The following is a 67,929-nucleotide window of genomic DNA, read 5'->3' on the forward strand; positions in this document are numbered from 1 at the left end:
TACAAGAGTATAAACTGTTCCTCAATACTCCAAAGAGTACAAGAGTATAAACTGTTCCTCAATACTCCAAAGAGTACAAGAGTATAAACTGTTCCTCAATACTCCAAAGAGTACAAGAGTATAAACTGTTCCTCAATACTCCAAAGAGTACAAGAGTATAAACTGTTCCTCAATACTCCAAAGAGTACAAGAGTATAAACTGTTCCTCAATACTCCAAAGAGTACAAGAGTATAAACTGTTCCTCAATACTCCAAAGAGTACAAGAGTATAAACTGTTCCTCAATACTCCAAAGAGTACAAGAGTATAAACTGTTCCTCAATACTCCAAAGAGTACAAGAGTATAAACTGTTCCTCAATACTCCAAAGAGTACAAGAGTATAAACTGTTCCTCAATACTCCAAAGAGTACAAGAGTATAAACTGTTCCTCAATACTCCAAAGAGTACAAGAGTATAAACTGTTCCTCAATACTCCAAAGAGTACAAGAGTATAAACTGTTCCTCAATACTCCAAAGAGTACAAGAGTATAAACTGTTCCTCAATACTCCAAAGAGTACAAGAGTATAAACTGTTCCTCAATACTCCAAAGAGTACAAGAGTATAAACTGTTCCTCAATACTCCAAAGAGTACAAGAGTATAAACTGTTCCTCAATACTCCAAAGAGTACAAGAGTATAAACTGTTCCTCAATACTCCAAAGAGTACAAGAGTATAAACTGTTCCTCAATACTCCAAAGAGTACAAGAGTATAAACTGTTCCTCAATACTCCAAAGAGTACAAGAGTATAAACTGTTCCTCAATACTCCAAAGAGTACAAGAGTATAAACTGTTCCTCAATACTCCAAAGAGTACAAGAGTATAAACTGTTCCTCAATACTCCAAAGAGTACAAGAGTATAAACTGTTCCTCAATACTCCAAAGAGTACAAGAGTATAAACTGTTCCTCAATACTCCAAAGAGTACAAGAGTATAAACTGTTCCTCAATACTCCAAAGAGTACAAGAGTATAAACTGTTCCTCAATACTCCAAAGAGTACAAGAGTATAAACTGTTCCTCAATACTCCAAAGAGTACAAGAGTATAAACTGTTCCTCAATACTCCAAAGAGTACAAGAGTATAAACTGTTCCTCAATACTCCAAAGAGTACAAGAGTATAAACTGTTCCTCAATACTCCAAAGAGTACAAGAGTATAAACTGTTCCTCAATACTCCAAAGAGTACAAGAGTATAAACTGTTCCTCAATACTCCAAAGAGTACAAGAGTATAAACTGTTCCTCAATACTCCAAAGAGTACAAGAGTATAAACTGTTCCTCAATACTCCAAAGAGTACAAGAGTATAAACTGTTCCTCAATACTCCAAAGAGTACAAGAGTATAAACTGTTCCTCAATACTCCAAAGAGTACAAGAGTATAAACTGTTCCTCAATACTCCAAAGAGTACAAGAGTATAAACTGTTCCTCAATACTCCAAAGAGTACAAGAGTATAAACTGTTCCTCAATACTCCAAAGAGTACAAGAGTATAAACTGTTCCTCAATACTCCAAAGAGTACAAGAGTATAAACTGTTCCTCAATACTCCAAAGAGTACAAGAGTATAAACTGTTCCTCAATACTCCAAAGAGTACAAGAGTATAAACTGTTCCTCAATACTCCAAAGAGTACAAGAGTATAAACTGTTCCTCAATACTCCAAAGAGTACAAGAGTATAAACTGTTCCTCAATACTCCAAAGAGTACAAGAGTATAAACTGTTCCTCAATACTCCAAAGAGTACAAGAGTATAAACTGTTCCTCAATACTCCAAAGAGTACAAGAGTATAAACTGTTCCTCAATACTCCAAAGAGTACAAGAGTATAAACTGTTCCTCAATACTCCAAAGAGTACAAGAGTATAAACTGTTCCTCAATACTCCAAAGAGTACAAGAGTATAAACTGTTCCTCAATACTCCAAAGAGTACAAGAGTATAAACTGTTCCTCAATACTCCAAAGAGTACAAGAGTATAAACTGTTCCTCAATACTCCAAAGAGTACAAGAGTATAAACTGTTCCTCAATACTCCAAAGAGTACAAGAGTATAAACTGTTCCTCAATACTCCAAAGAGTACAAGAGTATAAACTGTTCCTCAATACTCCAAAGAGTACAAGAGTATAAACTGTTCCTCAATACTCCAAAGAGTACAAGAGTATAAACTGTTCCTCAATACTCCAAAGAGTACAAGAGTATAAACTGTTCCTCAATACTCCAAAGAGTACAAGAGTATAAACTGTTCCTCAATACTCCAAAGAGTACAAGAGTATAAACTGTTCCTCAATACTCCAAAGAGTACAAGAGTATAAACTGTTCCTCAATACTCCAAAGAGTACAAGAGTATAAACTGTTCCTCAATACTCCAAAGAGTACAAGAGTATAAACTGTTCCTCAATACTCCAAAGAGTACAAGAGTATAAACTGTTCCTCAATACTCCAAAGAGTACAAGAGTATAAACTGTTCCTCAATACTCCAAAGAGTACAAGAGTATAAACTGTTCCTCAATACTCCAAAGAGTACAAGAGTATAAACTGTTCCTCAATACTCCAAAGAGTACAAGAGTATAAACTGTTCCTCAATACTCCAAAGAGTACAAGAGTATAAACTGTTCCTCAATACTCCAAAGAGTACAAGAGTATAAACTGTTCCTCAATACTCCAAAGAGTACAAGAGTATAAACTGTTCCTCAATACTCCAAAGAGTACAAGAGTATAAACTGTTCCTCAATACTCCAAAGAGTACAAGAGTATAAACTGTTCCTCAATACTCCAAAGAGTACAAGAGTATAAACTGTTCCTCAATACTCCAAAGAGTACAAGAGTATAAACTGTTCCTCAATACTCCAAAGAGTACAAGAGTATAAACTGTTCCTCAATACTCCAAAGAGTACAAGAGTATAAACTGTTCCTCAATACTCCAAAGAGTACAAGAGTATAAACTGTTCCTCAATACTCCAAAGAGTACAAGAGTATAAACTGTTCCTCAATACTCCAAAGAGTACAAGAGTATAAACTGTTCCTCAATACTCCAAAGAGTACAAGAGTATAAACTGTTCCTCAATACTCCAAAGAGTACAAGAGTATAAACTGTTCCTCAATACTCCAAAGAGTACAAGAGTATAAACTGTTCCTCAATACTCCAAAGAGTACAAGAGTATAAACTGTTCCTCAATACTCCAAAGAGTACAAGAGTATAAACTGTTCCTCAATACTCCAAAGAGTACAAGAGTATAAACTGTTCCTCAATACTCCAAAGAGTACAAGAGTATAAACTGTTCCTCAATACTCCAAAGAGTACAAGAGTATAAACTGTTCCTCAATACTCCAAAGAGTACAAGAGTATAAACTGTTCCTCAATACTCCAAAGAGTACAAGAGTATAAACTGTTCCTCAATACTCCAAAGAGTACAAGAGTATAAACTGTTCCTCAATACTCCAAAGAGTACAAGAGTATAAACTGTTCCTCAATACTCCAAAGAGTACAAGAGTATAAACTGTTCCTCAATACTCCAAAGAGTACAAGAGTATAAACTGTTCCTCAATACTCCAAAGAGTACAAGAGTATAAACTGTTCCTCAATACTCCAAAGAGTACAAGAGTATAAACTGTTCCTCAATACTCCAAAGAGTACAAGAGTATAAACTGTTCCTCAATACTCCAAAGAGTACAAGAGTATAAACTGTTCCTCAATACTCCAAAGAGTACAAGAGTATAAACTGTTCCTCAATACTCCAAAGAGTACAAGAGTATAAACTGTTCCTCAATACTCCAAAGAGTACAAGAGTATAAACTGTTCCTCAATACTCCAAAGAGTACAAGAGTATAAACTGTTCCTCAATACTCCAAAGAGTACAAGAGTATAAACTGTTCCTCAATACTCCAAAGAGTACAAGAGTATAAACTGTTCCTCAATACTCCAAAGAGTACAAGAGTATAAACTGTTCCTCAATACTCCAAAGAGTACAAGAGTATAAACTGTTCCTCAATACTCCAAAGAGTACAAGAGTATAAACTGTTCCTCAATACTCCAAAGAGTACAAGAGTATAAACTGTTCCTCAATACTCCAAAGAGTACAAGAGTATAAACTGTTCCTCAATACTCCAAAGAGTACAAGAGTATAAACTGTTCCTCAATACTCCAAAGAGTACAAGAGTATAAACTGTTCCTCAATACTCCAAAGAGTACAAGAGTATAAACTGTTCCTCAATACTCCAAAGAGTACAAGAGTATAAACTGTTCCTCAATACTCCAAAGAGTACAAGAGTATAAACTGTTCCTCAATACTCCAAAGAGTACAAGAGTATAAACTGTTCCTCAATACTCCAAAGAGTACAAGAGTATAAACTGTTCCTCAATACTCCAAAGAGTACAAGAGTATAAACTGTTCCTCAATACTCCAAAGAGTACAAGAGTATAAACTGTTCCTCAATACTCCAAAGAGTACAAGAGTATAAACTGTTCCTCAATACTCCAAAGAGTACAAGAGTATAAACTGTTCCTCAATACTCCAAAGAGTACAAGAGTATAAACTGTTCCTCAATACTCCAAAGAGTACAAGAGTATAAACTGTTCCTCAATACTCCAAAGAGTACAAGAGTATAAACTGTTCCTCAATACTCCAAAGAGTACAAGAGTATAAACTGTTCCTCAATACTCCAAAGAGTACAAGAGTATAAACTGTTCCTCAATACTCCAAAGAGTACAAGAGTATAAACTGTTCCTCAATACTCCAAAGAGTACAAGAGTATAAACTGTTCCTCAATACTCCAAAGAGTACAAGAGTATAAACTGTTCCTCAATACTCCAAAGAGTACAAGAGTATAAACTGTTCCTCAATACTCCAAAGAGTACAAGAGTATAAACTGTTCCTCAATACTCCAAAGAGTACAAGAGTATAAACTGTTCCTCAATACTCCAAAGAGTACAAGAGTATAAACTGTTCCTCAATACTCCAAAGAGTACAAGAGTATAAACTGTTCCTCAATACTCCAAAGAGTACAAGAGTATAAACTGTTCCTCAATACTCCAAAGAGTACAAGAGTATAAACTGTTCCTCAATACTCCAAAGAGTACAAGAGTATAAACTGTTCCTCAATACTCCAAAGAGTACAAGAGTATAAACTGTTCCTCAATACTCCAAAGAGTACAAGAGTATAAACTGTTCCTCAATACTCCAAAGAGTACAAGAGTATAAACTGTTCCTCAATACTCCAAAGAGTACAAGAGTATAAACTGTTCCTCAATACTCCAAAGAGTACAAGAGTATAAACTGTTCCTCAATACTCCAAAGAGTACAAGAGTATAAACTGTTCCTCAATACTCCAAAGAGTACAAGAGTATAAACTGTTCCTCAATACTCCAAAGAGTACAAGAGTATAAACTGTTCCTCAATACTCCAAAGAGTACAAGAGTATAAACTGTTCCTCAATACTCCAAAGAGTACAAGAGTATAAACTGTTCCTCAATACTCCAAAGAGTACAAGAGTATAAACTGTTCCTCAATACTCCAAAGAGTACAAGAGTATAAACTGTTCCTCAATACTCCAAAGAGTACAAGAGTATAAACTGTTCCTCAATACTCCAAAGAGTACAAGAGTATAAACTGTTCCTCAATACTCCAAAGAGTACAAGAGTATAAACTGTTCCTCAATACTCCAAAGAGTACAAGAGTATAAACTGTTCCTCAATACTCCAAAGAGTACAAGAGTATAAACTGTTCCTCAATACTCCAAAGAGTACAAGAGTATAAACTGTTCCTCAATACTCCAAAGAGTACAAGAGTATAAACTGTTCCTCAATACTCCAAAGAGTACAAGAGTATAAACTGTTCCTCAATACTCCAAAGAGTACAAGAGTATAAACTGTTCCTCAATACTCCAAAGAGTACAAGAGTATAAACTGTTCCTCAATACTCCAAAGAGTACAAGAGTATAAACTGTTCCTCAATACTCCAAAGAGTACAAGAGTATAAACTGTTCCTCAATACTCCAAAGAGTACAAGAGTATAAACTGTTCCTCAATACTCCAAAGAGTACAAGAGTATAAACTGTTCCTCAATACTCCAAAGAGTACAAGAGTATAAACTGTTCCTCAATACTCCAAAGAGTACAAGAGTATAAACTGTTCCTCAATACTCCAAAGAGTACAAGAGTATAAACTGTTCCTCAATACTCCAAAGAGTACAAGAGTATAAACTGTTCCTCAATACTCCAAAGAGTACAAGAGTATAAACTGTTCCTCAATACTCCAAAGAGTACAAGAGTATAAACTGTTCCTCAATACTCCAAAGAGTACAAGAGTATAAACTGTTCCTCAATACTCCAAAGAGTACAAGAGTATAAACTGTTCCTCAATACTCCAAAGAGTACAAGAGTATAAACTGTTCCTCAATACTCCAAAGAGTACAAGAGTATAAACTGTTCCTCAATACTCCAAAGAGTACAAGAGTATAAACTGTTCCTCAATACTCCAAAGAGTACAAGAGTATAAACTGTTCCTCAATACTCCAAAGAGTACAAGAGTATAAACTGTTCCTCAATACTCCAAAGAGTACAAGAGTATAAACTGTTCCTCAATACTCCAAAGAGTACAAGAGTATAAACTGTTCCTCAATACTCCAAAGAGTACAAGAGTATAAACTGTTCCTCAATACTCCAAAGAGTACAAGAGTATAAACTGTTCCTCAATACTCCAAAGAGTACAAGAGTATAAACTGTTCCTCAATACTCCAAAGAGTACAAGAGTATAAACTGTTCCTCAATACTCCAAAGAGTACAAGAGTATAAACTGTTCCTCAATACTCCAAAGAGTACAAGAGTATAAACTGTTCCTCAATACTCCAAAGAGTACAAGAGTATAAACTGTTCCTCAATACTCCAAAGAGTACAAGAGTATAAACTGTTCCTCAATACTCCAAAGAGTACAAGAGTATAAACTGTTCCTCAATACTCCAAAGAGTACAAGAGTATAAACTGTTCCTCAATACTCCAAAGAGTACAAGAGTATAAACTGTTCCTCAATACTCCAAAGAGTACAAGAGTATAAACTGTTCCTCAATACTCCAAAGAGTACAAGAGTATAAACTGTTCCTCAATACTCCAAAGAGTACAAGAGTATAAACTGTTCCTCAATACTCCAAAGAGTACAAGAGTATAAACTGTTCCTCAATACTCCAAAGAGTACAAGAGTATAAACTGTTCCTCAATACTCCAAAGAGTACAAGAGTATAAACTGTTCCTCAATACTCCAAAGAGTACAAGAGTATAAACTGTTCCTCAATACTCCAAAGAGTACAAGAGTATAAACTGTTCCTCAATACTCCAAAGAGTACAAGAGTATAAACTGTTCCTCAATACTCCAAAGAGTACAAGAGTATAAACTGTTCCTCAATACTCCAAAGAGTACAAGAGTATAAACTGTTCCTCAATACTCCAAAGAGTACAAGAGTATAAACTGTTCCTCAATACTCCAAAGAGTACAAGAGTATAAACTGTTCCTCAATACTCCAAAGAGTACAAGAGTATAAACTGTTCCTCAATACTCCAAAGAGTACAAGAGTATAAACTGTTCCTCAATACTCCAAAGAGTACAAGAGTATAAACTGTTCCTCAATACTCCAAAGAGTACAAGAGTATAAACTGTTCCTCAATACTCCAAAGAGTACAAGAGTATAAACTGTTCCTCAATACTCCAAAGAGTACAAGAGTATAAACTGTTCCTCAATACTCCAAAGAGTACAAGAGTATAAACTGTTCCTCAATACTCCAAAGAGTACAAGAGTATAAACTGTTCCTCAATACTCCAAAGAGTACAAGAGTATAAACTGTTCCTCAATACTCCAAAGAGTACAAGAGTATAAACTGTTCCTCAATACTCCAAAGAGTACAAGAGTATAAACTGTTCCTCAATACTCCAAAGAGTACAAGAGTATAAACTGTTCCTCAATACTCCAAAGAGTACAAGAGTATAAACTGTTCCTCAATACTCCAAAGAGTACAAGAGTATAAACTGTTCCTCAATACTCCAAAGAGTACAAGAGTATAAACTGTTCCTCAATACTCCAAAGAGTACAAGAGTATAAACTGTTCCTCAATACTCCAAAGAGTACAAGAGTATAAACTGTTCCTCAATACTCCAAAGAGTACAAGAGTATAAACTGTTCCTCAATACTCCAAAGAGTACAAGAGTATAAACTGTTCCTCAATACTCCAAAGAGTACAAGAGTATAAACTGTTCCTCAATACTCCAAAGAGTACAAGAGTATAAACTGTTCCTCAATACTCCAAAGAGTACAAGAGTATAAACTGTTCCTCAATACTCCAAAGAGTACAAGAGTATAAACTGTTCCTCAATACTCCAAAGAGTACAAGAGTATAAACTGTTCCTCAATACTCCAAAGAGTACAAGAGTATAAACTGTTCCTCAATACTCCAAAGAGTACAAGAGTATAAACTGTTCCTCAATACTCCAAAGAGTACAAGAGTATAAACTGTTCCTCAATACTCCAAAGAGTACAAGAGTATAAACTGTTCCTCAATACTCCAAAGAGTACAAGAGTATAAACTGTTCCTCAATACTCCAAAGAGTACAAGAGTATAAACTGTTCCTCAATACTCCAAAGAGTACAAGAGTATAAACTGTTCCTCAATACTCCAAAGAGTACAAGAGTATAAACTGTTCCTCAATACTCCAAAGAGTACAAGAGTATAAACTGTTCCTCAATACTCCAAAGAGTACAAGAGTATAAACTGTTCCTCAATACTCCAAAGAGTACAAGAGTATAAACTGTTCCTCAATACTCCAAAGAGTACAAGAGTATAAACTGTTCCTCAATACTCCAAAGAGTACAAGAGTATAAACTGTTCCTCAATACTCCAAAGAGTACAAGAGTATAAACTGTTCCTCAATACTCCAAAGAGTACAAGAGTATAAACTGTTCCTCAATACTCCAAAGAGTACAAGAGTATAAACTGTTCCTCAATACTCCAAAGAGTACAAGAGTATAAACTGTTCCTCAATACTCCAAAGAGTACAAGAGTATAAACTGTTCCTCAATACTCCAAAGAGTACAAGAGTATAAACTGTTCCTCAATACTCCAAAGAGTACAAGAGTATAAACTGTTCCTCAATACTCCAAAGAGTACAAGAGTATAAACTGTTCCTCAATACTCCAAAGAGTACAAGAGTATAAACTGTTCCTCAATACTCCAAAGAGTACAAGAGTATAAACTGTTCCTCAATACTCCAAAGAGTACAAGAGTATAAACTGTTCCTCAATACTCCAAAGAGTACAAGAGTATAAACTGTTCCTCAATACTCCAAAGAGTACAAGAGTATAAACTGTTCCTCAATACTCCAAAGAGTACAAGAGTATAAACTGTTCCTCAATACTCCAAAGAGTACAAGAGTATAAACTGTTCCTCAATACTCCAAAGAGTACAAGAGTATAAACTGTTCCTCAATACTCCAAAGAGTACAAGAGTATAAACTGTTCCTCAATACTCCAAAGAGTACAAGAGTATAAACTGTTCCTCAATACTCCAAAGAGTACAAGAGTATAAACTGTTCCTCAATACTCCAAAGAGTACAAGAGTATAAACTGTTCCTCAATACTCCAAAGAGTACAAGAGTATAAACTGTTCCTCAATACTCCAAAGAGTACAAGAGTATAAACTGTTCCTCAATACTCCAAAGAGTACAAGAGTATAAACTGTTCCTCAATACTCCAAAGAGTACAAGAGTATAAACTGTTCCTCAATACTCCAAAGAGTACAAGAGTATAAACTGTTCCTCAATACTCCAAAGAGTACAAGAGTATAAACTGTTCCTCAATACTCCAAAGAGTACAAGAGTATAAACTGTTCCTCAATACTCCAAAGAGTACAAGAGTATAAACTGTTCCTCAATACTCCAAAGAGTACAAGAGTATAAACTGTTCCTCAATACTCCAAAGAGTACAAGAGTATAAACTGTTCCTCAATACTCCAAAGAGTACAAGAGTATAAACTGTTCCTCAATACTCCAAAGAGTACAAGAGTATAAACTGTTCCTCAATACTCCAAAGAGTACAAGAGTATAAACTGTTCCTCAATACTCCAAAGAGTACAAGAGTATAAACTGTTCCTCAATACTCCAAAGAGTACAAGAGTATAAACTGTTCCTCAATACTCCAAAAACCTCATTTACTGTGTCAATTAAGCTCTCCTCTTGATATTATAAATATCGGGACAAGGACGTGGTTTTGTAACCTCATTTACTGTGTCAATTAAGCTCTCCTCTTGATATTATAAATATCGGGACAAGGACGTGGTTAAGATAAAACTCATACCCGGAGAGCTAGGCAAGCAGAGTCTGAGCCGCAATAGGCTACACAGTATCTAATCGATTTGGTAGCACTAATTGTAGAAGCAGAGACTAGCAACACTCGAGGAGCGAGTAACGAGCCATATTACATTTTCTGGAGTTCCACTACCAGTTGTATTAGTGGTACCTACTGAAGAGGCAATACCAATGATTTTACCATCACCATAACCAGCTATTGATAGAGCCGCAGAGCAGGAGGCTTGGCTCTGTAAGAATAAGAAAGACATAAAACATTGAGAGAACTATAGTTTCAGGGCACACCGGATTCATGTGCAGCCTATAAATGGAAGAAATATGTAAATATTTTTTAACATCGACTCAGTACTAAAGCAGATTAGATGTATTCAGTATAGAGGATATCACCAGAGGATAGCACCGGAGGATAGCATCGGAGGATGGCACCGACTTTAGATTTTCACCGGAGCAGCGAATACCGCTTATTTGGAAGAATTTTGTTTGCTTCTTTGATAAGCAGTAGAACTAGTCCGATTAAAACAAGGAGATATGTATGTAGTTAATTATGGAATCATGACCAGCATGACAATAACAAGGGCAAGAGACCTATTTTGGAATCTAGAGAGCCCTAACAGCGGGTTAAGGATTTTTATCACCAGCAACAAGGACAACATCAGAAGAGAGCACAACATGATTCGAGAATGTCGTAGCATTGCAGAATTCAGGGTACATGTTACAATTGTAACAAGATCGAACATAGAGCGAAGGATTATCACAATACATCAGTAAGAGGCCAGCATGACAAAGGTCAGAGTCAACAGTCTCAAGGCCGCGGTTACGGCCAGCAGCAGAGGATTTGAGGCACCTCTAGCCATCTCGAGGTTTGAGGGGCCAGTAGGCAAGATTCATGCCATCCAGGAGAATCCTGAGGGACACACAGTCCCATATGTTCTACCATCATCAGCGTAGCAATCGCCAGCTACCGGCAGGGTTTATGCAGTCGTACCGCGTGATCATGGTGAGAGCAGAGCTTTCTTAGTGATTTCCTTTCCAGCTCGGATCTTGTTGATTCAGAAGCTTCACATTCTTTTATCTATCATGATGTCATGATTAGACTTTAGTTTGTAGCGCAACCTTTAGGCATTCCATTATCAATTTCTACTCCTTTGGGAGAGGTGTCTCTTTTAGAGAGTATCTGCAGGAGATGTGTCGTCAGTTTAGACGAGTCTGAGTCCGTGGTCGATTTGATCATCCTGCGAATGTCTGAGTTTGATGTTGTTCTTGGTATGGATTGGTTATCATCCTACCACGTTAGTATAGATTGTTTTGCAAAGACAGTTAGCTTGTGAACATTCGATGAGTTTGAATAGATAGTAGCAACCTCATAGGGTAACCAGAAAGCGGAGTCATTTTTGGCACACGTCGAGGAGGTGATGATACAGGATCGGGGTACAGATTTGAGCGAGATCGGAGTCGTCTTAGAGTATCAGGATATCTTTCAGGACATACCTAGATTACCTCTAGTGAGAGAGGTTAAGACCTGCATCGAGTTGCAGCCGGGCATAGTACCGATATCCCGAGCACCCTATCATATGGTATCTACTGAAATGAGGGAGCTACAGACTTAGCTAGATGAGTTGTGAACTCAGGATTTTATTTGCCGGAGTCATTTTTATGGGAGCACTAGTCCTCTTCATGGAGAAGAAGGACGGTAGCATGTAATTATGTATAGATTATCGTGAGTTGAACAAGGTTACTTCCCGGATTAGGTATCCACTATCGAGGATTTATGAATTAATCGACCAGCTGCGGGGAGCATAATATTTCTCAAAGATTGATCTTTGTTCTGGTTATTTTGAGTTTGTGAGTGCGGAAAATGGATATTCCTAAGACCATCTTTCTGACTCGATATGGGTCTTTCGAGTTTCTTGTCATGCCATTTGGACTGATCAATGCATTCGCGATATTCATGGATTTGATGAACTTAGTTTTTCTATCCATACTTGGACCGGTTCGTGATCATGTTTATCGACGACATCCTCATCTACTGGTGATTAGAGGCCGAGCATGAGCAGCATCTACGATTGGCGTTGCAAACTTTACAGGAGCACCAGCTATATGCTAAGTTCAGCAAGTGCAAGTTTTGGTTATCTGAGGTTAGATTTTTACGACATGTTATCAGCCAGGAGGGCATTGTTGTAGATCCAGCTAAGGTAGAAGTGGTACTTGATTGGGAGACGTCGAAGACTGTTACAGAGATTCGTAGTTTTTAGGACTGACCGACTATTACAGGAAGTTCATTCAGGACTTCTCGAAGATTGCTACCCCGCTGACACGCCTTACGAAGAAGAGTGTATAGTTTGTTTGGGGACCAGAGTACCAGAAGTCATTTGAGACTTTAAAGACTAAATTAACTACGGCACCGTTGTTGATCATCCCTAGCAGTGATAAGACTTTTGTTGTTTACAAGGACACATTGTTATCGGGTCTAGGAGGTGTTTTGATGCAGACCCAGAGAGTAGTAGCCTACATTTCGAGGCAGTTGAGGACTCATGAGCAGAACTACCCCACACATGACTTGGAGCTAGCAACAGTGGTCTTCGCACTGAAGACGTGGAGACATTACCTCTATGGAGTATGGTTTGAGCTATTTACGGACCACCAGGGTCTGAAGTATCTCTTCTCCCAGAAGGAACTCAACTAGAGGCAACGGCCATCGGTCGAGTTCATTAGGGATTATGAGTTTGCACTACAGTATCATCCGGGGAAGGCGAACATGGCAGCAGACGCGTTGAGCAGGAAGCGACGTTGCGGGCTTATAGCTTTGAGGTATTCATTACATCAAGATCTTTATACCCTCAGCCACTATGATTTTAAGCCAGAGATTGGGGGGAGCAGTGCTTTCTTAGGAGCTTTATCAGTACAGTCATCTTGGACCGATAGAGTGGTCGGAGCTCAGCTAGAGGACTCTTAGATTCAAACCCGTAAGGAGGAGATTTCCAAGGAACCCAAGGCTGATTGGACTATTGGAGCAGATGGAGGCCTTCGGATGAAGGGTCGATTAGTTATACCGAATAATCCACAGCTGAAGAGAGATCTATTTGATGAGGTACATCGTAGCAGGTATACAGTGCATCCAGACACAACGAAAATATATAAAGACCTGAAGAGGCATTTCTAGTGGAGTGGCATGCGTAGAGAGATTGCAGAGTATGTGACTAAATGTTTTACCTACCAACAAGTTAAGGAAGAACATCAGAGACCTACAGTGACCCTACAACCTTTACCCATTCCCGAGTGGAAGTGGGCAGATATTTCCATGGATTTTATTGTAGGGTTGCCTAAAACAAAGAAAGGAAATGATTCTATTTGGGTGATAGTAGATCGGTTAACGAAGTTGACACATTTCTTACTTGTGAGGACGACTTATATGACGGATACATATGCGAGGATTTTCATCCGAGAGATCGTTCGATTGCATGGAGTCCCGGAGACGATCGTATCAGATCGAGGCTCAGTCTTCGCATCCCATTTCTGGAGGAGTTTTTAGGATGGTTTTGGTAGCCAGTTGTCATTTAGTAGTATTTTTCACCCCCAGACCGATGGTCAGATAGAGAGGGTGAATCAGGTGTTAGAGGATATGCTGCGAGCATGTGTGATAGATTTTCAGGGTAGGTGGGAGGATCATATTCTATTGATTAAATTTGTATATAATAATAGTTATCAAGCTACTATCGGAATGGCACCGTATGAAGCATTATACGGGAGGCCTTACAGATCGCCTATATGTTGGGCATAGTCAGAGGATAGCCTATTGCTTGGGCCGGAGCTAATTAGGCAGACCACAAAGAAGGTGGCATTAATTAGAGAGCACATTCTTGTCACGCAGAGTCGGCAAAAGAGTTATGCAGATCAACGAAGACGACCACTAGAGTTCCAAGTCGGAGACTTAATTATGTTGAAAGTATCACCAATGAAGGGCGTTCAGCGATTTGGTAGACGAGGAAAGCTTGTCCTGAGATATGTTGGTCCCTTCAGGATTATTGAGCATATTGGAGCTGTTTCTTAGAGCATCTCCAACAGCTTTCCTATCTTCTTGGTATTCTAAAATTTGGAGAATTTTGAGCTTTTTTTTTGTCCAACAGATTCCCCATCTCATTCCCCAAAATGGGGATAGGAGAGAAAAAATAGAGAGCCTTCCCCAAATCTGCAGCATTCTGCAAATATTTGGGGAATCACTTTTTCACGTTCTTCTAGACTCAACCCACAAAAAACAACTCCATCTCCTCATTATAATAATAAATAATTTGGTCAAAATGGGGATTCTTCAAAATAATAAATAATTTATTATTTATTAGTCAAAGATGTAGAATATTTTTATTATTGTAATAAATGCATGATTCTTCAAAATGGGGAAGCTGTTGGAGTTGGAACAAAAATAATTTGGAGAATATGACATTTGATTCCCCATTTTGGAGAAATTTTTGGGGAAGCTGTTGGAGATGCTCTTATAGATTAGAGCTTCCGGCATCGATGTCGAGTGTACACGATGTCTTTCATATTTTGATGCTCAAGAAGTATTTACGCGATGAGGAGCAGCATATGGTGATTGATGCACCAGAGATTGAGATCCCGGATGATTTGGCTACCGTAGAGACTCTGGTATGCATTCTTACTAGAGAAAATAAAAAGCTTAGAAATACAGTCATTCCATGGAGCTGAAAAGATTTCTTAGGAGCGCGAGGAAGATGTACGTCGCGACTACCCACACCTGTTTGAGCAGGTAAGATGTTGATATTTATATGTGCTTATATGCATTGGTAGTTATGATTATATATGATGTTTAGTCATGTTTATACTTAATGCTAGAATGATGGTATTAACACTTGACTCCTAATCATTCGGAACACATGGTATATATATGGGGGGTTCATTGTATTAACACTTGACTCCTAATCACTCTTAACTGGTAATTTTTCGCCCGACGTACTAGTTCCCTTTAATTAGGGGTTAAGTGGGAGTATTCACATTCTAGATTGTTAAGTGTAGATATCGCTATGTTTCATATCCGAAGATCAATGGTGCGAGATGTGTATGCGAGGATTTCCTTGTCTGGATTATCCCCTCAACGTGTTTTTTTTGTATTATTAATCTCTAGGATACGATTGTGGAATTTTGGGGATGAAATTCTTTTTAAGGGGGAAGAAAATATAAAACCTCGAAAATTTGAATATTATGTGAAAAATAAAAATAAATATGTTATATGGTTAAAATTAACATATTTTGATGTTTGAGTATGATAGAAATTGATTTGAGATCAATCTAGTGTATAATTGTGAATATATGAGTGCAAATGCACAAAACATGCACGAAGAAAAATCTAGAAAAATTACCAGTTAAGAGTTTATATATTTTACATACCGATACAATTTTAATCTGGAATAACTCAAAAGATCAAAGTTGTAGATCTCTTCAACAAATTTCCAACAAATCCTATATCACCTCATTCCGAGGTCGGATGAGAAAGTTACAGCCAAAATACCGAAGGTTAACTTATTAGTGAGACTAGGTTTCCTGTTCAGGTCAAACAGATTTATTTCGGGTTTGTATATATATATATATATAGTTTTCACGAAAATTATCATCTTTACATCAGAGTTTCAAACCATAGCAACCCTCTTCCTCTCTCTCAAACCCTAGCCCTAAAGTTGAGTTTTTGGGAGAGTTTGTGAGGAGAACGTTGAGGCTTGTACACGTGCAAAGGCAAGATCACCTCTGTCTAAACCTTACCATAGTTTAAAAATAAAGTTTTAAAGTGATATTTGCAATTAATCTTGTGTTTAGGGTTAATCTAACGTGTTAGAATCAAGTTTATGATGTTTAAACCTTAATTAACTTTTGTCATAACAAAGTGTAGAAAGAAATTTAAGATACCAATGATACAAAATGTGTAAACTTAAGGGTATCAAAGTACCCGAAAAGAAAACTCTGAGGTATTAAAGTTGAAAAGGACGTAAAGTATCAAAGTGCAAATAACCCTTTTCTAAACAAGATGATGTTTTAGGCAATGAGGATCCAATCAGAACCATCTCAATAGGAGTAGAGTGTTTTATACATTTGATGGAATAGTTTCAATTCCCAATTTAACTCTCTAGCTACCCATGTGCGGCATAGATCACACTATTCCATGCGGTGTTCTAATAAAATCCTTACTTGTTTTTGGGAGGTAAAACATAACTGAGGAGTATTTTGGTCATTAAGGGACCAAGTTGCTAGACCCCTTGGGACTTAAGGGATCAATGATCAATTTCATAGATTTAAGGGACCAATATGTAATCATTGACGATATTACGGACTATATCTGAATAACCCTATAAATTAATAAGGGAGTAATACAATAATTAATGAAAACTAGCTGGGGCTAATACGGAAAAGAAAAAAACATCCGTCACAGAACCATATGCTATGAGCAGCTCTTCTATTCCTTTATACAAATAGGAGGATCAGAGATTCACTGTTATGCTACAGTAAATACTACAGTAGCATTATTACTGTATCTAATAATTAATTTAAAATATTACTATACACACGGGTATACTGTAACATTTAAAAGGTAATGTAGCAGAGCGGGGTACTGTAGCACTGACAAAAATTCAAATCATGCTATATTAAAAAAAAACGAGATTACTGTAGGGGGAAAAAAACGGTGCTTTGCACGGACCGCAAACTAGTTTCGTTTCAAAGCGCAAGGTAGGTGCCACTAAGTTCTAAACCACGGCATTAATGCTCATCATTAACAGCAATAGTGCAGCTGCTAAGTTCCTCATCCGCCTATAATAACACCCCCACCCCCCGCAACCTCACACTAAAAAAAGGGGAAAAAAAGGAAAAGGCTTTGAAAAAGCATATCCCTGATCGTGCGTATGTGAACCGCCTCTGAGCAGTTGAGCGAGAATCTGCAGAGAGAGGGGGAGAGAGAGAGAGAGAGAGGGATTGCAGTCGATGGTGCGCGCCGTTGCTTCTCCTGCTCAAAACCCACAGCAGAGATTGTCTGTCGTCGAGATCAACGCTCTGAAATTCCGCATGGTTGCTGATCGCTTAAATATCTTGCTGAGTTCTGGAGTTTCATCGGCGGAGCTCTTCAAGCTCTGCCTCTCTCTCGCCAGGTTCAAATGGGTTCTTTCCTCTCATTGTTTTCTTTACTCTTGTTCTAAATTTTCTAGCTTTTTGATATTATTTTGGTTGGGTTTTTTTGTTGGTTTGATTTTTGATGCAAAACCGTTAATGGGTCAAACTTTCAGGCTTTGCCCTGTAGAACGAAACATTCTTCCACTGATTACCAACACAACCAGGTTCTTCATGAAGTGGATGGTTGTTTGTGTTGGAATCATATTCCTCTCGATTAAGTTTCGCAATTTGTGTGTAAATTTAGAATGTTGTGAATGCAGGTTTTTAATTTTGTTTGATTTGCTATCTGCTACCATTTTTTATTAATTGTAATTACCGATGGAGTTTTAGCATGTTTCCTTAAAACCGGTTAAACGGTCTGGTCTATCGGGCGAGTCTGATTGAATGTACCATCAGTTAGAAGACGAGATTGATGTTTTGTTCGAAAAAGCCTCAAATCCAGAGGTTGAAAGTATAGGAGAAAACCTTTGGGCACTTTGGATTTGCCTTCTTTGTGTAGATATGAGCCTAAAACTCATCTCTGTATATCTTATGAAGCAGGAGTTGCGGAGAAGAGAAAGGTAAGTGGTAGTTCCAATTTGCTTCTTTCATCTTTTCTTTGTTATTTCTGAAATTTTGTTACACTTTTCAGTGTTGGTCTTTGTCTAGGTTTACAAACACACAGCTTACATTGTGCTAAATTCAAATCAGTTATAATCGGGGTAAATCTGAAATTAGCGACCAGTGTCATTGCAATTTCATTTCTTCTTCATCTTTCCTCCTTCCCCCTTCTCTCTCGCACTCCTCTTCAGCTTTGACTGTGACAAAGCTGTGGCTGTTGCCTGTGGCTAAAGCAGCCGAGTTTTCGTGTCAAAAATGGGAGGCTAATGAGTAAATAACAACTTGGAAGATGAAGAAAAGCTAAAATATTAAATAGACGTCATGTGTTTTGGAAGTGTTGAAGGTCATTGTTGCACTGGAGGAAGCGGTGACGTCTACAATTGACATAGAAGGGACAAGCAGTGGAAAGAGAGGAGGTTGGTCATCGACGAAGAGAGGAAATTGGGGTCAGCACATTTGACTTGAATCCGAAACCCAAATCTAATTGTGCTCCATACATGTAATATGCACACACTAATCCCATATCCTCTTTCTGAAGTGGGCCTTGTTTTAATACGCCTGCACCCACTTAAGTAGCCAAAATCTGAAAGTGAATCCTGATGCCATTTTCTAGTTGAGAAATGTAGATGGAATTGTACTTTCCAATATTTTTTCTGAAATTTAACTATAAAGAGGCACTAATTAGGTGTTTGCTAGCATCAAATTGTTATGGAAAAACATAGAATTGTTATAAATCACAGTACAATGATAACCACAAACACAAAATTAATGATTTGTCCTCTAGTTTGTGTCACTCACGTACACACATACAAGGAGCTAAAACCCAAATCAACAACATCCTAATCATAAGTGATTGCTTGGATGTGTGCCATATAGTTGTCCAAACGGACCAAGTATGGTGTTACTATATCTGTATCCGCGTATTAATTATGTGTATGGATGCAAATATGGATGTATCGGTAAGGAAAACTTATATATGTATCTCCAAAAGGTAAAAATATGGATTAGATAAGAAAATACAAGGTTAAAGAAAGCGCAAGTGGTCTAGGCGTTGGACCTGACGCTTAGAGCTTGGGCGCATAGGCAGGTGCCTAGGCGATTTTTTATTTTTTATTTTTTAATTAATAATTAATTACAATAATTGATAGTAAATGTTAATGTTATGAAAAGCTTAGGCGCCAGATTGGTGCCTAGGCAGATTTCTTTCTTCGTTTAAGTGATGGTTGAGGAGGTTTTGCTGAAGGTCGGAGGAGATAAAGGAGGTGTTCAAAGTTGGAGATTGGAGGAGTTTGGAAGAGGATGAGGGGCGTGGATGTTGCAACGAAGAAAATCATAATCAATGCCTATAGAGTGCAATCCATGTAAGCGGCCATGCTCCCCTAGATGCTCCCAAAACGTAGATGTGCAGTTTAGGTACCCCTATGAGCTAGGCACTAAGCGGGCGGCCTAGGTGCCGCCTAGCTCTGGGCGTATGCATAAGCGGGCTAGGTGGAGGCTTTTTAGAACAGTAATAAAATGTATGAGATGCAAAAAAGGGAAAAACGTATGAGATGCAAAAAAAAGGAAAAACGTAAGGGAAAACTAATGGACTGGAAAATTTATGAGATGCAAAAAAAGGGAAAAATGTAAGGGAAAACAAATGGGCTGGAAAAATATATGGTCATGTGATGCAAAAGATGTTTAAATAAAATAAAGTTATCAAATAAGATTCAATTATATGTTCGACATATCTGAATTTTAAAATAGATCTCTATATCATTAAAATTTACCTCAAATCTATTACTATAATGACCAAAACAATTTCTATTACATAATCAATACAATTATTCACATATTCAAATACGGATCAGGATATTTCACTTACATATCCATATCCATATCTTGGCAGATACAGGTACTTAGTATGTGAGTTGTGTCCTACCGGTCGACATCCAAATCCTTTTGGTTCCCTAGCGACACGTTATCAGAACACTGTCCCGCTATGTGGAGGGACATAACAGATATCTGCGTTTATGTGTGCATTAACATATACGCACAAATACTGCACATTTCTTTTTATCTTCTATGCACACAACACAAGCCATTGTTAAGAGATGCTATGTGTAATAGTAAGTCTATTTAGTGCCTTCGCGGAATCATGTTTGTGCCTCAAGACATATAAAGATTCACAACGTCCATTTATAATTGTGACTGCCACCTCATCATAACCTACTCTTCTTTTTCTCCTCAGCACTACATCATCTATGACCTCCCTCTCTACTCTGTAAACTCGAAGCACCTCCTCAACTCCACCTACACATGCTTCCTTAGGCATCCACCTCTACCACCACTATGGACTCCCTTTAATTATTCTCCTTGTCCTTCACCTTGCTATTACTCTTCTTTCTAATTCAAGAGAAAAGGAGAATTTTTTGGGTGTTTCTGCTATATTCTTGATTTTTAGAAAGGATGTAAAAAGATGAACGCTAAAAAGATGCATTTGTAAGAATCTAAGATGCCCTATCTCATGGACAGCGTGTTTGAGTTGAATGTTTTATGTTGAAAATTTCAAATTTGTTCTAAAATAGATAATATATGTATGTATATGTATGTATGCATGCATGTATCTATTTTATATACATATGTTTGTACTTATGTACATACATATGCATGCATAATATATGCTTGCTTACTAGATTAGGAGGAAGAGAACATGGTGGTGGCTTCTCCACTGCAACTGTAGAATCTCCCATAGAAGCGCGAATGGGAGGAGGTAGAAGAGGGAATGGGAGGAGATAGAAGAGTAAGATGGGAGAAAATGGGGAAATTGTTCTATGATGAGGTAGTACTTGCAATTGTAAATGAGGCCTCGAAAATTGAGTGGGTTTGAGGCAAAGAACATGTGATTCTTTAAAGGTATTGCGTAGTTCTCCTATGTCATGTTGATCTAATGTAACTCTATTTTGAATAAAGAAGATATCAAACTTCTATCTCATTATCAATGATCACCATCAAGGAATTGGGTTGTCTTGAAATATGTATGTTATGCTATAACTTGGAGATTTGTGTATGATTTACATATATTATCTTAAAAAAAAAGAATCATGTGATATGACCCTCCAACTGCACCAAAACTTCAAAGTTGTGGTAAGTGTTGAGGGCTATAAATTTATATTCTATCATGCCCTCAACAGTTACTCACACAGCGATATCTTTTGTAAAATCCACTTTAAATTCCTGGATGATGGGAAATGAACCTGAGTTTCGTTGATACCATGTAATAGGACCCTTCCGCTACACCAAAATTGGTCTTTTCTTGTGCTTCCTATTAATCTTCTTTCCTTCACATTAAGGACCAATGTTTAGAATTTTTTGAATGGCATGATTTATGTTCTTGGACTGAGTTATTGAAATTCTAATATTCAAGATTCCTAGCTCTAATTTGATGGTAGTAAAAGATGTTCTTTCATGAGCGATAGTGTCATACTTGGTTGCTACGTACCAGAATTTGGTCAGTTATCGTAATATTCACATTAAATGCTTAGTATGGTTTTCTTTTACAATTGCAGAGGTATTGATTATGCACTTTCAAAGAATGATACTCCACAGACAGCTTTTCAATTACCACCACTTGTTAAACGGGTATGTTTTTTTTGTCCTTCAAAAATATCAACTTTATCTTAAAGTTAATGAGGCACTTGTTAGTATTTCTGAGCTATGTACACTGTCTTTAGTTTGTTTGCTTGGAAGTTCAGAGAACAAGGCAAGAGTCTGTTAAAAGTGACACATAAAACCTCAGAAGTCAATTCAAAGAATTATAAATTGTGCGCGATTTAAAGAACAGTAAAGCATAATTTTTCTTTCTTTCTCCTCTTCCTCCTTAGGAAAGTTCATTGTGGCCTGGAATTGTTCGTTATATAGAAATATTTCTGATGATTTGCATCTCTTGATCACTAGTACTCCCGACATCTCAAAAGATAATATGTAAATGGTGTTTTTTTCCAGTTAGGTTCCTATTGGGAACTAAAATTGACCTATCAGAACAGTCTCTTATTAGAAGTTAATATCAATACCAGAGATGCAGTCTTGAGACATGCATATTTGTTATGTGTAATGTTGGATCTTTTAACTTATTCTGGTTACCCTTTCATTGACGAGAAATGTGGCAAATGGACGGAGTCTGAAAGTGTATTAGACTCTATCTGATTTTCATGCCACAATCTTTTTGCTTTATTCAGATGTTTGCTTCATACAAAGAGTGAAATAGTACGTAGTAACAGCCAGAACTAAAAGATAATTACCTATATGGAGAGTCGACATAGATAGAGGAATGAAACATGGAAAATTGGATGTATGTAGTGATTATATGCACTCTTTTTTTCCTAAAAAATTTTATTGACTCTTTATGTCACTGTATAAAAAACATCTGTATTTGTTCTTTGACTTCTTACATCTAGTAACAACTGGATTTAATTACTTTATGCAGTCATTCTTGATGCCTTGCTCAAATTTCAACCACCTTTGCAATTGAAGATATGGATGCTCCTATAATTTTATATCCATAAACTAGGTCTAATTATTATAGATATCGTAATGTGTAATTGTGATTAAACCTTGACTTTTCTGATGAAAGGTGACATATAATTCTCAAAAGTGTTGGAAACTTGGAATAGTTAGTTAAGTTCATGATTTTAGTAGCTCTATTACTTAATCTCAGTTCTTCTGTTTTCTTTGATAGAGAATCTATTCTTCTTCTAGTATTATAAGTTTACTGGGTCAATTAGTTTCGACCAATATAGACTGTAATGCTCTCAATTTTAAAGGCTTAAAGGACACATATTGTTTCATAAACATTTTCAAAAAAAGAGACTTGACAAAAATCAATGCACGGTAAGTAGAAGATACCATGTCTGATGATAATCTATAATAATAAATTATCTACCATGTCCACTACTTATAAAAGTAAATGAACATGGCAAGGAGTCGTGTACTATTCTCCTGAGAAACCATGATATGTATGATAATTCTATAGTAAATTTTGATTTTTCCGTCTTTCAAAGAACACATGTTCTTTTATGTGTTCATGCATGTCTATTTCCATGCAGAAATTACCAACTAACTTCACTTTGCATAAATAATGTGTGTGACATAGAAGTCTGCAATGCATTATTTGCAAAACTTATTTCCAGTTCTCTCCATTATTATGTGCACAAAGGTTCAACATGAGTAGTATAAATAAGTATGTGCGCCTGCAGACTTGGAAAAGAGACAGCAATGTCCTCTTTAGGATTTGGAGAAAGACCATATTCAACACATAAAGTTCTCGTTGGGATAACTGATAACACGTTCATGTTTATTTCAATAAACCACACAGTGTAAAGTAAGAAATAAAAAAGAAACGGTAATAGAGTAGTGTTGAAAAAGAGAAGGCACCAATACCTAAACTGTGGGGTGTCACCTGCAGCCAAATGTTTGAGGATTATGTCTTTAGTAGCTTATGAATAACCATCATTTTTCTTTATTATATTAGTTTAGCTCTCCTTTTTTCCTTGCATATTCTCATGATTTCTTTATGTGTTATTTTCCTTTGCCTATAACAATTATGTTATTATCTTAAGGTGTACCAGCATAGAAATGATGCTACCCTTCAATCAGCTATTGCATTGCTCATGATTGCTGTCAAAGTAAGTATTCTCAGCTTTTTCTATTTTGTTATCTTCTTCGTCTCAATGGAGGCATAGGAAAATGTGTTGTAGGTCAAATTCATATCCAAGTGACTGTTGTTCTGGAAAATCCTCATTAGAAATTAATCAATTATGAAAATTAGCAGAATAAAATTATCTATCCCTAATTCTCACTTTAATTTCAGGTAGAGTGTACAGTGACCAAAATTGATTGGTGCATATAACACTGCATGATCTCAAAGGTTGATGAAGTTAGAGATTAAGATTTCTGTCTTAATGGGAAAAAATGCGGAATTTCTTTTAAAACAGAAAGATAAACTTGATATTTTACTGTTATTATTCTATACGAACTAAGTTGCGCGAAAACGTGTACGGGTTCCAGTGGGGGGTGTGGGTGTGGGTACGGGTATGGGACACGACAAATTTGTGAAATATAGGATACGGGGACATGGCTACATTTATATGTCAAGATTAATAATTTACATGAGATCATTATTATTTTTTGAATTATGTGCTTTTAATGTTATAAATTTAGAAAGCTCATTTTTTTAACTAGACACTCAAACCACTCTTTTAAATCATAGTTTTTAACTTGGATAGGATCTTAAACAACCGGACCCATGTCCAACGAGTTCCAAGAATTGGACATGAAATGTAGGATATATGTCCAAGAAGTGTACAAGAAGTATTTTAAATCAGAACATATATCATATAATTGAGTAAATGTCTGGGTAAATGTTTGCATATATCCAAGGAGTGTCCATGAAATTTGGGTACAGGTAAGTATCGGGTACGTGCCGGGTACGGGTACGGCTTCATGATGGAAGTACCCAGATAACATAGTATATGAAGAAGATACTGGGCTTAGGTATAAGTAGGCAGGATACTAGTAATAAGAACTCTAGAAAATAACCTAGTTACGAGTTTTCAACTTTTTGAACCTTTATTGGGAAGAGTTTCATACATATAAGCTTACCAATCTTTGTTCCTCAATTTCTAAAGTTATTGAATCCTAAAGGATAAACTGATAGATCTGATAGTGTAGAGTATTTTTGTTTTCTGGTGGGGGTCCTAGGGGACTTAAACTTTTGATAGGTTAACAAATCCTAATAGAAGCAGAAGCTCTTGCTCCAGTCGTTTGTTGGAAGATGTATGGAATTCACATTTCCATTCAAGGCTTTCTTCTTGTTACTCGAGGTTTGAAGGCTTCCTCTCAATTTTATTTTCTATACTAGCAAAAATGCCCAGAAAACCCCTAGTAAGTAAGTGCAATTGTGTTATTTGAAGTAGCAAATAAGGGAATCATAAGAAATCAGTCTGTTGATGCTTTTGCATCATGAAAGGTGACCCTTATCATAGCATTTAAAATTTTAGAGAAGTTTCGGTATCCATGGTGGAGCCTAGGGCCTAGCTTGTCAGGATCCCTAAACACCCTCCCAGTGAACTCCTTAAAAAACTGTTCTTATTGGGCTCTTGAATAGAAGATGGATTTCTAGATTTTTGAGTATTTATGAAAAAGTATTTTTACTATTAAATGTAAACACAATCATTTTTATCGTCATTACCATGTAAGTATTTCTATCAAAACGGCGTTGGCTATCAAGCATGAACCAAAATTGAAATGTTTCAGATAGGAAGTTTGCTATTGTTTGTAACCAACTGTGGAACTGTTGTCAACTGGTGATATATCCAAATTCATGAATATAGGCATGGAGGAGCTTGCCACAAAGACTAAAAGACCGCTAGTGAATGTGTACACCTGCCGTCTAAACATGCAATTTAAACTAATGCAACCAACGAGCAGTCCTCCATCTTTTTTAGTGAACCGAGTTTACCTATAGCAGAATCTAAGTCATAGTGTCTAACAGCACCATATTCCCTTACTTTGATTAATAATCTAAAATATTGAAGTGATGAAGAGTAAAAGCTACTTATATTAAACCTTTATGAACCTAATCATGTCACTGGAGCATCCACTTGTTTAGGTTGTATAGATTTGGTCGAACTGGGTTGACATGTTGCATGGGACTGACTGAAGAACGAGGCTCTTCTTTTCACCTTGTCTTGTTATTCTTTTTTGAATTATTCTATTAATATTTTTTCAAATGTATACATGGATAGCAAAGGCAATTAAAAATACTTAATCCATAAAGAAATACAAGTATCATATGTGCTATTGTTTTATATGGATTTATTCTCCATCATTTTGACAAATCCATATCTACTTCTTTAGTAAAATTTAATTGTGTCTTGAGTATCACTTGTAGGTGAGAAGATGAGTCAAACTCAAAGCATAGGCTCTAAGTTGCTGCATACACTAAAATGTGCACCAGGTTATAGCATAGAATGCTAGCCTGGATCACGGGTAAAGCTGTAGGTTGAGTAACTGAAGGTCCTCTATTTAAGACCTGGCCATGGCCTTTATTCGAAACAGGAATTTTTTAGAAGCAAGGAAATTTGAAGGGAAATGAATCTTAACGTAGAATGAGCATAAGTATGGTAGTGCTGAGGCCGAAATGGCTTTTAATATCTTCCAACTGGTTTTTATTGAAACTATGCCATTCATTGGCGGATTTACAATGGGGGCAGTGGAATGAATCGCCCCCATTGACCCCCGAGAATTTATAGAGTATGTAGGGAACATTTTACAATTTGGTCCATAACATTAGATTTCTTCATAAAGCCAATGTTTTAAATGTCGGATATCGGATTCATGTCGGACAGCCAAAATTCATGTCGGATAGAGAAAATTGGGGATATGTCGGGGGACATATACTAAATATCGGATTGCCATATCCGATAGATTTCAACTCAATTTTGGTCACCAAGATGGAATGCACTTGTCTTGTTATAACTTATCCTACTTGAGTTGAGTATTCATCATCAAGACACGAGTCGTTTTCCATTTCTTGAAGGGAAACATTTGAATATTATGGCAATAAATAAATAAAATACACATTGTCAAACTAGAACTTTCGAGGTGCCTTGCATAAAATTAACATAAAGTAAGTGTCTTGCATAAAATTGATATAAAGTGTTAGACTTCGAATTGATTTCAAGTTACGGTTCAAACTTATTGTTTACATCATACTTTTTATGTATTCTCAATTTTAATTTGTAGACACAAAGACGAACGAGAGGAGATCGCGACGGAAAAGAGAGCAATATCTTTTTCTTTACCCAAATCGGTATTATATGCTATCAGGTTACTATAGGAACAAAATGCTAAAAAAAGAATTAATCACATTACTTATGAGTACTAAACGCAAATCCCAATACTTATCAGCTCAAAAAAATAAAAAATAAAAAAATCGCTCGATTTTCGATTTTTCAAGTCTGAAAATCAGCCGATATGTTCTCAATATTCCCCGACATGTCCAACATGGATCTCAAAAACGACATCCGACTTGAAATGGCCATATTCGTGTTACTCTAGCCTCTGATCCGACATGTCGGCATGTCGGCCAACATTTAAAACCATGCGTAAAGCCTCTCAAAATTTTTAATATAAAGGCTAAATATAAGAAAACCCCTCTTAACTTTGGACGATTATCAGATAACACCCAAAACTTTGAAAATATCAGAAAACCCAGTTTTAGTTAGGGATTATCCTAAAACTCCCTTTAACTTTCAGCTTTTATAAAAAATAACCTTTAACAACATTAATGCTAATTTCACATTAGTGGATACATTTATAATAGATGGATTTTTTTCTGGTGAAAACTGTGGTTGACACTTTAGAGGGTTTTATGATAAAAATATTGTAGTTAAAGGGGTTTTTGATAACATCTAAACTTAAAGAGGGTTTCTGAATACTTTGAAAGTTATGAGAAGTTATTTAATAATTGTAAAAAGTTATTAGCCCAATGTAGACATTGAAAAAGTCGAAACTTATCTGTATATCCGAAAGCATCACCCAAATTCTAAAAAACCTATCCATTTACTAATATTTATTTGCAAATTTGAAACTTTTTGCCACTCACTAAATTGCGAAGGACCAGCCCCAATATTGCGATCCCTTCTGATTGCCTCTTGTGAGAACGCTTTACTTGCAGTTCGACACGTCTCCTATTGAACTGCTACCTCCTGCAAGCCCCCTACATGTCCAACTTCTACAAACTCGTCTCTTGCCAGACAACCGCTTGAATTGACTGTATTTGTCTATACAAAAATATTTATTTGGATTTGATGTTACTAATATTTGGATAAAAATATTATGTAATAGTTGTAGCTTGCAATCTTGCTCCCAGTGCCCAAAGTTTCTGGATCCGCCCTTAATGCCATTCATAATCATCTTTCGGTGTTTTTTATTTTCCTCTACAATTTTGTCTTATATTGTGTGCATACCTTCTCTTGCTTTTTGATTCTCTTCTGTTGTCAAAAGAGCTCAGGAAGGTCTAAGCAATTCAAATATCACCAAAATGTATGTGAGCTAGGTAGGCATCAATTTGTCTTCCTATTATGCAGGGATTGAAACTGTTATTGTGGGAAAAGTGACTTGATCCCATTGTGGACCAGTCCTTTCTATTATATAGATAGATAAATAGTTCAAGGTTACAAGTGTACCTGATGCGGGACTAAAAAGAATTTAATAAAGAAAATAGACAGTAAAAGTACTCTCCACTCTAATAGTCCCCCTCAAGTCGGTGCAAGGATATTAATCATGCCCAACTTGTTACAAAATGCATCAAACAATGACCGTGACAAAGCTTTTGTAAGTATGTCCTCATTTTGATTAGTCAATTGAACATGTAGAGTAACAATCTTCTCAGGTAACGCCATATCACGGATAAAATGACAGTGCATTTCAATATGCTTTCTCCGCTCATGAAATATATGATTGCTTGCAATGTAGATAGCTGCTTGATTGTTACAGTAGAGTGTCATGGGCTTCGAGAAAACAATGCCCATCTACTATGAGTGAACCCAAGTCATCTCGCAAGTAGCATGAGCCATAGCTCTGTACTCAGTTTCGGCACTGGAAAGGGCAACAACTGTTTGTTTCTTACTACGCCAAGTGACCAATTTACCTTCATTAAAAGTGCAATAACCACTAATTGAATGTGGATCAAGAGGACATTTGCCATGTCAGTATCAGAGTAGCCTATAATATCTAAATTGTTGGAAGTACGATAAAAGAGTCATTTCCCTGATGCTCTTTTTAGGTGTCGTAGTACCCGCCAAGCTGAGACCAATGTAACTGATGTGGATTATGCATATATCAACTGAGAACTCCTGCAGCATAAGTGGTATCGGGACGTGTACCCGTCAAATAGATAAACTTGCTAATTAATTTTTGGCAACTAGTAGGATTAGAGAGAGCTTCCCCCAAATTTTGATCAAATCTAATTTGAGAGTCCATAGGTGTACGAATTAGCTTGGAAAGAGCATGTCAGTATCCTCAAGAAGATCGAGAAGATACTTCCTTTGAGATAGAGCTAGCCCCTTAGAGGAACGAGCAACCTCTATTCCAAGAAAGTATCAGAGAACTCCCAGGTCTTTCATATGAAAGTGACAACTAAGATATAACTTTAAATTTCGAATGCCTTGATGATCATCTCCTGATATAATGATATTATCCACATATACAACAAGGACAATAATACCTGTGCTAGATTGCCGCACAAAAATAGAATGATCCGATGCAGTACGTTTCAAGCCATAGCTGCTAACCACCATACTAATTTATCAAACCATGCACGAGGAGATTGCTTCAAACCATAGATGGCTTTTTTAGGTGACAAACCTTATTAGGCTTCCTCTAAACCATATACACCTCTTCTTGCAAATCACTGCACAAGAAGGCATTCTTGATATCTAGCTGAAAAAGTGGCCAGTTTTTCACAACTGCAATGGATAATAAAATCCGCACAGAATGCAACCGAGCAACCGGAGAAAATGTCTCAAAGTAATCCACGCCAAAGGTTTGAGTATACGCTTTAGCAACTAGACGAGCCTTTAATCGCTTGACCTATCCGAAGAAATTTCGCTGCATACACCCATCGACAAACAACCACAACTTTTCTTAGTGGTTGAGTAGTAAGTTCCCACATTACATTAGAATGCAAGACAACAATTTCTTCATCCATTGCATTTTTCTACCCTGTATCTAAAAGACCTTCACGAAAGGATTTAGGAATATACACAGGATAATGATAAGGCAAAGACATCATAATGTCGTGATAAATGACATAGGGAAACAAAGTTTTCAATGGAATTTTTCTTTGTACAAGATCGTTTACCTTTTCGAAGGGCAATAGGAAGATCAAAGTCATCAGATTCTTCAGGAACAGGAGCAAGATCTTCAGGCAAAGTAGATTGGATAGTAAGTATAGTTGCAGGTTATAAACTTTTCTTTTTGCATCGTTGATAAACTTATAGCGGTTTCATTGCCTGCGGCGGTGATGTCGCTGATTCCTCAAAAATAACATGTATAGGTAAGGTGCATCTACAGGAGGAGACTCAGATGTGGAGGATGTAAAATAAGGAGTATCTTCAAAAAATATAACATCAGCACAAACTAAGTATTTCCTAGTTTCAAGATTTCAACATCGATAGCCTTTATGAGTTCTTGAGTATTCTAAGAAAACACATTTTGCAGCATGAGGATCTAATTTATCACGTCCTTTATCAAGAATTTGAACAAAGCGAAGACATAAAAACTTTTAAGATTTTATTCTTGTTATTATATAGCATAGATATAGGTGTTTGACCATTTAAAACAGTTGAAGGCACACGGTTAATCAGATAGCAAGCAGTTAACACGACATCACTCTAGAAATGCTTTGCTACATGCATATGAAGTAACAATATTCGTGCAATATCAAGAAGATGACGATTCTTACGCTCAGCAGCACCATTTTGCTATGGTGTGTGAGCACAAGATGTCTGATGAATAATACTGTGTAAAAAACAATAATCTTGAAAAGCTTTTTGCATAAATTCAGCGGCATTATCAAAGCGAATTTTTTTTAAAGAATAACCAAATTATGTCTTAATCTTTTGATGAAAAACTTTAAAAACTGATAGAATCTCAAAATGATCTCTAATAAAAAATAACCATTCACGAGAATAGTCATCAATAAATGTTACAAAATAAGAAAAACTTGAAAAAGATTTTAACACGAGTAGGACCCTAAATATTCGTATGAATAATATCAAAGATTGAAGTACATCTGTTATTTTCCCTATAAACAGTAGTCTTATGATGCTTTCCTAGTAGGTATGAAATGCATTCTAATTTAGAGACAGAATTAGTAGAAGGAATGATAGAATACAATTACCTACTAGATTCATGACCTAAACGATTATGCCACCGAAGAGCAGAAATATATGAAGCAGTAGCTGTAATGTTATCAAATTGTCCATCAGTACCTTGAAGATAGTACATACCCCCACCAATCATGTTCGTGTGAAGATCCTAAAACACATATAATGAAGGAGAAAATGTTATGGAGCAATTTAAAGATTTTGTCAAACAGCTAATAGATATAAGATTAAAATGAACATTTAGAATATAATTAACATTTGACAAAGTAAGTGAAGGAGTAGGTGTAACTATGCCGCTGCCAAAGACAATGCATGAGCGCCCATCAGCAAATGAAATAGAAGGTGAAGAATGAGTCTGTGAAAACTGTGAAAATTTTATGGATTTATCGTAAGATGTGAAGATGCGTCATAATCAAGACAAGTAATACCTGGGTGGGCTAAAGTAGCAACTTCTGAAGTAGATGTCGCCTGCACCTTCTACAGTAGAGAATTATATTCTGACCAACTCATGTAAACATGCTCATTAGCTGAAGATGGATGGATATCAGAAGATTCCTTCATAACTGAGGTAGATAAGCCGCCCTTATCACAAATATATGCCTTATGTGGAGATTGTGACCACCTTGGTTTGTCGTGAAGCTCCTAACATGTTTCAACATAGTGATTTGTCTGTCTACAGTGAGTACAAAAGCGTGAATCATTTTCTCAGTCACGACTACGCCCATCACGACCACCACGATCAATGTGCCCACCACATCCTTGGGGAATAAATCCATCATGACCACGAGAAGACTGTAGAGATCTTGTAGACGAGAAAAGTGCAGAAGTCTCAGCAATTGAGGGCTGTAGTGGGGTCTCCACAGCCTAAGAGAGACGAGAGAATGTTCCATGAAGAGAGGGTAATCCGTCTTCTAATGAGAAGTGTCTTCGTAGTGGTTTCAAAGTTGAATTCAAGCCAGATAGTAACTTGTAGACAAAGAGATCCTCTCGTTGTTTCTTCAAAGTCTGAATATATGTAGTCAGGGGATGATACTTGTTAAGGAGATTGTGCATCCCCTTTAGCTGACTATAATACTCATCTAAATTCTTATTTCCCTACTGAATACTGAAGAGCTCTTCATATGCATCAAATACTCGTGAAGCATTCTGCTTCATAGAATAAGTGTCTCAGACAGCTTCCTAGATCTCCTTAGCAATATCCAGAAAAATAAAGTGAGTGGATATGTGTGGCTCCATACTCCCCCATACCAAGTCATAATAGTCGAGTTTTGGCGTTCTTAGTCTTCCTTAATCTTCTCAATAGAGATTCTCTCGACATCCTTGTCAATAGCAGTAGTAGAGGTAGCAACAGAAAGATCAGATTTAGAGAACATGATCGACTTCAACTTTCCCTTAGAAATCAGATAAACACAAACTGATTTCTCCCACATCAAATAGTTCTTTCCATTGAGTTTAGTTGTGGTGATATGCAAGTGACCATTGTCCTCTTTGGCAGTAGCCATAAGTAGTAGTTTTTGGTTTAGAAAGAAAATGACAGATTATAATAGTAGAGTGTCAACAGAAGCTTTGTTATATGAAAGAAATTATTTTAACTCACGACAATCATGATGATTGTTGAAGGGGATGAAGAGCAAAGGGTTTGGAAGGGCTCAAGCATCAACATAGCAGCGAGGGTCTAGGAGTACGTCGTTGATGGGGACAGCGATGATTAGATTTGAACTATCATCGTGATCTGTGCGATGTCGTCAAGATTCTGTGATGTTGAAAGTGGTTAACTGTAGAGGAGATCAAGACGTGGATGCAGACCAAGCTGATTTCGTTGAAGTTCCAGATCAGGTCAACGCTTGAATCAAGGTCGTATATAATGTTGAGGTCGAGACGAGTCCTGGGCAGTGATTTCAGGGAACATGGATTAGGTCAGGGGTTAGGGTTTTGGTTTTGGGAGAGGGGATTGATTAGTTTAGGGTTAGGGTTTCTGTTTTAGGAGAGGAGATGGATTAGGTCAGATTAGGGTTTTGGTTTTAGAAGAGGAGATGACTGTGATTTTTTTAAAAGGGTGAGATAAGGTTGGGTTGTTTGAGGCTGATGAAGAAGATGAAGATGAGTTAGGAAAAAGACGAAAGTGTAGGTAGATGATGGGTTGGGAACAGGGCAAAAGAATAAGTGGATTAAGGCTATGAAGATGAGATAGTTGGCGGTGGAAATAGATGGAATTGGGGTTTAGAAAGAGGAATTTTAATAACATGCTCCGATACCATGTTATTGTGGGAAAAGTGACTTGATCCCATTGTGGATCAGTCCTCCTTATTATATAGATAAATAAATAGTTCAAGATTACAAGTGTACCTGATGTGGGACTAAAAAACGCTTAATAAAGAAAATAGATAGCAAAAGTACTCTCTACTTTAATAGAAACATAGCTAACCTTGTGCAATAGTGAATATTCTGAATGATATTAATCCATTATGGAGAAATTATTAGTTGAACTTGTTTCGTTTAACTGTATTCACACCGTCTGCGATGATAATATTGTTTGTTTCCCTTAATGTGACAAAACGTAGCATCACTTAGGAAGATTTTAAAGCAAATTGGAACCTTTGGAAAGTCAGGCATTAGACTAGCTCATGCCTAAGTTAATGATTTGAGAAATCAGGCAAGAAAACTAAGTAATGGTGGCCTTCTGAATGCTAATGAATTATTGAACTATTATTGTTAGCCTATTGGGTTAGTCTTTGCACCCATTTAATTAATACTTTGGGTGGTGGTCATATTAATTGTTTTTATTGAAAGCAGCTGCTTATGTTTAGAGCCATTTTCTATGCAATTGTGATGTCATATACATTTCGCTGCTGTGAATTCCATGACATCCTCATACCTATTTCTTAGCTCTTTCCTACATTTTGTTTGCTGATGTTCTTGCAGTACTTGTTCGTGCTGTGAGGGGTATTTATATTTGTTTTCTTCTGAATAGAAAATCATTTATTTTTTAGGTTTCCCTCTTTTCCGTAGGTGTTACCTTTGCTTTAAATAATTCTTTGTTGATCATATAAAACCTTTCCCTTATTTTTGTTTCTTCTGTTTTTTCTTGTGCATATACGTTTGTGTTAGATTCTAATGCCATTTCATTACCATTTCTTGTGTATTATTTTGTGTTAGATTCTGATACTATTTCATTACTCTTTCTATTGAAGAGTGCTTGTCAGAGTAGGTGGTTTCCTAATGCAGATAGCGATGAACTACTAAAAATGGCAAATGAGGTCTTCACTTTACTTCCGGTTAAAGTCACTAGTTCCATCCTTATTTTGCACTGTTCTATTTGAATGAACAACTTTGTAATTACAGTTTTTGGGAAATAGTTACTTGGCAGCTTCTGTAGCGGAATCAAAATCACCACTGAAGCGGACATTGCACGAAATACTATTTTGAAGATTATTCCTAGGTATAACTTGTATCTCATCTTAGTATTCTATTGTTTATTGTGTATTTTACACTTAGAACTTGTTGACTTCTGATTATCATATAGGAGTATGGATTATGAGCTGCCACCTCATTTAGCAAAATGACCTACAAAGAGATAGAAGAAGTGGTCAGTTCCACACTTTTGTGATGTGACTAGCCAGATGGGCCTCACCAATAGTCTTTTATCTCTTGATAGCTCATTTTGCTAACTGAGCTGCCACGATGTGCCCTTTTATTATTATTTTATTCATTAGAAGGTAATGATTATTTGTAATTTCGTCTTTGTGGGGCTATTATAGAATTATTTCGTTATTTTTTGTTAGTTAGAACTTCAGATATTTCCTAGTGAATCATCTACTTCTACCTGCTAGTTAGGTTATTTGGCCAGGTTGTGAATAATTCAAAATCAAAAACTTAAATCGAAAGCAAAATCAAAACCAAATCAAAAACGAAAACCAAAACCAAATCAAAACCAAAACCAAAACCAAAACCATTAGGTTTGTTTATATTCTAGAGAACAAGTGAATGCAGGCTGCTTGAACATGAATAATAGGGTCAGCAAAGTCTACCGGATGCAAACAAACAAGAAGACAGATGATGATGCAACTTCCTAAACTGGTTAGACAAACTCGTCAGATCCCTAAACTATATGCATGCCCTAGATAGTAAGTTATGCTCTAGGAATTAATCCGCAAATCTAAATCCTATGATTAAAAACATACAAGTTGCATACGGGAGTGCAACTAAATTAACAATTATGATTAAAACTACACATGGAGACAAAATTACTTCAAGATCCAACAACTAAATCAAGAGAGTAATGAGTGTTATACATGACGGAAAGAGTTATTGCTCTTTTTCAAACCTTACAAGCGTTAGATCGACGGTTTCCTTTAACGTACTGGCTGGAAATTCATATTGGCTCTCGAGAGATATCAACTTTCAATGTGAAAGGATGGTTTGGGGTAAATGGGTGTGATTTTTAACTGATTTTCTTGTTCCTGGTGTTTCAATGACTATCGGGCAGCTGTTTGGGACCATTTCAGGTTAAAAGATAGCTGTTGTGTGAAGGAATTTGGGCTGCTGTTTTCTTGAAGAGGAAGACTGTAAAATTAAATATGGGATCCTTGGGCACTTGCTTGTTAAGTGCCAGTGACAAACGAGAAGGATGCCTTTCTGTGGTTGATGGAAGCTAGAGGGTTGGCTCTTGGGATGGTGGTTGGATGAAGGTGAAGTGTGACTTGCTTGGGGTGTTGTGGGTTGTAGGAGAGGGGGTTTAGGTTTATTTGTATTGTTGTTTAGGGGAGTTTTGATTGGAGTTATGAAGATGGTTAAAGCTTTTATGATGGCGGTAGCAAACAAGGGAGATTGCCCAGGTGTGGAGGAGGGTTTTTGGCTTGATGTTTTGGGTGTGAACAGAAAGGAGAAGAAAAAGGATCGGCTAGGATCAGGATTAGGCTGGCCTTATACCTATATGTGAAGTTCATGCATTCAACCATTGATTTTGATCACGAAATAATCAATCTCTATTTCTACAAGAAGAATACAAAAGGGCGAAAACCACACGTGCAATGCAAATTATTGGTGACTTAGTGGACTCAGATCAAAACAAATAGATAGACTAATCAGTTACCGATATAACATCGCTCAACCAAAACTTAATGACTCAACTAAGATAATCTAATCTCTATTTCTATAAGAAGAATACAAAAGGGTGTAAAGTCAACCACACGTGATATGCAAATTATTGCTAACTTAGAGGACTCAGATCAAAGTAAATCGATAGACTCATCAATTACCGATATAACATGTCTCAATGAAAACTTAATGACTCAACTAAGATAATCTAATCCTCTGTATCCAAGAATCTCTTGAATAAGTCTTATAGGCATGATCCCTGTTAACAAACAAGAAATGGAAATGCTTTAGGTGATGTGGCGACATGCATATGCCATGCTGATGTAGAACCCTATTTGCATGTCACTAGGAACCGTTAGATGCTTCACCTTGATTTGTTTTATTCTTTTGGGGTGGGGAGTTGGCAGGGCGGTTGAGTCACTTGACATATCGAAGTTCTTTGTCTCAGTTAAAGTGAACTAATTTTCAGGTTTCTCCACTTTCATCCAAACTGTTGCGTTGGCGAACAGAAAGATTTGACATGGTTTAAGTATTAAACTTTCCTTTTAAAGTTTACATATATAATATGATCATTTTAAAAAAAATAAAATAAAAAGCGGACTTCAATCTCTTTACAGTGAGATCATAAAAGTTATAATGGAAGCTGTCTTCCATTTCACATGTTTGGCATTTCCCTTCTCATTATTTCTTCTCTCTACTTGGCTCCTGATGCTCTACAGAAATATTCATTGGTTGCATTTTTAGATTATGATTCTGATGTTTTTATCCTTAAGTTAAAAAAAAATCTTGGATAAATAAGATTGAAGCGGTGCCTATAATATAGATTTTTTGACATTACGCATCGTTTGTCATTACTATGAGCATCATCCTCTCATTGCACCCAGCACTACTGTTTTATAAGCTCGAAACTGGGTTGCTTATATCTAATTAGAAATTGAGCTTCAAGTAGTTTCCTTGTTCACATGTAGAGTTCCTTAGGTTACTGCTGTTAGATTTTCTAAAGAGGGTAAACCTTTGAGATCTTCAGTTTGTTGTTAGAATGGAAGGAGCATATTCTCTGATACTTTGCTATTTGATGGTAAATACTTGTTCTATTCTTCTCCATCTTGACGTTTGTTTGGTTGTTTAGTCATTCCATCTCCATAGAGGAACTTTGTTTTTCCTGATTGTCTTTAAGCATCAATATCGGTTAAATTGCTACTTCACATGGTTCTATAGTTTGAGGTGGTGTTGGGAGTTAAGATTTTCTGTTATATCTTTATTTCAGAGGATACTTGTTTTATTTCATTTTGCCTATAATTTCAATTGTTGGTGCAACTTAACTGATAATATAATATAATTATCAAGCACAATAATTGCCCTAGTTACTTTTCTTATTGCTACTAGAAGTTAATTTTTTGCTGCAAAATGTAAAAAAACCTAACTGGTCTAGTAGTGTTATGATAGATGTGCTCAAATGTTCTTTTTCATGCACCCAGTTATCTCTTCTGATGGCATTTACCCGGAACGTTTCTTCCTTGAGCTATGAACCCTTGTGCACACGGATTTTGTATTCTCTGCCTCATAATGTGAAGGATATTTGTAATAAATCTTGGAAAGGCCTCTCACTAAGCTGTTGCCAAGAGTTGCATTCTCAACTATTTATTCATGGTTTTTATTGAGTTAGATACTTTTCTCCACTTTTTTTTAAGGAAATTTCAGAAAATTTCCAGATTCTCAAGGTAAAAGTAAGAATTCAAAAATGTTTGATAGACAGTTTCATTTCCCTGATATGTTCCTTCTTATTAACCTCTGTTTTTTGCTTAGCAGAAGTACTGACTCTTGTATATATTTGATGCGTTATTGATCACTGGAGGCATGCATATTCTACTATTTTTAAATAGTTGAATGCATATTATACAATTTATTCAGTGCAAATCAATAAACAAAATACCTTACTATTTTATTTGTAGGTTTTGTCCGCAGTTAAGGCTAGGTCAGCTGCTTGTTTCTTTTGAAGTGAAGGTTGGTGATATTATTTTCTTCAATTGTTTCCAAGATGAGACCATAAGCCTCTGATGGTCATAAAATATCTTATTTGGATTTAATCCCTGACAAATTCATATTGATATATATATTCATATTCAAATATCCCTTACAATATATGATTCACTTTATACTAGTTTCTTTTGTGAAGCATCATTCTAAAAGGCAGTAACATTCTGTCAAGTCTAACAGGCATCTAATTTTTTTTGCAAAATACCCTTCCTCCTGTTCATTTCCCCTTCTTTATTAGAATGCTTCTTGGCAAGTTTTCTGGTTCCTTAGCAACTATTTTAGCTACATAAGTCATTACTATTTCTGCTACTCCTTACAGGAACAGAACAACATAAAACTCTTATGTAAACACAAAATAACACGGTAACTTCAGAATATCCGATATATTTTTAAGACCAATTCATATTTCATATTACCGCCCTATTATTTTTTTCTTCAATTACCTCTCTGCACACAATCCTTCCCATTACTGTTGGTCTTTAATGAAAACTCGTACATAATCTTAAATGAAAACTCCAACCTGAAAAAAATGCAACTAAAGTTAGCTCACATTGGAAAATAGAGAATTCCTGAAGCTGATTGGATATTTCTGATACGTACTTCCAATTGCAATTACAATAAAAACAGACACCAAATTAGGGATTTAACTAATACGGTCAGGCTTAGTACATGATTCATCTCCATTGAGAGCCGTTAAGGTTTACAATCACGAAATCAGTATTGAAGCCTCCATTCCAAACTTTGGAGGTTGATTACACGACTTATTTCCATTATGGGGCATCTGTTAAATTAACAGCTGTAGATCCTTTTCATCATCTCCATCCATGTTAATTTGGGCGTACATCTAGTTGACTTGGTTAACTAGTATCATCACTCCTACCAACCTTCTTTACATGTGGAAACAGAACAATATCCTCTCCCTTATTTTATCCTTCAATGAAGCAAGCTTAAACTCCTATCCTATCTACTCCATCAACTTATGATGGATGCTAATTCCTTATCATATGTTTCTTTGCTGGAGAACTTTCCAGGACCATAGCTGTCCCTTGTAATTTTGCGATATAAGAAAAAGGAATAATGAGGTATTCGTTCTCTCTCTCTTTTTTTTTTTTGGGGGGGGGAGGAGTAGCGGCATCGTCTTACCTCTCAGTGTACAGAATATAAAAGAAGTACTTCTTTTGTAAATAAGAATAAAAAAAGAGCAATATAGACCCACTGTCTTCTTATTCTTGGAAGAAAATAGAGTTCCTTTCCAGCTTATTTGGTATTGTAGATGATAACATATTGCAATTGTACTGAAGACACCTAAAGCCTGATATGAATTAATGGCGACACATTCTGGCCATGGTACTTTATATACTTTATGGTTGGGAACCAAAAGGTAATGCTTGAAAAATGTTGAAAGTTCTAATTCATGACTATGATCCTTTTTGTATTGAAGTTTTACAGTCAATTTCCACAGGTTTGGCTATTTTTAGGATTTATCGTCGGCTATTCACACCTCCTTCGCATAGTTGAATCTTGTATCTTCTTTTGTTACCACAGTATGATAGTCACGTTAGCCTTTAGTAACCTTTAATAAGTGTCCTGATCATTGTAAAAAAGAAATAAAGGCTTACAGAGATGACTATGTGCAGAATCATAATACACATGAGGTCTCATGTTGATACGTTTACTGAACACATCAATATTCTATTAAGCCTATGTAGGGAACTTATTTCAGACAGAATATTTTTTCCTTAAAGTTTCAGTTATTTTCTTACTTTTTTTCCTTGCAATGGCCGTAATGCGTTTTGTGCTTTAGCTGTTCTTTAAAATTTTCTGAAATTCAATGATTAATCCATATTTAATCCTGTTATGTAGCCTGGTTATGGAGTTTTGATGTCTGACTTTCATATTAAGCGGTCCACGGCTCAGGGAGAATCCATTGTAAGCATCTCTCATGCATTTTCCTTGTGGTAGTTTCTGAAATAGCAATTCAATTTTCTTCATGTTAACCAATCATATGCACATTTACAAATAAAATTAAAAAAGATAAATCCTTACAATTAGTAATTTAAGTTCTTTCTGTTTGAGGAAGTAGTCAGTCTTTAGTTAACACAAAGCAACTATGACAAGATGTAGAATCTTATGCCGCATGAACTTTGTACTTTTCCTACAGAGGTTGTTTGTAGCTCAAACAAATGATCAAGAGACATCATCATGTCTAGAAAACCCTCTGGAAGTGAGGTAAACTTTTATTTCTCAAATAATAGTAGAAGGCTTGGTCTAGTTTTGGAACTAAGGAAGTAATCCGATTCTCTTTTCTTTTAGCTTCTTGGTGAATGGAGTAGGCGTTGCAGGAAGGACTAACGTTTTCCTGGTTTGTACTTCTGTATCTTATTATTGCAGACTTTTCTTTTCTATGTGCTGATGCATCTGAAATTATACTGCATGCTCATTTGGAAATCAGGATAAAGGGCCTCAACTGCCAACTGATATCACTAAAATGCTCAAGCATGGAACAAATATTATCCAGGCATCTGGGTACTTTAAGGGTATGGAGTTTGCATATGTTATTCTTTAGATACGTTGTTCTGTAGTAGTTAATACTTGATGTCTGATTCCTGCAAATAATAACTCAAATAGCAGGTAGCTATATTATAGCAGTAGCCTTTATGAGCAAAGAAATTGATTTCCTTGGATCAGATCTGAAAGAATATGTCCAACCAGCTATAACTGCAACAGATACTGGAGGTAAGTGATCTTGTTGTGATGTGCCAACTTTTCAATTTTCACAATTAAGTTTCTGCACCTTTTGACTTCAGTGTGATATTCAATTGTTTGGTTGTCTTTTATTCTTTTAATGAGGCCAACTAAAAGTATGAGTTTGCGTTTTCATTTGATAAAATATTTCTATATTTCAGTTCTCTTTTTCTGTCAATACGTTTGTTTTTGACATAAGCTGTAGAATATCTAATCTTCTTGGATTAGAATTCTTTCTGGAATATATAAAGGGACTTGGAGCTGCTAAATTAGGTTGTTCTATTATGAGTTATAACCAGAAGAGGATATAGCCATGCCTAGAATCGACAGTTTGTTGGATAGGTTCTTTGTTTATTAATTGGGTGGAAGGTAGGCCTAATGTTCTCAAACGTTTACCAGAATTAAAATTGGATCACTGTTGGTTTTTGCTAGGCATGGTGAAGATAACGAAAATTAAACATTTATTACAGTTTTATGAAATAACTTTAGATTTCTTAACAAACGTTACCCAACATTAATAGGCTATAGATAATTTTTATTTATCCTTACATTGTTTATATTGTATTTTTATTAGGAGTACTATTATTACTTATTATGATTGGTTCACATATACTGCAAGCTGTGTGAAATTCCTCTCTGGTATCTATTTTATTTTTTGTCATTGTTTAGATTGTGGCCTAAATTATTCCAGTTAGCAAAAAAAGGTAAATGGAAAGCCAGTTTTTTTCTTCAATATGCATTGCACTTGTTTAGTATATACTATTGTTCTTAAAAGGTTTGCGGACGATATAATTAGATTGTTGTCCTGTACATTAGTAGTTTGTGCCCTTTTCTTAGTTTATCGGGTCTTTATAGTAGATTACATCATCGCTAAAGCTATGCTCTCCAATTTGATGCTAGATCCTGAAATAATTGAAGGGTCATCAAGAATATCGTTGAATTGCCCAATAAGGTATGGAGGCACAATTTTCACTAATATGTCATGTTTATTTTTCCTTTTCATGCATATATCATTTTTTTTATTTTTTAATAATGAATTTGTTTTATGTGAGACAGTAGTAAACAATGCAATTAATCCATAAACGTCAATGAAATTGCCTGTGTCTGTTCCACCCAGTCTATATGCAGGCTATATGCACCCTCACACTGTCCCTAATTCTTCTATAGTAACCCATTCAAGTTGACAAATGACCTTGCAATAATCAAATCTTGTTGATTAAATGAAATAGTTTGCGATTGTTGTATTTATATTGTTATCTTGTTGTATTTATATTGTTATCTTACATTATGTTGAATTTTGTCAATAATTGCGGAACTGAGTTCAGTCTTGAATGTTTGGGGCATGAGAATGTCAGGAATGTAGAATCCTATGCTCTACTAGGGGATTTAGTGATCAAATTTGATTTTCAAATGTTAGCCTTGTTATCCTTACTTTTTTAATTCCGTAATAAAATGTTTTATAAGTTTCAACTAGGGTAACTTCCATACTGACACTAGGGCTGAAAATGAATCAAATCGAATACTAAGATGTTCATATTTGTATTTGTTTTAAAATTAGAATTCAAATATGAATTTGAGTAACATTCTGAGTTTCTTTGGGATTGAATTTGAATACACATATTTTTCGAATATTCATTTATTGAATATCACGGTATATTTATTTCATTAATTGTTTGTAGTTTATCAAAATTAAACTATTAAATTAAGAAGATATTTTTATTTAGTTAAAGAAATCTGTTTAAAATTGATACGGAGCTCTTTACGTTTGTCAAAATTAGTAATACACTTAAATTACAAAATACAAATGGGTAAAAAACATAACAGCATTAGGATGATAAGACAAATGTTTAAATGAATATTTGATAATCAAACAAATCGATGCACATCTAATTAAGCTCTATTATAATTAGTTTATGAATTGAGTAATAAAAACTATTTGTTTACTATTAAATGAACTATCGAATCGAACATGACCGAATAGGCAAATAGTTAGACAAACAATTATGAACTAATTTGTTAATTATTTGGTTCATTTCCACCTCAAATTGAGATGACCCTCAAACTTTTGAAAATGTCGTAAAACACTAAATAGTCTATTCAGAGAGCCCACCAATCTAACAGCATTATGTTTCACAGCCCACGCACATAGCACACAAGGCAAAATGATTAAAAAAACCCTTTATTGAAAAAAAACCCTTTATTGAAAAAAAACCCTTTCTGTCCTATTTAATTAGGTGTTCTGCATATGCACCCACAAAACTTTATAGTAGGATTTTCTATAGGGGGAAAGAACAATGATGTAGAACATATACAGCCCAAAACAATTATCCTTGGTGTTCAAGTGCATTTCTTCATTTCTGCTGGCTGTTTATTGTTTAGGCTAAAGTGAGAAACATGGGAAACTTGAGTTCTTATGTAATCTTTTTAAAAGGTCCCTGACATGTTTTGAGCTTCAATATGAAGCTAAATATAGCTTTTCATCCTTTTACAGTTCATACCGGCCGCAATATGTCGTGTTTGATCCACCAGATTGCACTACATTTTGACTGAAAATATCCCAACGTGGTATTTTCTAATAATGCTATGATTTTTTATCTCTGTGTTTTTGTTTATTTGTTTTTAGTTGAGTCTTCTTCCAATTTTTAACAACAATCTTAAGAACAATCTCAAAACCATAGACCCCAATATTCTTGTCTCCCTATCCTGTTTTGATATTTATGGGACGGTGACACTGTTTTTTGAAGATTTGATAGGAGCTAGCAAATTCTTCATTAATAGTATTGAGATGATTGTGAAATAACTTAGTATTTAAATAACAATAGCATAATGCATGGGCTGGTGCAACAAAATTTCAAGCCTGTGCGTCAATTATCTGAAATATCTCCTTAGAGGCTTCTGCCATGGCCTGTTTAGAGTTATCCCTAGCTTCTTAAACATCTTTTGCTCTCTTGTGTACCTTATATCCTTTCATTTGCCATTTTATGAAATCGCCATTTCCTCAAATTAGACCTTTTCTTATTCATACATATCACTATAACAAAGATGGCAACAATGCCAGTCATGATTGGCCTAGAATTTTTTTTGTATGATTTCTTAAGTGTATCTAATACCAGTACGCGTGAATAGATGAAGTCACTCTAGAGAACGACATGTCTCCCAATTTTGATAATAACGATTATGTATAAACAAAATGTTCAACCTCTTGATAACTTAAAGCACAACTGGCATAACACATAATAGCTGTTACATGTTTTGCTATTCTTTTGACATAATAATAAATAGGAACATGATTTCAAAATATAGAATTTATTTTTAATAAAAATTCTAAAATTGAATATTATCTACACTGATATACTGAGAAGCACCACATAGATATTCAAATATATCACCATGAATTTACATTTCTCCTTTATAATTTCACATTCAGTTCATTCTTCACCAATCATAAGTTCACAATCGCAAGCATAATGATAGCACCAAATATAAATAACAATGATAAAAGAATCCATCGAGGTTAGAAAACAATCCAAAAATAGATACTTAACTACATCAAATCTTAAATAACGCGAATAAAGAAAATACTCGAAGTCTCTACTATAAGTTATATTGAAATGGCGTATAATATATTATAACTTACATTAGTGAAATAATGTATTTTATATCATAATAGCTTAGTGGCGATGTATTTGAGTTATATTTCAAAATCTTACACAACGTTTAAGGTTTACTAAGTACGTATGTAGCATAACATAAAATTACAGGTTATGTAACACGTTATTTAACATTGATCACCCTTACAGTTTGTAGTTTCTTACTAATGTTAACTATAAGGTTGATGCATTAATTGCAACTACACTCTACTTCCGGAAACACTATTCAAATAGTAGACATAAATTTAAATTTTTGTCAATAATAACACCTATTATTGAACCATGGTGTCTTTACAGTTAGAAATTTAATTTAAACAATTATAACAGCACTAGAAATTGAGTAAGTATAGGATGTAGAGCTTTTACCTACCGACTTATAACTAGAATGTCTGTCGGTAGTAGTTTGGCCAAAATTATGAAACCCAATATTTCTTCCTTCCCATCCAGTATCTCAAACTTCCTTTCATTGATTGTTATGTTAGCAAAAGTATCATCATTGGTACCCCCCGATCACAAAAAGAAAAAAAAAAACAATTCAAGTCTGATCATATTGTTTGACTCATAAATATGAGAACCCTTTGGAACACCATACCTCCTAATGCAGGAACACCAAATTCTGCATATTAGCCTATCTCTATGAAAAATGTATCCACTCATCAATGTGAGAACCCTTCGGAACACCATAACTCTTTGTGCAACAACACCAAAATTCTTTGCGTATTTAGCCTATCTTTGAGAAACGGTACCCATAAATTATAGTAAGGAGGAAAAAAGTTCGGAACAAGTTTAACCAATTTAAATTGAACATCTTAATATGAGGAATATTAAATTCAACTTTTGCATAATATTATAAGACAACTCATCAATATGAAAGAGAATCCTTTGCGCATCATACCTCTTTGTGCAATGACACCAAATTCTTTCATATTTAGCCTATGAGAAAAAACACCCACAAATTATGGTAAGGAGGAAGAAAGTTTGGACTAAGTTTCACCGATTTAAATTGAAGATACGTGGCAGTATTAAATTCAACTCTTGCATATTACTAAACGATAACTCATATTATGAAAGAGAACCCTTTGGAACACGTTAGCTCCTTGTGGAGCGGCACCAAATTTTTCGTATTTAGCCTATTGTTGAGATGCACAAATTATGGTAGGAAAAAGGTTTGAACCAAAATTTCCCAATTTAAATTGAAGATCGAAAAAGGAAAAATATTAAATTGAAGAATGCTTAATACTAAACGACAACTATATCTTGATGAAATTTAGTTGTTTTGTATTTTCAGGGCTTTTATTGATTTTTTCGCCTCAACTTGTCCTTTTTTGCCAGTTCAAGTCCTTCTCAAAAGTAGTGAAAACATTCATAAACCTTCTTTTCTTCCTTGAACCTTCACCTAAACATTAGACATAAAGCTTCTTGGCATTTCCTCCTTTTGATAAGTGTGCTTACTATACCTCTTCAATCTCTTCATAATTCATCCTAAAATAATCTTGAGTATGTTCTAACCTATCATGGAAATCCAGTGACTAATCCTCGGTGGTTGATTTCTGTCAAAGAACTACTTGCTCTCTTCATACTCTTTTAGTTCTAATTTGTACATGGCTCTTTTTTCCCTTCAAATTATTACATTCTTTTCTTTCCTTTCACTCCCAATAAGTGGACCTTTTGTCATAAAATGCCACCTTTTGTCATAAAATGCCACCTTTTGTTACACTGTCACAATATGCATATCTTATGCAATATTTTTTGAATCAACTACATTGAAGTTGTACAACACAGCAAAACAACAATTTCAAGACCAAAAAATATATTTTCATTCATTCAATGAAATATCTTACAAAAAACAATGTATTTATACATACGATAAAAATACAAAATGGGAGAAAAGGTCCTAAAGAGACTAAGAGGAGTCCATTTCGGCTCCTGGAGTTGGAGGTGGGGAACTCCTGGGAACAGCCGGTGGAGGGGTCGAGCAGTCTCCCCCATCATTCAAGTCGTCCTCGTCCTCGTCCAGATCGAGTCCTCCGAACGCTTCCACTTCCCTCATCGCATCCAAGCAGTTGGCTACCATCAGAAGGTAGTGAAAACGATTAGGCGGTTTCTTCAGCTCGGTCGGGAGCTGTGCCGACAGATAGTCATACCTGGTTTTGCAGTCTATCACCACTTTTGTTTTTCCAGTCAAACTATGACGATATTCCTCGATGATGTCCCAGTGATAGGACTCAGACTTGAGGTGGGTGACTTCTTTTTGAAGCTTGACAAGCGTTGCATGTTCATCGCCTAACCGACGTCTTGCATACACCGCCGCCTCTTTCTTCTCTTTTGCCAGCGCCTTAGCGCGCTCCTTCTCCCGGAGGACTTCCTCCATCCTTTCGGCCTTCCTCTCGCTCTCCTCCGGCTGTTGCTTAAGCCTATCGACCTCAAGAGCACTTTGGCCGGCCTCTTGGTTGGCCCTCAGAGAAATAACCTATCCCAGGAGTCTATGGTAAGCGGTCCGACCCGGTCCACCCGTGGTACATTTCTGTCTCCACCAAGACGCCTCTGATAAAATAACTGCGAAGGCAATGATGGAGGGCGATATCTGGGACCTCGTAAATACTCCTCATCTTGGGTGAGCCAGAATTGCTCCACCGCCCTTTGCTGGACCCGACGTGAGCCCAAGACAGTCCCCCTGACGTCGAGATGTTGATTAGGGTCGAAGCGGAATTTTGGGTCGGGCTCCTGGCCATGTCGAGTGCCGATCTCGGTGAGTCCGATGAGGTATTTCCTCATCTCCTTCCATCTTTCATCACCGACGTCGGCTATGCGGTGAGGAAAAGGATATTCCAGCCCGGGAGGAGACACTATCTCCTCCTCGCCTGATTCTTTCCCCGGGCGAGTCACCTCGCGATGGCGATCAGACAACTCTCCCCTTCAACAGCTCTCGTCTTGGCCCCCTCTCCTTGAGAAGCCTCGACCTGTTCTCCCGAAGGCAACTCGTCCATGTGAGCGACGTCTTCCTCGATCGGCTCAGCTGCCGCCTGTGCCTCCTGCTCCTCAGCTTCCTCTTGAGATGCCTGTCCTATGTACCTCCGCCTTCACCTTTGGACAAGGGCGGGAACCGCCTCCTCCTCGGCCTCTGCTGGAGAAATGTCTTGGCGACGACGTTTAACAGGCTGATCAGACGATTCCTCATGAGGATCAGCTGTAGAAACAGTAGGCGCCGACGCCATCTCTGCTGCCCCTGTGATGAGAGCTGAGGCTTTCTCATAATCTTCGTCAGTGAAAGGCTCGTTTGACACACCGGTGACCCTCAAAACGACGAGAGCCAGCGTATGTCTTGATCATGTCAAGCTCAACCCTCTCAACGGTAGATAGCACACCCCCTCCCTCGAGAGCGTATTCCTTTTTATTTCGGGCCTGTTGGAGCAGCCTAACTCTAGGTCATTCCCCACGACCTTGTGAGAATCAGGAAGGTTGGTGATAAGCTTGAATTTCCCCGCCATTTGGAAATGAAAATGAGGCTCTTTTTGAGTCACCTTCACGGCCACCACACGGCCGAAAACTTTTAGGGAAGGCTTAATCCCTAACCAGCGACAAACCACCACGAACCCCACTAGGACTGCAATGGTGTTCGACTTCATCTGCACCGGCAACACCTCTAGCACCTCAAACACTTGCTTGAGGAAGGGGTGCAGAGGCAATCTCAGACCACACTCTAAGTGCCTCACATAAAGCGGATTTCGCTCCCGCCCATGGTTAAATATGACCTCTGACCTCGTTGGAACATATAGATCATAGCTAATCGTTGGAAGGAACGATACAGAGAAGATCAACAGTTCTCTGAGAAGGGATTTTGAAGAAGCAATAGCCGCCTCTTGCGTGTCCTTGTTTCTATATATAGGCAGTTGATTTTATAAACTGTCAGAATTTGAACCATTGGATCCAGCTGTATCTAACGGCCAAGATTTATTTTTAAATTCCGAAGTGCCCTTAGAGATCGAGGCATAGCCCACTTATCTTGAACAATCCGCAATCTGTCAAGAAAAACGGAGCTGCAGCAGTAAAGATGTAGGATGACGTCATGGTGTTCCCAATCGTCGAAATACAATTCATTGACAAATGAACGGACCGATGTACTTTCTCAATCAACGCCGTAATCAAATTGGTGGCCCAAGCCCAATAAGAGAGTCCAACTTAGCCAGCTGGATGAGTCGATATTCCTTCATATCGACTCGAAAAGCGATACTAGTCGCCCCTCTTGTCGAAGACGATTCATTAGGAGTCAACTCGACCATTCGACTAACCCCTTACGAGGACGACTCGAAAGGCGTTACTTCTCGGTGAAGCTAAAGGATAACTTCTGCTTCGAGTTTATCCTCGCTGATAACATGTCCACATCGTATTTAATACTTAGCAGGCATCATCTTATCTCTAATCCTAACAGTCTTTATGACTCATCAGACCACGTGGGCCACGCTATACTCCCTCATTTCTCATTTAATGCTGAGAAGACCCTCCCTCCAGTCGCCAGTTGATACCTATAAAGAAGATGCGGACTCAGCTGTCAGCCCATACTTCGCCACCGCCCTTTTGTGCTCGGCCGAAGTGACTAATCTACCCCTTATGCACTTGGTATAAATACAGGTATTAGTCTAACATTAAGGGGTTCCAAGATTCAATCATTTAACGCATGCATTGCTCAATGGCAAGAACACAGTTCTTTACGGATGCCACTCAAATTCATCAACTAATTTGATCGTTGGAGGTACAACGGAGGAACCAATTCCTGCACTCATGAATTTCTACTTGTACAGATTCCTCAGACGCCTAACTCGAGAAACAAATATAAAGTCAGGGAAAAAGCGGGCTCTCATCAATTCTCAACAAGCTCATCCAATCCTGGATGTAACTGACTTTGTGATCACTAGTACATCAACAGTAACAAATTTGAAGAGGAAAACTACTATTGCAGTAAGGCATGGCCCTTAGAAGTCAGCGCAAAATCTTTTATGATTTAAGAGAAAAAAATAAGACGTATATGCTATTAGAATGGGGGAAATTATAGATTTTCGAATTTTACCATCAACAGTGGTTGTCGAGCGGACTATGAGCATTCTTTTACCCCACCCGGAAAGCCCATTAGCATAAATGCAGATTGAAACAACAATTTCAATATCCCTAATACCTATTCAAGTTTTTTCTGCATCAAATATCTTAAGTTAGAGTAGAAGAACTCGGAGATGGGATTGAAAATATAACTCGAGAAGGGGGAATTCTATGGTTTTAAATTTTATCATCAAATTTGTGGTGAAATTGAAATGAAAAGCTTTCTTCAATATCCCTTTTGTTGTTGCTTTCGCCTTCGATCTGAGATTGAAGGATCAAGCGGCAGAATTGGTTTTAGGAGAGAGGTTTGGATGGGTTTTGAGAGAGAAAAAGGGTTTTTGGGAAAAACTTATTAACAGTAACAGAGGTTATGTTTAGGAAGATCCTTGCGCGATTTTTTGTGGAAAAAATGATTGAAAAGAAGAAAAACAAAAGAGAACTTGGAGTAGAAGCACAAAGTTTCTGTCTTTAGAAAGAAAAAAAAGCCCATTTAGCCAAAGCAAATAATAATAATAAGAATGATATTCACATATCCTTTCCACTAAAATGAGATTCACATATACTTCAGTAACTCCAAATAAAATCTTAGAACCACATCAATATGATTTCTTGAACATAAAGATTAAAGACTGTAAATAGTTTAACAATAGTAATCATATATGAAAAAAAAGATGACTTCAATTGCATTAGTATTCATAGATCATTTCTTTCCCAACTCAGATCATTTCTTTCCCATATGTTCCTATATATATGTAGCAATATACTTTCTTCTTCTTCCCATTTAAATACAACCCATGTACTAAATCTTGCTAACAACACCATTAACTTTCATAAAGTTAAAGTAAGAAGTGAATGTTATAGGCTTTAACATGAATGCATATTAACATAATTCCATTTAGCAAGTCTAGATCCACAATATACCTTCACCATCATGATTGACCAAAAGTAAGTACCGATACGTAGTTATCTCAGAATGAAGGGATATAAAACCAAAGAGGATGCTCAATGAATAGCTAAATACAACTTCCAACCTTTGAAGACAACGTATAATGCTCTTCATTATATTGAACAGCAGAAGTTAGATAAACAAAGTAAGAAAATCAGAAAGGTGTTATTACCCTCCTGCAAATATGCATAATAATAAAACTAATAGTAATGAAAGTTGCATTAGCATGAAGACAATGCTTTTGAACGCGTAATAGCATGAAAGAACATAATATGCAAGTCATTAAACAAGATTCGTTAGATTAAAGAGTAAAAATTTACTTTTACGTGTTAACTAAAACTTTTTTCAATGGTTTTTTGCTCCTCTCCTTTAACCTCTTTACCCTATTAATTGTGAGACAACAGTTGAGTGCAGTTATCTTAACTGGGGAAAAAAATATAAGAGGCCTTTGAAAATAAATAGGAAAAGAATAAAAAAAGAGCATTCACCTGGAATATATTAAAATATTCATGCTTTAAAAGTCTTCATTAAAGAAAATATAACTTTGCAAAAATGATAAGTAAATAAAATGAAATACCTAGCATTAAAAATATACACAACTGGAAACTATCATTAAAATTTTAAAAATAAGATAAATTTAAAACATTCTGATGCCTATTTACAATACATGGTGATCATCAAGAATATAAACTTGTTCACCAATAAAATTATATAAATCAAGAAATTAAGCAAAAATTATATGGGAACTATCACCTGAAACTGATTCAAGTTCCTGATCACCAATAGAGAAGACCTATCAAGTGTCTAGGTAATGGTAACGGAAGATTAGATCAATATGCGACGGCTGACCAATGCATTTTAGACCATGGAGGGGGACTTGAACTGAGTTAAGAGGGTGAGAGAGAGGGTTTACAAAGAGTGAGAGGGAGGAGGATTTTATTGAGCTTAGATGGTGAGATAGAGAGAGGAGAGATCTGGATGGGGAGAGGGAAAGGGGGATTTTTCGATTGAGAAAGAGAAGAGATCTGTGAATGGGGTTTAGAGAGAGGGAGAGAGAGAGGAGTTTTTGTTTGAGATACAGAGGTAGTAGGGTGGGAATTTCGAGAGGGTTTACATAGAAAATAGAGGCTTTTTGAATTTTGAAGTGGGGATACAGAGGGAAGGGAATGAATGTGAGAGGGGCTCAGTTAGAATAATATACTGGGAAGTAAGATGTGTCATATTTGGAGTTGCTGTGGAAATCTGTCTGTAAAATGGAGGGACCCATCACCATTGTTTTAAATATCCCCGACATGGCCCGATATATCCTCCGATATATCATTTTACAGGGTTTGCCGCAACCGATATGGTCTTCAAATATCCTTTACTGTTTTTTGGCTATTTTGAGTGATAAATCTCCGATATGACCGATATATTAGCCGATATGTGGACCAATATATCTTTTCATATAGCTTGTAAAATAATATACCGTGTTTGGAATTTTTGGGCTAGATATCAAGATTTTCCCATTATATCAAATGATATTTTGCCCTAAAAAAGCAGATCGAATATTGTAACGTTGCTTTGCACTTTTGTTTGTTTTAGAAGGTTGATTAGTGATCCTAAACATATATTATTCATATTTTGTATACTTAAATTTTATTACATATGTTGAGATTACATTTTAATGCATTATACTATGTATACAAACATTCATTATGGCATTCTGATATTTACCACATATCCCCGATATTTCCCCGATATCCGCAATTCGATATGAATTTTGGCCATCCGATATTTTCCCGATATCCGATATTTAAAACCTTGCCCATCACGAATTACTGTAAAATAAACAGTGATTCTTTGGATCCTCTTTAAGTATAGAGGAGTAGATATACAATCATTAATTTATAGCTCGTTTATAATTACATTCCTTTTATTAGAGTTATATTCATAATTTCACAATCATATAATGATGTCATCGAAACAAGACATGAAGGCTTAACAAACAATTCAAAAGTAATTACTTAACTACTTCAAGTTCTAAGAAAGGATATGCTCTCGAGCTTCTAGAACTTATATTGAAGTAACGGAAGTTATATTGAAATAACGCATGCTATATTGAAATGACGTAAGTATATAGAATTATTGAAATAACGCATATTATATTGTAATAACGTAGAGTTATGATGTGTTTGAGTGATTTCATAAGGTTTATGTAACATTTAAGGCCTATTAGGTTATATAATGCATCATGACAAATTACATAACGGGTATATTTTAAACAATGACTCAAACCATATATTTTGACCTAATGTTGTCGATTTTCTTTGACTTCGGTTCAACTGCATATATGGTTATATCTTGTGCCATCTAAACAATATAGAATATAAAGGGGCTAGACTTAATCTTATTGATATTTTGATTCATAATTAGCAGCATTTCTAGGATTATTTATGCATATGGCATTTGTGTGCATGTGTACTGGAAGACATACTAAACTTATGACTAAAAGAAACATTTCATCTTTTCCAAAAAGAAAAAAATGAAATTAATGTTTATTTTAAAACAATATCTAAATATTATAATTAAAGATTGAACTCGAAATTTTGAAGTCATAATGTAAATGTTAAAATCTGTGAATTGAGTCTACTTAACAAAAGTAACTGGAACGAAACATGGCAAAATAGTTCATGGAATCAAATAGTTACTAGTAATCTAATTTTCTTCGTTCTTTTCTCTGGTTCCTAGGTTTGGCTATTCACATTCAATATGCATTATGAATATGTATGCTCAAGTTGGAATAGGGTTCTAGAGAATAGAGTGAACTAGGGGAAAATTTTTTCCCTATATTGCTACCTTTATAGGTTAAGGCTTGGGTTGGTTTTTCATGTAGGATTGTTACCTCTGGTTGCAAAGAGCAATAAAAAAGAGTAGCAAAAAGTAGCTACAAAGAGGAGGAAGTGAAACATCAGCCTTTGTAGCTCATGTACTTCTATTGTGAAGGCATACCTGTTACAAGTGCAACTTCACCCGTGTCAAATAACAGTGTGCTTATTAGGTACATTTCGGCAGTTCTCAACAATGTTTTCAATTTTGTAATATATGTTAGTATCGAACAAACTTTTTTCTTACTAGAAGGCTAGATAGGTTAATGGTTTTGGAGTTTTCTGTTAAAGAAGTGAAGTAGAAAAACTAATATGCACAAGAGACTAAGAACTAAACCGGTGGAACAAAGAATGAGAGAACTTAATGATTTTTGAAGATAAGATGATGAAAGAAGATATATATAAAATATAGATAAGGAGACTAATATTATGTGGAATAACATGGCTTCTACGAGGAAATGAAAGAGAGGTTAACTTTTAATGATAAGTAAATAGGTCAGCAATATAGAGAATTTAATCATATAGTGAATGATAAAAACTATAGATGTCGGAAAATTAGGATTAATGTGGTAAAAAATGCTCTAAAGAAAATGAAAAATGGAAGAGCTGTAGGACGGAAAATATCCCTATTAAAGTTTAAAAATATCTTGATGTATAGGTTTAGGATGGTTGTCTGAATTATTTAATCAGATTAGCGAGACAGTGAATGCTAAACGAATAGAAGATTAATACTTTGATACCGATATACAAAAATAAAGGAGATATACAAAGTTTTTCAAACTATCATGATATTATACTCATGAGTCATATTATGAAACTTTGGGAGAGGGTAATTGTGCAATGACTAAGAAAGGAGACAAGCGAGCAAAGACCAATTTGATTTTTTTATCCGGGAGGTTAAGTATGTAATCTATACATATTTTGAGACTGCTAATGGAGAGATATAGAGAGAAGAGAATGGATCTACATATGATGTTCATTGACCTAGAAAAAACTTATGATAGAGTGCCTAGAGAAGTAACGTGGTGGGTTTTAGAAAAAAATATATCTATTATATATATTAATGTGATTAAAGATGTGTATGGTAGAATAATAATTAAAGTAAGAACTAATGGAGGAGAGATAAGTCTTATTACTATATGTATTGTTAAATATCCTTGACATGGCCCAATATATCGGTTGATATATTATTTTATAGGGATATAGTCTATTTTTTAACATTTTTAGCACTTTTGACAATATATCTCTCACATGGCCAATATATCAACCTATATATCGGTCTCTATGTCTTTTTATATGGCTTGTTGTAAAATAGGATACTGCTTTTGGTAATGTTTGGGGGACATAATATGACTTTCCCAATAAATTAAATATTGCAATGTTAATATGGACTTTTGTTTATTTTAAAAGGTTGATTAGTAATCCTAAATATATGTTATTTACATTTGTGTATGCTTAGATTTCATTAAGTATGTTTAGATTATATTTTATGATATTATATTGTATATGCACATCATCTGATATAGCACTTCGATATTTACCATATATCCTCGAAATTTTCTCGATATTTGCAATCTGATATGAATTTTGGTCGTTTGACATCTCCCTGATATTAGATATTTTGGTCGTTTGACATCTCCCTGATATTAGATATTTAAAATCTTGACCATAGGTCTACATCAAGGGTCAATCTTAAGTCATTATATTTTTTCTTTAGTCATGGACTAACTTACTAAATATATTTTGCTGATGACATAATATTAGTTGACGAGACTAAAAAATATATTATTTTTAACGTAGAAAGGTGGAGACAAGCTCTTGAAACTAAATGTTTTAGAATTAGTAGAATAAAAATAAAATACATGTAATACATTTCTAGTAAAACTAAAAATAGAAAATAGCCTATAGTATATATTGATGGTCAAGAAATATCTAAAAATTATTACTTTCACTATTTAGGATCAATCATTTGGCATGATTGTGAGATTGCGGATGATGTTGCCAATCGCAACAAATCAGGATGGTTAAAATGGAGGAGTGCTTTGGGAGTCTTGTGTGATCGTAGGATAGTTATAAGACCAACAATGCTTTATGGATAAAAATATCATGCAATTAAAAAAGATGCGCAAAAAATGAGTACAGTAGAAATGAAAATGTTGAGATGGTCTTGTGGGTATACATTAAAAGATAGGATAAGAAAGAAGCGCATCCATAATAAATTATATGTTGCTTCTATTGACGACATTATGAGAGAGAAACGATTAAAGTGGTATGGTCATATATAACGAAGACCTTTTAGTGCACCGGTTAGGAATAGTGATAATATTATAGTTAATAGAGCAAAAAGATTTTAGAGATAAACCTAAAAGAACTTGTTCGAAGCAATTAAGAAGAACATGATTATAGTCAACTTAACAGAGGAGATAGTCCATAATAGAATGGAATGGAAGAATATGATTCATGTAGCTGACCACGAACATTTGGGATAAAGGTTTTGTTGTTGTTGTATGTTAATGTCAAACACTTGGGGGACACTTCCTGGACCCATGTACTGCACTTCTCCTATAATTTGTTATCGTTATATGTTTAGATATTCTTTTTTACTCTCATTTGTACATTAAATTATATATTTAACGGAAAAAGCCATGAAAACTTTGACTTTGATAAAATTCTGAGAAACATAGGTAAGTCTTGGTAGCCTATAAGTATATGTCTATTACAGTCACTTGTACTCCTGTTAGTGGCAGACTGGCAGTTACTGACTATTGATTTATTTAGATTGTTTTCAGTTTGGGTTACGATAAACTATGAAACCACAGCTTCAACTTAAAATTTCTTTTGGTTTTACTTAATGCAGGCCTTGCATTTTTCTATAGAAGTGTTCTCAATTTTAATGCTTCATGTGGATGGATGTTGGTAGTTTTAGTTTGTTGACTTGAAGTATTTCTTTTTCCTTGAACAGCTTAAGTCGTATACGAACGCCAGTTAAAGGGTATCTTTGTAGACATCATCAGGTGAGAATCCCATTTCTCTTGCATAAGTAAATGAATCAAAAAGTTAACATCTCCATTTCATTATACTTCTTTTTGATCAGTTGATTTCATGCTTCACTTATAGTGTTTTGATTATGACAACTTTCTGGAAATTAATTCAAAAAGGCCGTTGTGGCACTGCCCTTGTTGCAATCAGCCTAGTAGCTTCATAGACCTACGAATTGACCAAAATATGGTGAAGGTGAATATTTAAATCATCACTTTATTATAGTAAAAATTTTATATCTCGGTGTTTAGCTTTTCTTCTCTGTTTCCTGTCCACCCAGATACTGAAGGACATGACAGTGGATACTACTTATGTAGTTATTTCTGCTGATGGATTGTGGAAGGCTGTTCTTGATCATGATCAGAGCGCAGTTAGCTTGCCCAATGCAACACTTGTAGAGCAGACAGATCAGGGTAAAGGGGATGAGTCTAATGGTAAACTACAGAATGCAGTGGATCTAACTATGGAGGAAGATGAAGGGGGTAATAACAGCGAAGCATATGAAATTGGGTACAGAAAATCTTTAAAAAAGTTTCAGCCTACCCCTGTTCCTCAATCTTCATCTGTCTCACTTGGATCATCAGTAATTGCTCCAACATTAGATAACCGAAGAGTTGGAACATTAGAATCTCTTATCCCTACTTGTATCCTCAATCCTGCTAGCTTCAATATCGCCTGTAATTTACCTCCTGTCTCTTATCAAGCAAACCCTTCTACCATTCAAGCACTTCCTACTAGTGCGGAAGCTTCTATTTCATCAGAATGGGTTCATTCATATCTAACGAATTCTGATTCGTGTACAAGTAGAGGTTTCCCCACTCTATCTCATCAAACAGTTTCTCCTCTAGCGAATATGGCAGGTGGTGGGATTGATATGCAACAGATCTCTAGTCCTTTGGACATAAATCCACCAGTCCAGCAATTTCATCCCATGATACAGGTAATACTAATTTTTATATAGAAAAATGGTACCTGAGATAATAATTTGATGTTTGTATTGTTTCTATTGTTTATAGCCTAATATTATAATTTGAATGCATTGCTGATCACAGTCTAGGCTTCTTTAAGTGACAACGTACAGATTCGGTCCTTTAGTCTCTATTTTTCACATGTAACTTGAAAGTTTGTTGACGTGTAATATCAACATATTTCTGCTTGCCTAATCCGCTTAATTCACAACATTTGTATTAGTTCTGTACTCACTTCTGATTTATTTGGTCGTGCTTCCTTTCCAAACGATTGCCTAATCTGCTTAGTTCACAAAATGCGTATTTTTTCCCCACTCATTTTCTATCTCAAGGGACCTAACCGAATAGTTTCGTGATCCATATGCCTTCTTAGTTTTGGTTTGGTTTTGCTAATTCATAACTGCCTGCTTGAAATTCTTTGTTTTCAATCAATGGACATGGACTCTTTCACTGGAATCCTCTTTGCTACCTAATTGTCCTCCCCTTCACAAATTAGTGAACCATCCATCGTTGCATGGAACCCGGTTCATTTTAGTTCACAGGATGGGTATAGAGAGTGGTATGCCACTCGTTAGAATTTTTTGGGGTGTTTTTTTTTTTTTTTTTTTTTTTTTTTTTAAATATAGAAATAAGAGGTTTTGCAAAGTCAAATTTTAGAAATATGCTACTTGATATCACTAGTGGTTAAAGAAAACCTTGAGAATCATTGCAATTAAGGTATACATACTTTATGTGCTTAATTTCTCATGTTTTTTTGTTGTTTATTCTTTTTAACAAAGATATATTCTTTAAAATTTAACTGGTTTGAATTCTAAATTGGGTCGCTGGATGGAGTTGGTGAATCTGGTCGTGTTCCACATGTATCTGGGACGATTGAACCCAAGTTGTGGTTCCCTATAGCATCCCACCTTCCCGACTTCTGTGGAACCATCTTATGTGTTTACCTTCATTCTGTTTCTAATGAGGCTGTATTATTTGAGATCCTCCAGAACTTGTTAATCTCTTATTTACCTTACAAATCTACAGGAATCATTAGTACTCTCCTCATTTCATTGTACCCTTTACTTAAGAAGGCCCCAATTTGTGTTTTGTTTTGATACTGTGGGTTGTGTTGAAGCTAAGAGGAAGTGAAGAAGGCTCGAGAATATTTGGTAATAATTGAACAGATAGCACATGCTTTGTTCAAACAGATTAGAAGTTGCATATTTCAGCTGAATAGGGTGATAGATATATAGCTATTTAACCATGATGATATCATAAAACTTCCCCATGGCGACCTCTATAAGAGGAAGAACGGTCCATCCCCGTGCAGTTTTTTTAATGCTGTTAATGGTAGACATTGGCCATCTTGCAGTGTGTATTCTGGTCTAACTACTCATACCTGGCGCAACCTGCTGTACTTTTTCTTTCATTAAAAATATTCATCTGCATTGATTGGCTTAATACTTTTTCTATTTTGTGATTTTAAGCTCATTTAGTGATTCTCGATGTGCTACTGCAACTGATATTGACAAGACCCAATTGGAAGCATTTTATTCTCTTATAAAGTAGCCGTTGGCTCCACAATCAGATTTTTTTTCTAACTAGCCCGGGATAAATTTTTTGGATTGTTTTTATATGAATTTCTCTCTTGCTAAATTTTTTGTTTATAATTATTCTCTGTGCAGATTCAGGACCAAGGTTGCCAGCTTCCTTTCATATCAACATTACAGCAGATTCAGGGCCAAGGTTGCCAGTTTTCTTCCATATCAGCATCACAGCGGTCAACCGAACTTTCAACATCACCACAAATCAGAGCGTTGTCACCCGTAGCCCTACAGAATATAAGTGTCTGTAACACCCCTCAACATCCCGTTAACATTAGAGGATGTACAAGTAGTACACACTCCCCTACTCAGAATGTTGCTGGCATTCCTTTACCCAACTTTGCAAATCCCTACATTCGAGTTTTAGCTTCTGAAATAGTTGCAGGGAATGGTAGATTTCCATCAGTTCAACCTCATCCTTCAACAGTGCAAAATAACTGGCAGCCAATGGGAAGGATGAGGGGTAGTCTGAGTGGTAATGAATATTCTGCTGCAATTAACCGATATGTACTTAATCCGTCCCTAAACTCTGTTGCTACATCTGAAGAGTCTCTAGCATCCAATAATTCTAACACTCCAAATTTGCATAGTTCCTCGGTCTGGCTTCCTCCCTGGAGCAATCTCGGATCTGGTAATTAGATATGAACTTGAAAACTCGCCTTTTCTGTGACTCACTGATTCGATATTTCCACAAGCTTAAACAGATAGAAGGCAGATGTACAGAGTTTTTGCCAATTTTTTCTTAGGTGCGTGGATGGTTTACAAAGATAGCTGTACAGTTTACCTGTTTTTGCAATTGTTCTACTGAATTGTTGCATCTATCTTCAAGAGATGTTTTTTTTGTACCCTGGGCTTTTGTGGCTTAGAATGTGGGTCTTTTACCTACATACCTTCAATATCTACTCTATTTGCAGATTTACTCATCAAATCTCTATTTGTTTGTTTACCCTTCATTTTGTAAAATTTATTTAATACATTTCTCCCATTTTCTATTGGGGAATATTTTTGTATATACCTAGATTTTCTTGTTGAAATGCTTAATGTTTTGAAAATATGACTAATTTGTCCCTAGTTGGGTGACAGAGGAGAGGACGAGGGCGGAAAAAGTCATTTTCAGTTTCCCGCTGTTTGAAGCTTGATGTTGAGAAGTGAGAGAACGCAAATAGGTCTTCTGCATATGAGATAGATTGGGGGGGTATATGGTCAAAATACAGGGAAATCAATGTTTACTATGCTCTGGACGGTAAATTTTGTCAAATATACGTATATATTGCAGCAGAACTAAAGAGTTTTATCCGTTTTGTTTTGGGTGTCTATATGTATAAGTTACAGACCAAAGCTCTATTTTGTCTTTGTACATAATTCCACAACATGCAAATTTAAAAGGGGAATATGTATATATGCTTTAGAAGCGAGAAAGGAACTGGATCTGCTTGAGAAGAGGACTGAGAGCCTCCATGAGCTTTTCACAAGGATGGTTGTGTACTCCCTCGTACGTTGTCACCACGATGCTCGTGTCTTTGGATAGGCGTTGGACCTGCTTCTTCACGTTGCACGTGTGATGTGTGCACCTGTAGTAGCTTCTTCATGTACACACAAGTAAAAGTATAAGCAAATTATATCTGTCCAGTTTTTCTATATATCTATATGAGCTTGGAAGGGAGAGTATGAAAACATAAATGCTTTTGAAATGTATCAGATTGGAAATTGTTGAAATGAAATACCATTAAAGGACCATATTTAGGCTGAAGACAGTGATATACCATATATGTATTCACTATTCCATGCCTTCTACATTCCCAGTATTTATACCTGTCATGTGAGTTGCAAATGACATTGATGTGCTCTAGATATAGATTACTTGTTATTTTATTGTGTAACATAGAGTTCTCCTATTCTCCTATAGGTTTTCAAATACGCCCTTGTGGATTTATGAGCAGTTAACCCTAGAAATTATTAGTGTGAAACCTTCTTGAATGTATTGGATTGAGAATTGCTAAAATGGACTGTTGTTTAAGGGGCTTTACGGTTGGTTTCCTAGAAAGCTCAAAAAGAGGAAGCCTAACCAACAAAAAAAAAAAAAAAAAAAAGAAAAAAAAAAAAAAACATAACAAAAAAAAAAAAAAAAAAAAAAAAGGAAAAGCACCCCAATGTTTTCAAGTGATTTCCTACCAAAAAGTCTAGAATTAGGTTTCCTAAAACCATGGTCAAATCAGTCAATGAGAGGGTGTCATATCACCCTCCTTTGTTTCAAAGTGATAACCAAACAAAGAACAGCAAAATATTATAGAAAAATGTTTTCTATAATACATTTTCTTTTTTGTGTCCAACCAAAGGACCTTAAGTATCAGGCATAAATTGAATAAAATGATGCATGTACTCGATATTATGCATTTCTTCTATTAGATGTGATATCAAGGGCCATTTTCCCTTGAGTGCACTTGTACTCTAACAGTAAATACTTCATATAATTTTGCTCGCTATGTTCATAGTTACAATTCCATGTCAATAATATTGACATGTTGATGTTTGATATGATACTATGCAAAGTATTTAGGACATATGTGGTTGACCAAAACTCAAATAACCTCTTACGTACTCGAGGTTTGCAGTAAAGATAACGTGAGCATCATAGTTTTTGCGTATTAATACATGAAGGTATACATATACTCAAAAGTAAATTGAAAGCATGGAATTCAATGGACATACGTGTTTTTCTCTAAATAAATCTTATCACTAAATATAGAGTCAAAGAGGTCGTGACTTCAAGAGTTAAAATCATATATTTTTCCAGTCAACCATTTCTGTGGATAAGATAATAAATTGTGTAATGGTTTCAATACAAGCTATTGGAAACATGGCGGGCTGAATCGAATTTCTTTCTGTGCTTTCTGTCACAATCGAAATTTCTAAGAACTTCCATCTATACTATTTCCGTATTTAAAGATGCATCACGTACAAATTTAACTTCGAGTCTGTGTGGTGTAAAGTCTGCAATGCTAGTGCAGACGGCGTGAATGAAGGCAATTTCTTTTTTTTTTTTCCTTTTCCCGTCCTCACAACGAAGGCTGAACTGTTTTCCATCTATAAAAATCAACTTTGTTTTTTTTTCTACCAGTGCCTACTCCTGCCTATACGTCACTTACTAATTAATTAATAAAGGAAAAGGAAAGAAAAGCACGGCTTCCCGTGCCTCAAACTTTATCCCATATATATTGACCTCACACACAAATTATTCTCAGCTGCTTGATAATTACATGTGAAAAGAGAGCTAGAGAAATTTTAGATTGGTTGATGGTTACACAAGAAAAGGTACTAGGTAATTTAGTCAAAATACCAGGAGTTAAAAAGAAAGAAAGAAAGAAAGGTATGTGTATATGTATGTCCTCTTGTGTGGTTGAACTATAAATTTCTAATTACACCTGCCACCATGGGCGTGCATGTCCACACAAAAAATACCCTTTTTAGTTGCTTAGGTTAACATGCATGCAAACAGAAAATGACTTAGGTTGTCCACTTTCAAGCTGTCCTTAGCCAAAGTGCTACCTAACCTCTGGAGGGTAATTCATTCATTTAATCTTCTAAAAAACAAGCTTATTGTGGTATAACTTGGTAATTGGGTTCTCTCTACTGCAAATGCACAACAGAAAATCTAATTTTATTTTTTGGGTAAATATTGACCTCTAAGACTTAAAAGCATAATAATATAAACATTTATATAGTACTAGGCATAATTGTCATGCCGCCTATAGTTGTTTACGTTTAATTTCGAAAACTGAAATGGAAGGTTAATACTTTTAAAACTATAGCGGTATTTCTGTTAATTTTGCAAATCTTAGTGGATTTTTCACTAATTTATACATTTATTTTTTCAATCAAATCCATTGGAAGATTAAGGGAAAACGTAATTCCCTTAGAATATGCAAATATAGTTATAATTGGTGGGTTTCTCTCCAAATCCCATAACAACAATGCAAGTGTTGACAAGGGAATATGGAAAGACTGATCTTATTAGGGGCTGTTTGGTTGTATGTTTTTACCATGTAAAAGGATGTAAAGTGTAAAAAAATGGGTCCCAATATCAGCTTTCATCACTTTCAATTATTTGTTTGTAGTTGTGAAAATAGTATAAAGTGATTTCATATGCTGATGTGGCTTGTAAAGTGATTTCATGAAAAAAAGACATGATTTTAGGAGAAAACTAACATTGAAGTTAGGAAAAAATAATAAAAAATAATTCCAACCAATATGAACATTTGAGTAGGGACCACTTTTTACACTTTCCAAATAAACAATTAAAGTTTTATTTTGCAAACCAAACAAGTGTTTTATGATTCCAATGGAATAAAAAACAAACAAAGAAAAGTATAAAAGTGAAATTGATGAGGTGGACAACAACTTTCCAAGTTGTGTTATAAATACACAACTTTACCAACAACAACCAAACAACCCCTTAGACAATGCAAATGATGGAAATATAAAGGTCTAATACCTAGGAAGATAAAATGATGCGTTAACCGTTAGCTTCTTGAACTTCTCTTTGGAGGCTATAAAAGGGATATGCGTAGGTGTTGAGGGGGCGTCGCCATTCTTTGAGCTCTTGAATGTGGGTCTATTTGGGCTCTTCGAGTGGTGTGAGGAAGGTTTAAAAATTTGTATCTTGTAAAACTTGTACTAGTTTGTGAAGCATAATCAAAGTGGAGGTAGGCATGTTGTCCCGAACCATGAAAAATTTTCTTTGTGTTATGTTAGTGTTTGTATGCTCCAAAATCCCCAACAATATTTGGGACAATCATGAATATCAGAGGTATAGTAGATGATTATGATTTATAAATTTTTTTCTCTACATTAATCAAATAAGAAATGGAGAGGATAAAAAAATCTTTAAGTTATGTACGTGATTGAAACAAAATGGCGATTAACAATTTTAACCTTTTATTTTTTGGAATTATCACTTCATTAATTAATTAAAGAAATTAGATTTTAGGAAATTTACTATTTTCTCAATGTTTTGTTCGGTAGGGAGTATTTTTTAATTAAGTTTAGCAGTTGTAAATATAAATTACTAGTTATTGGCATATTTATGTAGGAGTGGTGCGTACACAGATTATTGTTCAGAGGCATGTTATATTTTCATGAACAACTGAATGTGCCGTTTATTTAATATTATAAATATGCCACCATGGGTGACCGAAATAGTTCGAAGGTTCAAATATGACTCTTACGGTCTTGGGACCAATTTCAGGTTGGATTATCACATACATACATACGCACACGCATATATAAGACCAATAAAACCTAAAACCATAAGCAATATAAGACACACACACACACACACACACACATATATATATATATATATATTAATCCCCTCCACTCATTTAAATGGTTGCATATCCACATGCACTACTCAACCCATGTGAATGTGATCCCCCATTTAAATGAGTGGAGCGATTATGTCACCTCACTACCAAGCACAATTTTTTATGCTTGGTACCAAGCATATCCATTTCTTTCTTTCTCTCTCTCTATATATATATATATGTGCGCGCGCGTGTGCAGTCTCTCTCTCTCTCTAAATGAAATTAAGTTATTTGGGGTACCTAATGTACAATAAGCAATATACGACCAATAAAACCTAAAACCATGAGGAGAGTAAAATTATTGGGATAAAGTACACATAACCATTACTCATATTTAAAGTTGCTTCAAATTTTCAAATGATTTTGGTTCAACCTACATATCGTAGTAATCGATAGTAACCATTGGCTGATAAACATACAGTCTTTTTCGTAAGTAAATACGGTATATAAAATTGAATTCCCGTGGCAATCTCAAGAGTCAAATTTCCCCTTTAGCGACATGCCCGAGCTTAAATTGTTCCATGTATTGTTTTTGCTAACCACTGCATAGTTAAGAAAAAGAGAGGTGGGGGAAGGTGTGGGTTCATATATTTAAGATAATTTTAAAAACCTTAAAAATGTTGGATTCAAATTATCTCCATTATAAAAATATAGTAAAAAGACCACTGTTTTATTAAAAAATCATAGATTTAATGGATAGTTATAATTTGTCTTTGAATACAAATTAGGAATGAGTGTAATTTATTAGGGTATGATGAATACTAGGTTTGAAGTAAACCATAATTATCCACTAGATAATCGACAGTCATGACAAAAAGCAATAGTCCCTTGTTAAAGGAATGACTGCGATTGCACTAAATCTCCAAAGTTGTTGTGATAGTTTAGGGTTATTATTTTTATATTCTACAAGACCATAACGCCATTTTTATAAGCCAAAACTTAGACTCACCTAGTGGTGTTAATTTTTAGAAAATCCACTTTAAATTAAAATTGTGATTGGTGGCATTTGAACCAGGAATGCTCTGATACTATATTATAGGACGTCGTCACTGCACCAAAACTCTAAAATTGTAGTGATGATTTACTGTTGTATTTTTACGGTCTAGCTTCCCTTCACAACTTTTGGTAGTTAAAAGGATCCAATCTCCCAAACCTTAGGCACTAAACACACTAAGTTTCATAATAAACTCCCAAACTAATAAAAGCAACAAAATATCTCTCGGGCGAAGAAGACTCCTCTTTTTATCCTTTTGTAATAATGACTTCTATTTTTCAATTTATCCAATTTGCAAAAACTCTCCCCCTTCTATCTCTTCTCCCCCTAGACTCCTCTTTTTATCCTTTTGTAATAATGACTTCTATTTTTCAATTTATCCAATTTGCAAAAACTCTCCCCCTTCTATCTCTTCTCCCCCTAGACTCCTCTTTTTATCCTTTTGTAATAATGACTTCTATTTTTCAATTTATCCAATTTGCAAAAACTCTCCCCCTTCTATCTCTTCTCCCCTGGGTTAAGGTTAAGGGGAGGAGAAGAGAGATGGCAAGGAGTTTATTTGCAAATTGTGTAATGTGAGAGACTTTTCTTATAAAAATCATTAAAAAGGATAAAAGAGAGAGTTAATTTTTTTTAGCGGCATTGTCATCACTTTTCTTAGTTGGGGGTTTAATGAGAAGTTAATTATAGGGGTTTCCTAGGAAACGCCTCAAGGTTTTGCGTATGTTTTTTCTTATTTACTCTATGTTTAGTTATAAAAAGTCTATATGCAAAGAACAATGCATTTTTGGTGTTTTATCATTTGAATAGATATAAAATATATTAACTTTTTATTAAATATGTTAAATAATTGATATTTTAGTTTGATTTTCCCAACTTTTTTATTCTTTAGGTGGCAATATAATTAATACAACTTTGGTTTGAATAAAAAGCTATGTTAACTTATTAGATATGTTACCTCCTCTGGATGATCTAGACAATTGAGAGGTTTCAATATGACACTTACAAAAAGGAATAAGATTTCCTTGTCCACTATATTAGATGGATTAAGAAATAATTGTTTATTACCCAACGCGAGTGACTCGTATAGTTAACAAGTTCCGATATGTCTCTCAAAGTCAATTTTGAGCTGGATTATTAAGAAAAAAATTTATTTGTAAACAAAATGATAGTAATCATCTCAATTTTCAAACTCATTACATGAGGATCACAATATAAATATCACCTAATGGTTAAACATATTTAATCCTTACATAATAGTTAAATAGTTAACCATTGTCCTTAATCGCTCTTCTTTAAATATTTGCCGAATAGGGAGGACTAAACATCAGAGTTTCTAACGCAGAAAAAATTGCTGAGGAGAATTTATTATTATCCTATATATACACACATATACTTCATATATAATCTTCAGCAATATACACACATATCCTATATATACACACACATATACTTCATACTCACACATATCCTATATATGCACACATATACTTCATATATAATATTTGCCGAATGGAAAGAACTAAACATATATTTCATATATAATCTTCCTCAAAATTTATCATGTAAATTAAAAAGTTAATTTTCCACAAGAGCAAGAATCTAAAAGTATTTTTTCTATAAGCGATAAAAGACATTATTTAAAAGGAATTATATACATCAGGTACTTGACTAACTAAGACGTTTCTAGTTTTATTGTAGTTAATTTATTTTGGATTAAACTATTTTATATTTTAAAAAAATGCTAATATATTGCATTATTTTCAAATGCGGGTCCTTTCCACTACTTATTAAAGTATAGGACCATTATAATTTACTCCAAATACAATTATCATCACGTCCCCTTGTTACTCATAATCACACTTGACTCAAGATAAATCATAATTGTCTAAAATTCTCACATTTGACTCAAGATAAATCATAATTGTCGAAAAACTAAACGTCTTGATTGAATTAAGAATTGGGCTATTGGTTCTATATATATGTGTAGTGGAGAAAATGTGAATCCATAATTTTTCTCATTACATATTTGTTCTATATAAGTGCACGTACGTACTACTTTCTCAATCTCAACCTTCTTGTAATATCTGAATATAAAATAATCATTATTTATTCTAGATATCACTAAAACAAAATGCTCCACGTGAAACGCCCATCCCTGATTTTCGATCAAATTAAAACTTAAATTGATATCCATTAAACAATAAATGTTTAAAATTGAAGGAGTAGCCTCTTCGTAATTATAAAAGATGCATGCTTACGTCCATGACTATATTTGACACCCAGCAAGCTTAGCTTAATACCAGCAATTAACATACCTTGGATATGCACTATTCTTGACTGCCTTCTGTCCGTACTTGCGCCAGCGATACCCATCGTCCAGAATATCATTCTCGCTCCTCGTCTGAAATGCAAACCTCGGCCTGCACACCTTCTTCCCCCTCCCCCCACTAACCCTATTCACCCCCATTCC

At 35.5% G+C, this 67,929-nt stretch overlaps 1 protein-coding gene across 5 annotated transcripts; it reads left to right on the top strand.

Moving 5' to 3' along the window:
- Positions 17,209 to 60,482, top strand: LOC109842700 (E4 SUMO-protein ligase PIAL2-like). 5 transcript variants are annotated; one of them, XR_002247350.1, is made up of 17 exons: positions 17,209 to 17,519; positions 21,690 to 21,762; positions 23,739 to 23,804; positions 34,265 to 34,330; positions 34,430 to 34,512; positions 38,123 to 38,174; positions 40,071 to 40,136; positions 40,369 to 40,436; positions 40,521 to 40,569; positions 40,660 to 40,744; positions 40,836 to 40,943; positions 41,853 to 41,904; positions 56,469 to 56,520; positions 56,624 to 56,740; positions 56,826 to 57,485; positions 59,181 to 59,845; positions 60,183 to 60,268. XR_002247350.1 is itself a non-coding variant. In XM_020411557.1 (17 exons), exons 1-17 carry the CDS (start codon positions 17,356 to 17,358, stop codon positions 60,236 to 60,238), a joined length of 2,367 nt encoding a protein of 788 aa, XP_020267146.1. In that variant the 5' UTR covers positions 17,209 to 17,355; the 3' UTR covers positions 60,239 to 60,482. The 5 variants fall into 5 exon arrangements, 3 of the variants coding, with proteins under 3 accessions (XP_020267146.1, XP_020267147.1, XP_020267148.1); XR_002247351.1 differs by having other exon boundaries at positions 60,172 to 60,188; XM_020411557.1 differs by having other exon boundaries at positions 59,181 to 59,730; positions 60,183 to 60,482.

The sequence above is a fragment of the Asparagus officinalis genome, chromosome 5 (genome assembly GCF_001876935.1).
Source record: "Asparagus officinalis chromosome 5, Aspof.V1, whole genome shotgun sequence".
Taxonomy (NCBI): domain Eukaryota; kingdom Viridiplantae; phylum Streptophyta; class Magnoliopsida; order Asparagales; family Asparagaceae; genus Asparagus; species Asparagus officinalis.

Bases quoted from the DNA above. Each gene is read 5' to 3' on its own strand.
- LOC109842700 (XM_020411557.1), top strand. From the start codon at position 17,356: ATGGTGCGCGCCGTTGCTTCTCCTGCTCAAAACCCACAGCAGAGATTG. The intron at 23,805-34,264 runs GTAAGTATTCTC...TTTCTATTGAAG, and splicing joins TGCTCATGATTGCTGTCAAA to AGTGCTTGTCAGAGTAGGTG. The intron at 40,570-40,659 runs GTTTGTACTTCT...TTTGGAAATCAG, and splicing joins GAAGGACTAACGTTTTCCTG to GATAAAGGGCCTCAACTGCC.